The following is a 72,089-nucleotide window of genomic DNA, read 5'->3' on the forward strand; positions in this document are numbered from 1 at the left end:
TGCAGAGGACAAAGAATAATTCTAATTTATATTAAAAAGAGGGTTGATGTAAATCCATCCTGCATATTGTAGGGACTGAAATATTTACTGATTCCAACAAAGTATGGCTGCTCATTTAAAGTTCACATCTACTAGTTATTTCCACCGTACATGTGCTCACGTACACACACACACAACCACGCTCACAAACACACACTCACGGGTTTCAGTTATGAGCACACAATGTCTACGTGTGTTGGTGGTCGGCTCACTGTACAAAGTCATAAGGATATTTCTGGTGCTTCTGCAATTTTACTTTTATAATGGAGCTCTTCCTGTTTCCTCAAGAGTTTTCTGATTTTTTCTAGTTTGAATATGTTCCCTTACATGGCAAAAGGGACTTTATAGTTTTGATTAAGTGCTGGATCTTGAAATCAGGAAATTACCCTGGATTCTCCAGGTGGGCCCGATATAATCAGGAGGGTCTTATTATGAGGAGCAGGCAGCAGGGTTAGAGCGAGAGAAGGTAACACGATGACAGAGGTGGAGGGAGAAGAGGCTGTGTGACAACGGCAGCAGATGTTGGAGTGACACAGGGCTCTGGGCCAAGCCACATGGCAGCAGTGGGAAGCTGGAAAGGCAAAGAGCAGATTCTCCCCAGAGCATTCCCAGGCTGCCCTGTAACAACTTCATTGTAGCTCAACGAAACCTGCTTCAGACTTCCGATCTTTAGAACTATGATCTATTTGCGTTGTTTGCATTAATTTTGTAGTAATTTGTTACGGCGGCAAAGGGAAATGAATACCCCTATCATTAGCACCTGCCGGCTTAACTGTCCAGTTTTAGCAGATGAGGACCCCAGTGACTCAGTGTCTTCCCTAAACATCTCGCGCCATCGGACGCCTCAAACGGGCGATCGGCGCGCCCTTGTGGGGTGCCGTGCTTGTTCCAGGGCACTGCACCTTCATTTGCCTCCAAGAGCACAGGCGTGCACTGGTTTTGTATTGACTTTCAACAGATCAAGATATGACTACGCCTTTTTACCCTCCCACGAGGTGAAACTGGTGACCACAATCCCGAAGAAGGTGGCTTTTGCTGAGATACATGTTCACCACAATGACATTTGGACACTTTAGCAAATAACAAAAGTCTTCGGTCACTTTAGCAAAACACATTTTCAACACATGTGTAAATATGCACATGCACATATGTGTGTGTTTACAAAAGCTTATCTATTTTAATGTATATACTGCCTTTGCCTTTCTGTACTTTAATCTTGATCACAGAAGTCTATACATATAGTGTCCAAATGGCTATAGAAAATATTTTGTTAACTTGATAAATTCACTTGTTAATCCATCTCCTCCTACATAGAGATTACTTTACTCAACACAGCAGGAAGAACGCTAGCATTTCTAGTCCCTGCCTCAAATGAATAAATGAATCTTGGTAAATTGGGAGGGCACAGTTTTGAATACCGTGAGTGAAACTGAGATACAATACTGACAAAATTATTGAAAACTCTACGTTAAATATAATGTTAGATCAGTAACAGCCAATCTTTGGTTTCCAATATGCCAATGAGATGTGTAGATAACTCACAAAAGGATCGAAACCAGAAATACTAGTTTAAAAAAGAAGCCTCAGGCCTGAATCTTCATTGATTGTTCTCAATATGGGCGGATGTACTTAAAGGGAGAGTTCTGGGAGAACCACTGTACAGCCCCCACCTTCTGAAACAGAATAGAAGCGAGATCCTACAAGAAGACGCAGCAAACTCCGACTCGCTCTGTGCACGCTCCTGCCTCTCTGAACCAGGCAGTGCTCCCCAAGACGCAGGCAGCTGCCTTTGATCTGAACAGAACAGCATAAAACTAAGGCCTCATCCTTTGTCAAAGAAAGAAAAACATATACACACTATGTAAATGTCTAAGCCATTTGGAGTTCAGTCTCAGTACCTGGCAAAATGGAAAGAGAAAGGGATGGGTGCAAACAATGGCCCCTTTGGCCATGTAGTCAACTAACGGGAAGTGGGACATAAAGGGCATGTCCTTGCAGTTATTACATTGGATGGAGCCCATGGAATGTCTTCCTGAAGGGAGCCACCCCTCTTAGCTGATGATCTGTCCTCAGTCCAGAAGCCTTTCACAGATGAATGAACACTTGGTACCAAAAAAAAGTTCAGCTATTGTAATATTTTGACCTAAAATTACAAGAATTACAAGAACATACCAGAAAAAAGTTGAGTGTTGACCTTTAAAAAAGTTGCAAGGTTACTCATGTTCTAAATTCCAGAAGCAGAGTACCATCATCAGAGAACAGCCTGGAAGGCAGAGAGAGAGGTAAGGATGATGTCCAAATACAAAAAGCAGCCAAGAAAGAAGAAAGCACAAAACAATCAAAATCCATGTTAGGGTGCATTAAAGACTAAAATTGCCACCAGAGTAAGTTAAGAGAAACAGACTGTGGCAGGGTAAACCACAGAAAAATCATCCAGCATAAAAAATAAAAGGCCAGCCCAGCCAGTGTGGCTCAATGGGTAAGTGTTGACTTATGAACCAGGAGGTCAGGGTTCCATTCTCAGTCAGAGCACATGCCTGGGTTGCAGGCTCAAGGGGGCGTGCTGGAGGCAGTTGCTCAATGATTCTCTCTCATCATTGATGTTTCTAACTCTCTCTCCCTCTTCTTTCCTCTCTGAAATCAATAAAAATATATATTTTTTAAAAGGCCAAAAAAATAATAAAATAGTAAGAAAGATGATTAAGTAAAGTAGGGATGCTGGCAAGGATGGAGCCAGAATAGAAGCCGATGGGTTGTAACAATAAGACACAGTTCTAAGGCCTATTGTTAGCATCTTCGCCCACCCCAATTCAGGACCCTGCTCAGGGGCAGCTGTGCCAGGCACGCCTGTGGCTGTAAACGGAGCTTCCTGGGTTGGTCTCCAATTTGGCACCAGCACAGACGTTTCCTTAACCAAGAGAAAATGAAAGAAACGCCATCCTTTCACTCTGAGTTACCAGGTTTTCTTTCCTCTTATTCTGGCCGTTGGTCAGATCCTTATGCTTCCACCCACCACACGCTGGACGGCCTTCTAAAATAAATGGCACTTCTGTTCGTGGTGCCACTGTGTGTGAATTTACTCGTCATGCCATGCCAGTCTCCTCTCAAGCACATTGCTACAGCCACCAGCCTGTCTCATGGCTCCTCAAACATGTTACACGTAAAACTGAAATCTTCTAGCAGCTGCTTTCTACCCAGTATATGGCGGGGGTAACATTATTGTTGGTAATCCTACTTGTAAATTATTATTGTTAAAAAAAATCTAAAAAGAGGAGGCCAATTATGTGATTAAGGAACTTTTTGTGTTTCTTACATTTCGTCATCGTCATTTGAATACCAGAAGATAATGACATTCTACTTTTATAGTTTCCAGCATTTATATTATAGACAGAGAGAGGGAGAGGGAGAGGGAGAGGGAGAGGGAGAGAGAGAGAGAGAGAGAGAGAGAGAGAGAGAGAGAGAGAAACAAACTGACATAGAAAAAAATAAGAGAGAGAGAAAAGGAAACAAATGCTCTGTTTAAGGTCAATAGTTACCACTCCTGTGGTTTAGGCAATAATATGGTGACACTGCTAATGGCAGCCAACATTGTCACACACGTTAGTTTGAAGTATGTTTCTCCAGTTTCCTGATTAAGCTTTTAAATTTCTAAAACTAACAGGGTTCACATTTCACTGTCCTACATACAAGGCTACCCTGACCTGTCTTATGCTATTTCTTTGTACTTAAATCCTATGAATATAAATGAAACTAATGAAAACTAAATTATGTATATATCTTGTAAAATAATGGGATTTTTTTAATTATCCTTCAAATAAGATGGCTTGAATTTGATATCTGAACATAAGTCTCCATAGCTTCTTCATGAGATTCAGAAGTAGATTTGGATTGGTTTCTCCAACACTCAGAGTCAAAGAGTCAATGTGTAATGCTTGCTTTTCTAACAGAGGAATAATTGGTTTATTCACTTGTCTTTTTAGATTAAAAATTAACTGCAGCAATGAATAACTAATTTAGTTATTGTGTAATCAGTTACTGTGTAATCAGAGTCAGAATATCTAGGCAAAATCTAGGACCCCTTCAATGTCCTTTTTTTATTTTTTATTTTCAATGATTTTTTTAAAATTTAAATTCTTTATTGTTTAAAGTATTATATAAGTCGCCTTTTTCCTCCGCTGTCGATGTTTTGTTTAACCATATGAGTTCCAAATATATTCCCAAAATCATCTGAGTAAAGCAATAATGTCCTATTAGCAATATTCAATCAACATTTCTCCAAATCAGTTTCCTAATGACTCCCTGTCTTCTGGTGATCTCTAGTCAGCATACAGTAATGTCAGCATACTTAGGGTAAAATCACACGAAATTAGACTTAAGATGATTATATAAAGTCCAAGATGGAGTGAGTGTGGGAAGAAGAGTTGGAATTAGGTGGGAAATGACATTACAGCTTCTTTTCTAGGTTCTGACAAATGTGAAATTATCTCTTGCTGTTAAAGTCTTTCTTATCCCTGGGGATTAAGGCTTCCCATGGCGGGCTGTCCTCTGGAGAGCGTTACACACACTTCTGAAAGCAACAGCCCAAACGCCTGTTTACCCCACCGATGGCACCAAAGCCCCGCCATGACCAGATGTAGCTTGACAGCTTGACTACCCAGGAAAATAAACAGTCCCAGTGTTTCATGAGGCTTTTAGAGGTTTTCAACATGCTTTCCTGTTCTTTGTAGACATGTCTGAAATATATTCACAAACTTGAAGCTATCCTGAGAAAATAAAACATGTAGGATCTTTCCTGGAAGCTTTTCGCATCAAGTCGGCTTTCTGTATGAGAAGCTACCAGCAATGCTTTCATGTGGAAATGAGGGGACTGACCACCAGTGCTCAGCACGACTTCCCCTAGATTCACTGCACAGGGACTTAGAGCAAGTCTCCGAGCCACGTGAGGTTTCAGAAAGAGAGGGGCTTAGGATTTTGCTTTCAGGAAGCTCAACTTCATTCAAAGAGCAGCTCAATTGTTTCTCGGCTGACTGTCCCTTGTGTGGGGACATTGTCTTCAACATTTAACTGCTGTAGACATCGGCTCTAAGTCAGTGAACAAAGTCAAAGACAGCTTCCTGCTCACAGCCACAAACAAAACAACTGGAGAGAAAGGTGTCTGGGTACAGGTTACAGGGACCCAAAACACTGTTTCCCATTTCTTTTCTTATGTAAATAAAAGAGGGAGCCATCCAGACAATGAATCTCAGTTACATTTGCTGGATAAGGTCTTTAGACTTCTGATTGCCTTTCTTAGACATTCCCATCTCATCCTGCTTTCTCAAATCATCATTAATCCAGGATCCTTGGGGTTCTTCTTCTGTGAATTGTCATTTAGATAAGCTGTCCTGCTGCTCAGTATTGTTGGCAATTTTTATGGAGTATAGAAATTTGTGATTTCATCTCTAATATCACCTGGGCTTTAAAAAATTACTGGCTTTTAAATTTCTTAATGAATCCACGCATCAACTATAGAGTCAAGTAGATACAGTTTTGTTAGGAGATATGATTACTGCCCAGCCCTTCATCAGTGAGAGGAGGCAAGCTTATCACGGAGAATGAAGACTTTGAACAGTTTCTTTTTTTGGTTATGGCTTTTTTTGCAGCAATATATTTTTTCCTGGAATGTTTTAAAATTAGAAACACAACCAATTGTTATTTTTAAAAAGCCATATGTAGATTATTTTGTAAACTTTTTTTTTAATTTGTTCCCTCCATCCGCGTGGTCAGCTCCCTCTCCGTCTGTCCGCTGCCTGCCATTCTCCACCTGGTGCAATGGTGCAGAAAACACAGTGCTTTCTGCGGACACACAGGGAACTGGTCTCAAAGTCCAAAAGTGGGGGGGGGGGGGAGTGCTGTCTCATAATAGCATTCATGTGCAGGAGTGTGCTTGACAACGTATTAGAAAAATGTCCAATGCATAACAACAAAATCGGGTTTGGTTTTGCTATCATTGGCTAGACCAGTGATGGCGAACCTATGACACGCGTGTCAGAGGTGACACGCGAACTCATTTTTTTGGTTGATTTTTATTTGTTAAATACCATTTAAATATATAAAGTCAATATCAAAAATATAAGTCTTTGTTTTACTATGGTTGCAAATATCAAAATTTTTTTATATGTGACACGGCACCAGAGTTAAGTTAGGGTTTTTCATAATGCTGACACGCCGAGCTCAAAAGGTTCGCCATCACTGGGCTAGACTTACATCATTCTGTCTACATCTACAAAGAAAATTTTAGATTTTTCTAACTGCTAGGAAAAAGTGAAACAACTTAAAACACCTGGAAAATGTCAGCAAAAAAACCCTGGGATTTACCGACATTGGCTTTTACTTGGAAAGGCGAGTGGTTTTGGCCTGGAGGGGAGATGACCTGGTACAGCTGGGCCAGGGTAAATCAGAGGAAAGTCCCCCGGGGCCCATGGACAGGTGCCCCTGCTCAGCCCGGTAGTGACTCCCACGCTGGCCCAGGGAGTAAAATCGGTGCAGGGTGGGAGCTCTATCCTGGAAAGCAATTCAGAAAACCGGTGGAGACTAGTCTACATGGGGTGGCCACTTTCCTCATCTCCCTCCCAGCTCATCACCAAGAGAATGGCTTGTGGCCTATAAGCAGCTCCTTTGAATGCTGCTTCTCCGTGAAAGCAGATCAGAGCCCAGGGAGTGGTTTTGTGGAGTCCGGTTCATGCCCACGGTATCTGGTGCCTGTGGCTCCCCACTCCACATTCCCTGAGCTCATGAATAAGGAGTGGGCCAGTGCCTCATCTTCACACTCATTGCCTCGGAGAGCAGCCAATGCCTCCCATGAGCTCGCGCCCCAAAACAGCAAAGCATTTGCGGAGCACGGTTCTTTCAAAGGGAGGCATCCAGTGTGTTGTGGATCCCATCTGAGCCAGAAAGATGACAAGAGAAGGACCACGGAAGCAAAATCAGTGTGGTGAACATACTGAGAGAGACAGAGAGGTATGAATGTAACACAGAAGGAAAACAGAAGATAGGTATGAAGCAAATAAATAATAGCTTCAGTAAAGAGCTAGAAATAAATAGTACACTATTTAAATAGAGTAGAAGAATTAATTAAGGGATAGGAAAACTCCCAGGGGAAAGGAAAAAAAATAGAACATATGATAGAAAAGATGGTATGTAGAATTATGGTAATTCTAGATAGGAGTCCATATATCTAGATAGGAGTCCACGAGGAGAGAAAAATGAAATTTTAGAAGCAATATGCATAAGAAATAGTGGAGCTAAATTTTCCAAAATTAAAGTGAAAAAAATTAAATGATTCAGATTGAAAAGCCCCATAGAGCGTCAAAGGGGAGGAATATGGAAAAATAAAGCAAAAACCAAACACCTAGTAAAATTTATGAATATCAGATTAGATTAGAAATTAAAAGTATACAGAGAGACTATTATTTACACAGACCAACTTTTAGCTTAATAAAAAGTTTTTAACAGCTCTGGATGCAAGTTGACTATGGATTTGTACTTTCAAGTATTAAAGGAAATTAACTTAGAGCCTAGAATTTCACATTCAGCCAAGCTGCCCATCATTTCCCATTATTATTACATAATTTAATGAAAATTACTACTAGACATTCAAGGCCTGAGGAGATTTGCCACACAAAGACCAACACTGAGTATAGGTATGGATCAAGTGACCTAAATGAGAGGAAAGGAAAATCCAGGAGATGCTTACAGGTTTGAAATGGCAGACGCAGGTCCAAATATGCTCACACTTACGATAAAACTATATGGATTAAACTCACTAGTTAACTCAAGGGAAAAGCAATACAGTACCAACCATCAGAGCAACGGCCTTAATTTTGGTTTCTCTGTTGTATGTTTTGCTGCTGTTTTATTTTTCACATTTTTTCCTAAATAATGAGAATTTCTGTCCGCCCTTTCCTCATTTGTGTACTGATTGCTGCTTTGTTCATTGACAACCTATCAACCCTCCCAAAGTCTCCCTCTTGTCTTATATGCTTTGCTTTTGAAATGGTGGCACATTCACTTAGGAGTTTGTTTTATCATGAAACGGGTCCGGGCTAGGTTTTGTGTGGCAAATCTCTGGGTTTGGCTTTCCCGTGTTGCTCACAGCAAAAGAAAGCTAAATAAAAGACAAAAAGCTACACAGACAAAACGAAGCCCACACTTGCTGTCCATGCTGTTACCTAAGAGAGTGGAGCACCATATGAGTAAAGCATCAGTGGGTACTTAGAACTGAGACCGACAATGGGGAAATGGGAAAGTTTACAAAAATATAAATTTATAATCAATAAATATAGAATTGTAACCTCAGATTCTGTGGGTGACAAAGCAAAATAAAAAGTGTGCATGGTATATGACTCCTGTGACAAGCGCTAGCACACATTCTATGACTTGGTCAACAGAATAGTTTCCCTTCCTTTTACGAGAGTTTTTAGGTGCAACCAAAGAGGAGCGATTAGCACCGCTGTGCGCACTGAATTACTCAGAATGACCCCTTTCTCCTTCTTCCTAACGGGTTCCCTCCACTTGCTCGCTGCCAGCTGGAAGGGAAGCGGGTCTGCGGAAACTTCTCTTCGAAGTAAATGAGACTCCGTGGAGGGACACGGGGCGGTTTTGGCTGGTCATTTGCCTGCTTAGCTGCATAGAGCACATGTGTTCGCGTTACTCTTACGGCTCTCCTGTGCATACTCTCAGATCGTGTGTCCTTCTTCCCACATGTTTCCTATCCTGATCCTTTCTTCCCCTTGGAAGGCGGAGGTTGCCTATAACAACTGAGGTTATATTTTTAGTTCACTTGTATCATTTGCTCAAACACTCTTTTATTCTTCCAGAATGAGGTGGAACGTACCCAAATATATTTCTGCATCAGCCAAATGTCATCCTCACTTCTCTCCAAGACCAGTTGTGGTTCACTGTTTCAGAATCTGTGCCAGAGGCCAGAGAAAATTTAACTTAGAGTCTCAGTTATGGTAATCTACTTTTTCTCAGTCCAAAATCTCAATCAAAATGATGTAACTTTTCTAGCTATATATTAAAATCACTTCACACACACACACACACACACACACACACACTGCACAAGCCCTAAACTGTCAACACAAATATATTTACAAAAAAAAAAAAATTCTAACTAAAGCTTCACTTTTTTGAAACCAAGACTGTCTAATAAAATATAGGCGATGCGTGCACACAAACAACATTTACTATAGTCTAAACCCACTTGGCTTTTTCTCTTTTTCCTTTTCCTCAGTCTTTGCTAATGAGATTAGTTATCCACTTGAATTTGGGGGACATGATTTCCCTTTTTTTCCCTTTTAGGGGACATGATTTCAAATTCATTTTATTTTGTCCATAGTTAAGAATATTAATAGTATCTTCCTTTAAACCCTGCCGAGTGAATAGGAAACATATTACCCGGAGTCCCATTGGATGACACATGTAAGATCTCTGTGCTCGGTGCTAAGCTATTTCCTCAGTTCAGCTCTTGCCTCTGTCTCTGCTTTGTGATGCCAGGGTTGGCACTCCTGAGCCACACTGCCCCTTTGCCCGATGCTCCCGGCTGTGCCAGTAGGGGGTGGTAGCGACTAGAGCGGTAGGCTGGAGAACGAGGGACTGACTCAGCAATGTCCTGTCCCCTGGCGTTGGCAGGGGGGACAGATTTCCAGCACTTTGAGATAAAAAAATAACTGTCTGTAATTAGGATGACTCTACTGTCACACTTAATTTTTTAGTATCATTTTTTAAGAGTAGTCTGCACAACAAGAAAAAGATTGAAAGTTATGTCAGATCATTTTGAGGGACACATGAACCATTGGAACTGTCAGCCAACACAGTATTCATAAAATTGAAAAAATACATTGATGTAATCAACTACATTTCTATCTGTCAGGCATATGCCTTCCTCTCACTAGCACATGCTGTTCTTTGTTTCCGGGCCACCCCAACTGCCACCGGTGCTGAGAATTCCCCAACTGTCCAGTCTCGGACCATGACTCTAACTTCAGGCCCGACCTGTGACTAGTGACTCAGCATCTCTTGCATCACCGGTTCTGCCGGAGCTCAATGTACAAGAGCTCGCAAAGGGCCGGAGGAACGGGCAACATGGGTCCCGGGCAGGAGTGCGAACACATGGAAGAGACGGCAGTTCCCTGCCTTCAGAGCCATCTCCCCGCTCTCCTCACCCACAGGCAGAAGTGGGGCCGTTCTCGGGAAGACACCCTGGAAGCTAGCTGCACCACGTAACTAAGGCCTGTTAGTGGCATGTGATCAGAAGTGGCATGGGCTACTTCCGGGCTATTCCATGGGAAGGCAGAGGGTGGAATCCACTCCTGGCTGGAGAGATTAGATAGCAGTACAACAGCACTTCTGCCCAAAGTAACGGCACAACCCAGAGAACGTGCGGAAGTGAAAGGCTTAGTGGAGTCGAGAGATAGAGAGCCAGGGGAGAGCTGAAGGCCGCTGTCAGGAGCTCGCCGAGGGGCAGGGGTTGTAGAGCTGGTTTCCGCGGCAGCCAGAAACGAGAGGGAAGCTTTCATCGCTTCCTGAGAGGGTAGAAGAGAGGCTAAGACCAGAGAAAAGCCCCGTTCGTTTACCCGTCGGAAGGAGCGCCAGTTGAGGGTCAGTGCATAAGCTCGGATGTGGGGGTCATCCCACAGTCGAAGGAGCCCTGAATGATGGGTTGGGGTGGGGGGAATGAGGGGGGGAGGTTGGGAGGGGATAGTACTGGGTGCTGAGTTAGTGGACAATCTTGGTTCCCCGCCCCATAAGGAGGCCATGGCAGAGACACCTAGAGGACCTTGGCCCAACGGCTAGATGAGATCTGGCATGAGACCCTGGGGCTGGAATTTAAACGTGAGAAGAGTATGGCAGCCAGTGGCCTGTGTCCTTGACCACAACTCCCTGAGAGACTTCAAGGCACTGCTGTGCACCAAGGTTGGGTCACCTTCCCCTTGGGGTCTGTCCAGGAGCTTTGGTAATGGCCTGTAGCTGGGCCTGGAACTGCACAGAGGTTTCATCAGGAGCAGGCTCTGCAGAGGTGAAATAATTTCTGCACCAGCTTTGAGTCTGGGGTCAGCAGATGACTCTAGGCAGGGACAGGGGGCTCAGAATCTAAGCCTTGAGCCCATGGAGGGCGCTGCGGAAGGTCAGAGGGCTCCGCAGCGGTGTGGGAGGAATTGAGCCTCTCCAAGCAGGTGAGTCATTCTCCCCTGAAAATATGGGGAGGGCTCCAGGGGGCAGGAGGTCGAAAAGCCAGTGGGAAGCTCTGAAGAGCATACCAGGGCCACCAAGAGCCTCGAAAGCCAACAGGACACTTTAAGGCCGGAAGCTGGAGGGTCATGGACCACACCCACAGCACTGGGCTGAGTCCGGGTAAACTGGAAGTGGAATATGTGTCACTGGGGCTGTGATGTGGCCATGACCCAGGAGACTTACAGCTACGCCCGCACTGCCTTAGCCTCGCAGGGGAAGATAACACCGACTGCAGAAACGCATCATCGCCTGAAGACTCTGTAGCTGTTTTACTGCAGAACAACTAGCCTTTTATAAAAATTGCTAGCTCACAAAATGAATATCAGGACCAAAAGTGGAGTTAATAAAATAGCTCCCAGATGACTGAGACACTGGTGCTACCTGAGAAGAAGGACTTCAAAATACTTACGATTAATATATTACAGTCCAGGAAAACGGATGAGAAGATGGGGGTTTAGGCAGAGAACTGTCACCTATAAGAGGAAAGAAGACGCCTAGAACTAACTGGTCATCACAGCAGAGCCCTATCAGCAGAGAAGGTGACCGAGATTGGCATGTTCATGCCACATTTAAAGGTGAAGCACAGAGAGAGAGAAAAAAGGCATTAAAAATAAGACAGGTGTAGGAAGTGTTGAGGCCAATGAACAGTCTAATAGGCATGTAATGGGGGGTTCTAAAAGGAAAGAAGGGACAAATAAGGCAGAGGCAATATTTTCAGATATAGAGGGCGGGATTCTGAAAAACTGATGCAAAACATCAAACAGCGGATTAGAAATTCTGCCACACACACAGGCGAGATGAACGCAGAGAAACTCCGTGTGCTGGTAAAACCACAGAAAAGCAAAGACCGTGAACACTGCTAAGTAACCCACGGAAAAGAAAATCACCTTCGCAGGAGTAACATTGAGATGCACAGCTGGCTTCTCAGGGGAACTCTGGGAACCAGAGATAACACAATGGATAGCTAGAGTGTTGGAAGATAACAATGCCAATACAGAACCCACTAACCAGCACAGCGTCCTCTACAACTGAAGAGAAATGCAAATGTTTTTAGAGAAAAATGCTGAGATCATTCAAAGAAACACTACATGGCATTCGTTGGGTAGAATAAAATACATCCTAGAGGGAAACTAGAAATGTAATCAAAACAAAGTATAATTTTAAATATACAGGTAAACAAATGAATACTGACTGCAGCAATATAATGTTAGTCTTGATTTAAATAACAAGTGAGCATTAAAATGCATGACAATAATTTTACCCAAAGTTGGGAGGGAATAAATAGAGTTAAAGTGTCCTGAGGGTCTACCATAAGGGGAAGGAGTAAAGGCAATGATGTTTGTTAACTTGTAATAAGGCAAAAATACATGTAATTATTATGATGATTGCTAAAAAGAGTAGTAAAAGTAAGTCTAACAACTGAATAGAGCAAAATGGGATAGTAATACAATATTTTATTATTAAAAGGCAAGAAAGAAAAGGAACCATTAAGCAGATGGGTTAAATTAAAAACAAATAGTGGTAGAGTCGATAGGAACCTATAACAATAATTTAATTAATTAAATTCTCCAATTAAAAGACAAAGGTGCCGCCAAAGCCGGTTTGGCTCAGCGGATAGAGCGTCGGCCTGCGGACTGAAGGGTCCCAGGTTCGATTCCGGTCAAGGGCATGTGCCTGGGTTGCAGGCACTTCCCCGGTGGGGGATGTGCAGGAGGCAGCTGATCGATGTTTCTCTCATCAATGTTTCTAACTCTCTATCTCTCTCCCTTCCTCTCTGTGGAAGATCAATAAAATATATTTAAAAAAATAATAATAATAAAAGACAAAGGTGCCAAGATGTGCACAGTCAAGTGTGTGCTGGGGAACTGTGAGGAAGGCAACATGTTTATGGTTCTGTTGGACAAAGTGAGCCAAGTCACACTCCCACCCCTCCCCTTGGGGAAGGTTACACCCAAATTCAACTGATGAGGTAGGGCAGGGGTGATGGTGGGGAAAGGAAGCCAACGTGACTGGGGAGGGGGTGCTGGGCACTTCCGTGCACTGTTGTTGCTTGTACACCTGCAGCTGATGTTCTACGGCTGTGCCTGTCTGTTCCAGGCTCTCTGTTCCACGTGTGGGAGAGGGAGTCTCCTGAGGGGGAGGCGCTGTGAGTACAGGCACACCGCCTGCCATTTACGCTGAGCGGGCATGTCAGAGGAGATGCGCACCGCAGTTCTCCGGAAGCGGCCAATATATTGAGGAGGCTCTGTTAGGCGGCGAGTCAGATGCCTCCGCCCCCAGACCCCTGCCTTTGGAGGCAGCACACACACCTTTGCTTGCATGGGTGGCTGATAAACTCCAAAGAAGTCCAGGACTTCCCCTGTGAATAAGGCCTCTTGGGAATATGAGGCTGGATTTGCAACACCCCATCCCTCGGGATTCAGGGGAAGGGATGCTTTTGCTGCCTCCATCACCAAAAGGAAAGCCTCAAAACCTCTGATTCTTTGCGTCCCGGTGCAGTTCATGCCTTCCTGGGGCCTTCTCTTTGGTCACTTATGGAGACAACATGAAAAGCTTCGCCCTACGAACAGGCTCCAACAGGCCGGACGCTTCCAGCCACGGGAGCTCTCCACCTGTGGGCCCCAGATTTTCATGGTCCCACTGGGCTGCAACTTGGTGATTTCTGCTGCTGCTGCTGGTGGAGCTGCTGGTGGAGCTGCTGGTGGAGCTGCTGCTGGAGATGCTGCTGGAGCTGCTGCTGGAGATGCTGGCTGACGGAGGAGGCTCCAGCCAGAGGCGCTCCTTTGATTCCAGAGCTCACAACCTCCCTGACACAGGCCCCACTCTGACACGGGCCCCACACTGACACAGGTCCCACACTGACATGGGCCCCACACTGACACGGGTCCCACTCTGACACAGGCCCCACTCTGACACGGGCCCCACACTGACACAGGTCCCACACTGACACGGGTTCCACACTGACATGGGCCCCACACTGACACGAGTCCCACTCTGACACGGGCCCCACACTGACACAGGTCCCACACTGACACGGGTTCCACACTGACATGGTTCCCACACTGACACGGTCCCACACTGACACAGGTCCCACACTGACACGGTTCCCACACTGACACGGTCCCACACTGACACAGGTACCAGACTGACATGGGTCCCACACTGACACAGGCACCAGACTGACACGGTCCCACACTGACACAGGCACCAGACTGACACGGTCCCACACTGACACAAGTACCAGAATGACATGGTCCCACACTGACACAGGTACCAGAATGACACAGTCCCACACTGACACAGGCCCCACACTGACACAAGTACCAGAATGACATGGTCCCACACTGACACAGGTACCAGAATGACACGGTCCCACACTGACACAAGTACCAGAATGACATGGTCCCACACTGACACAGGTACCAGACTGACACGGTCCCACACTGACACAGGTACCAGACTGACACGGTCCCACACTGACATGGGTACCAGACTGACATGGGTCCCACACTGACACAGGTTCCACACTGACACAGTCCCACACTGACACGGTCCCACACTGACACGGTCCCACACTGACACGGGTACCAGACTGACACGGGTCCCACACTGACACAGGTACCAGACTGACACGGTCCCACACTGACACGGGTACCAGACTGACATGGGTCCCACACTGACACAGGTACCAGACTGACACGGGTCCCACACTGACACAGGTACCAGACTGACACGGGTCCCAGATAGACACAGGTACCAGACTGACACGGTCCCACACTGACACAAGTACCAGACTGACACGGGTCCCACACTGACACAGGTACCAGACTGACACGGTCCCACACTGACATGGGTACCAGACTGACATGGGTCCCACACTGACACAGGTTCCACACTGACAAGGTCCCACACTGACACGGTCCCACACTGACACGGTCCCACACTGACACGGTCCCACACTGACACGGGTACCAGACTGACATGGGTCCCACACTGACACACGTACCAGACTGACACGGGTCCCACACTGACACGGTCCCACACTGACACAGGCCCCACACTGACACAGGCACCAGACTGACACGGGTCCCACACTGACACAGGCCCCACACTGACACAGGCACCAGACTGACACAGGCCCCACACTGACACAGGTACCAGACTGACACGGTCCCACACTGACACAGGTTCCACACTGACACGGTCCCACAATGACACAGGTTCCACACTGACACGGGTCCCACACTGACACGGGCCCCACATTGATACAGGCCCCACACTGACACGGGTCCCACACTGACACGGGTCCCACACTGATACAGGCCCCACACTGATACGGGCCCCACACTGACACGGGTCCCACACTGACACGGGCCCCACACTGACACGGATCCCACACTGACACGGGTCCCACACTGACACGGGTCCCACACTGACACGGGCCCCACACTGACACGGGTCCCACACTGACACAGGCCCCACATTGACACGGGTCCCACACTGACACGGGCCCCACAATGACACGGGTCCCACACTGACACGAGTTCCACACTGACACGGGTCCCACACTGACATGGGTCCCACACTGACACGGGTCCCACACTGACACGGGTTCCACACTGACACGGGTCCCACACTGACACGGGTCCCACACTGACACGGTCCCACACTGACACAGGTCCCACACTGGCATGGGTCCCAGACTGACACGGGGCCAGATGGACTCCTTTTGAAAGGTTTGCTACTGGGCTCTTGTCAAAACTGCACATGGGACTGTGCAGGCTGTGGACTTTCCAGACTGAGTGTTTGGGTGGGACATTTGGGTTTAAATCAACCAACCATCTGCTACTTATTGTCCACTTGTCCCATCTGTTCTTTATTCCTTTTCCCTCTTTTTTTTATATAAAAATAATTACATTATTTTTCCTTTGTTAGCTCACTTCCTATAACAAACACTATATAATGTCCTCATGGTTGCTTTTGGGTTTACAGTGCACATCTTTAATTTATTACAGTCTACTTCAAGCAATATTATATGGTGTTAGTTTACTGTAAGAATCTGAAAATAACATACTTCTGTTTCTTCTCTCCTAGCTTTAGACATTTTACTACTTGATATGCTATGCATCTCATTGCACTGTTATGTGCCTGGCTTTTAAAGAGATTTACAGAATAAAGACAGGAGTCCTTGTACTGGCCCACACAGTCACCATTTCCGGTGCTCTTTATCCCTTTGTATAAATCATGTTCCTTTTGTGTACCATTTCCTTCCACTTGAAGGAAACTTCCTCTCACTTCCTTCTAGTGGAGAACTGGAGGTGATGAGTTTTCTAAGCTTTGGGGTGTATGAGCATTCAAAGTGTTGGTGAGAATGTAGAGCAACTGAAGTTCCTGGGTAAACTCTGGAGGGAATGTAAAATGGTGCAATCACATCAGAAAACTGAGTTTCTTAAAGAGAAACTCCAACAAGATCCATCTATTCTGCTCTTATATTTACCCAAGAGAAACAAAACGTTATCTTTATTTGGAGTGTCTCACACTAAAGATCACCCAAATGCTAATCAACAGGGAAATTGATCAACAAATGGTGGCAAACTGTATTACAAAGCCACTGTACTTAAAACAGCTTGGTACTGGCACAAGAACAGACATATAGATCAATGGAATAGAATAGAGAACCCAGAAATCGACCCAAACCACTATGCCCAATTAATATTCGACAAAGGGGGCAAGAGCATACAATGGAGTCAAGACAGTCTCTTCAATAAATGGTGTTGGGAAAATTGGCAAAAGGATGAAACTAGACCACCAACTCACACCATACACATAAATAAACTCAAAATGGATAAAAGACTTAAATGTAAGACGGGAAACCATAAAAATACTAGAGGAATCCACAGGCAGCAAAATCGCAAACATATGCCGAAGGAATTTCTTCTCTGATAATGATCCTAGGGCAATGGAAACTAAAGAGAAAATAAACAAATGGGACTACATCAAAATAAAAAGCTTTTGCACAGCAAAGGAAACCATCAACAAAACAACAAGAAGACCCACTGCATGTGAGAACATATTTGCCAATGATATCACTGATAAGGGTTTAATCTCCAACATTTACAGGGAACTCATGAAACTTAACAATAGAAAGATAAACAATCCAATCAAAAAATGGGCAACGGACCTAGATAGACACTTTTCAAAAGAGGACATTCAGAAGGCCGAAAGACTATTTGTTTCTTATGGGGAAGGAAACACATAGTAATGAACTAATATAGGGAAAAAATATATGTTCAATGTAAAATAATCCAAGTAAGTGATAAGCTAATTTTGTTTCTTAGTAATAAAAGAAAGTGAAAGTTTATCATTTAAACCATTTTAGAAAGTTCACACATTTAGGGTAATGTAAATATTATGTCACCTTTTTTAAATAAAAAAGGCTTTTATTCCAAATAACAGAGTAACTCCTAAAGAGACTTTGAGAAACTCTCCAAAATATTTCCAATCAGCAGTTACATTTTTATAACTGGGATTCGATCACATTTTGTAGTAATTTAAACACTGATAATGTCCTAAAATACCCAAAACAATGGAAATCTTAATGTGAATTGCTCTCTCTCACTCCCCCAGGCCTTCTCCGAACACCAATCTCTCTAACCCTATAGTTTCCACTGTCAGTTTCTCAGCAAATCCTTTCATGGAAACAACCAAGCAAGTCTACGGAAAATGACAGCATCATCAATAGAAGAACTTACAATATATTATGTAATACTAGAGGCATGGTGCACAAAATCTGTGCACAAGGAGGGGGGGTCCCCTCAGCCTGGCCTGTGCCCTCTCCAATCTGGGACCCCTTGGGGGATGTCTGACTCCCGGGCCTAAACCAGCAGTCTGATATCCCTCTCGCAATCTGGGACTGCTGGCTCCTAACCGCTGGGCTGCCTGCCTGCCTGATTGCCCCTAACTGCTCACCTGCCTGCCTGATCACCCCAACCACTAAACTGCCTTCCTGATCAATCCTCACCACTTCTGCCTGCCTGCCTGATTGCCCCTCATCACTCACCTGCTGCCTGATTGCCCCTAACCACTCATCCTGCCTGATCACCCCAACCACTCACCTACCTTCCTGATTGCCCCTAACCCCTCTGCCTGCCTGCCTGACTGCCCCTAACCACATCTGCCTTGGCCCCCCCAAACCCCTGCGGCTTCGTCCGGAAGGTCGTTCGGCTGTCCAGTCTAATTAGAATATTATGCTTTTATTATTATAGATTGTGGAATCATCCTATTATTTTAAAAACTGTTGGTTAGCATTAAAAGACAGCATTTCAAAGGATCGACTTAGTACATATTTTTATGTAAATAATGAATTCAGTTATACTGGTTAAGTTCAGACCATAAATTCAGTAAATTTTAAAACTTTTTATTCTTAAGACAATGAGTACTCTTAGAAATGTGCTGTATTTAGATCGACTCCTTTCACTGTATACGTTTCATTACTTGTTATCATGTTATAGTTCTAACTGTGTTGGTATCTCCTAACTACACTCTGCAGTTTAGACATAAACATAGTGGTAGCACAGACTAGCTTCAGATTAGATATGGGGTGTCTTTCCCAATGCTTTAGTTTGCCCAGTGCGAAGAAAGAAACTCTGAAGCTTAATCCTGTTAATTAGCTCTTGGCAGACACAGCCCCGGTTTGGGAACCCTATCTCCCTCTGCGTGGCGGGGTAGTAAACGCTGATGGCCGGAGCTTGCCCTCGCGGCTCTAATTGAACCACCTTCCTGCTCCTTGTGGCCAGGGCACTCACTCTGCGGAGGGCTGGAGGGGAGGTGGGGCTGGAGGCTATTTTTCAAAACGTAACCTCCAGTGTCTGGGAAAGGGCTGACCGGGTCATGTCAGCTCCACAGCACCCTCCGTCAACGTGCGGCTTCCATCCAGTGCGGACTCTGAAGCCACCTGACGAACATGATTTCCGATGCTGACTCCCACTCAGGGCACCACGAAGGGTCGAGTAACCTTGAGAAGTGTACCCGGGAAAGATGGAGTTACCACACAACCAGGCAAGCATTGCCCGGATTCAACCTCGGTCTTGCCATCAACCGCGAAGAGCAGCAGCGGGTGCAGACACAAGGAGAGAAACATCACAGCGAGAGCCCAGCACAGGAATGTGCCGTCGCTGTGCCGACAACTCAGGGAAGGCCATTCCCACCAGCTTTGTCTGGCTCCAGAATTATTTGGGGGCAGCAAGAGATTTTACTTTAGGAATTTGGATGCACATCTGCATTGGAAGAGGGCACATACATGTTGTAAATAAGATCAGTTGGCCTCTGATAATAGTAAGGTTGATTTCCCTAAAATAATAGGACAGTCACTAATATGTTATGGGCAGGACGTTTCCCATTACAATTTTTCTTGTATATCAAAAGCAACTTGGAGGGGAGCTATGGGGGGAGGGGAGGGAAAGAGGAACAACTGTAATAATCTGAACAATAAAGATTTAATTTTTAAAAAAAGCAACTTGAAAAAGGAAATAGCTCATTTAATGTTATGTATAGACATAGATAGCCAACCTTGATCAAATATTGCCACTATTTTCATTGTAAACATGATTTCATTGTAAACATGATTTCAGTTGCTTTTGCACAGCTTAATTCCCTCAACTTTTTAAAAAAAATACATTTTATTCATTTTTTTACAGAGAGGAAGGGAGAGGGATAGTTAGAAACATCGATGAGAGAGAAACATCGATCCGCTGCCTCCTGCACACCCCCTACTGGGGATGTACCCCCAACCAAGGTGCATGCCCTTGACCGGAATCGAACCTGGGACCCCTCAGTCCACAGGCCTAGGCTCCATCCACTGAGACAAACTGGTTAGGGCCATTCCCTCAACTTTTAAACGTAAAAATGGTGATGGACTCTGTGACGTCCAGGGAAGCTGAAACGGTTCCAGGGATATTCCAGACCCGCAGCTCCTTCAGAGCGGCCTCCTCAGCCAGGAGAAAGGTCACGCGGGGAACAGTGTGAAACTGGCAGGGAGGGAGGACGGCTCATGTGGGGCTCAGTGTATGGAACATCTGTTACACTCAGGGGTCACACAGTTACTGGGGTCTGCTATTGCCACCAGATTCTTCAGTGGGGCTGCTGAGAACCAATAACGTAGAAACAGATGCGTGGGTGTCTGGGGGAAATATGTTTACGCCAGCAGATACGTCTCTGATTGGCAGACAGGTACGCTGGTTGTTCCTTTTCTAGGAAAATTCACCATCTGCAGTGCTTTATGAACACATCAGCATAGTGTGAGTGGACGAACACTTATTGATCCCAATTGTAGATTTTATAATTCTGCATGTTCATATGCAATTAGCATGCACTGCATTAAGAGAACATACCCAGCTGTCGATGGTCTCCTCCTTTCTCTAACGCAAAGTCACATGGTAACTGCTACGCTGACTCTGTACTAAAATAGACTAAGTTTCTTGTAGAAAAAAAATCCGAACTATGCCAGGCACTAGTAATTTTTCCCCAGAGTTTTATCTCTGAACGTTATTAATGGTTAAAATATCTTATGCTTGCGATAACCCGGAAACCTGTGACGTATCCAGGAAGGGCTGCCTTGGCACACTGTTTGCGAATGGCAACTCTGTGTTCACAAGAATGCTGCACCGGGTAAATAAGTGTTGAAAGATAAATTCTCCTCTTCCCTCTGGACCACAAAGCATGTCAGTACTGTAGAGGGTGCCCGCATGGTCAGTCCTATACAGTGTTAAATACTCTGACAGCCTGCCATCCGGAATGGTTTGGCTGGAAAGGAGGGGCCGTTTGAAGGATAAGATCACTGTCATTGGAGAGAGGGGAGCTCAGGGGACAGAGGAAACCCTCTCACCATCTCCTGTGTTGCTTCATTCTGTCCTGCAGCAGAGCGGCTTCCAGCAAATGACAGGAACCACGGGGACCCCACTTATTAACCTCAGAGCCACGGGGCCCTACCACAGAGGCCCAAGGAAGACTAGACTCTCCAGGTTAGTGCCCACTCCTAGACGAAGCAACTGTGGCCATGGGGACAGGAGCCTGCGCTCTTAGCCGGTGTAGTGCAGAGCCTCCGGTGAGTGGGATAATGATGTCTGTCTATCACTCACTTACGCATGACATTCCAGGTACAATATTTAGTAGTGTGCATATATGGCAATGGACTTTATCTCACAACCCTATAGGATGGGCACTATTAATATTATTTTTTAAAATATATCTTCATTGATTTCAGAGAGAAAGGGAGAGAGAGAGAGAGAGAGAGAGAGAGAGAGAGAGAGAGAGAGAGAGACATCAATGATGAGAGAGAATCACTGATTGGCTGCCTCCTGCATGCCCCCCTTAATGGGGATTGAGCCTGCAACCTGGGCATGTGCCCTGACCAGGAATTGAACCAGTGACCTCCTGGTTCATAGGCTGACACTCAACCACTGAGCCATGCCAGCCAGGCTGATGATGAAGATGATGATGATGATGATGATGATGATTCTTCTCCTTGTACAGATAAGAACACTGAAGCTTAGGGAGTTTGAGTAATGTGCCCCAAATCTGAGTAACTTGCATATTGACATAGTACAGCAGAATCCCCATCCAGGCCTGAATTTGAAAGACGCCAAACCCAGATTCACAAAACACAACACTTTTAAATAAAAATAAATACAACATGAAAACAACTAAAAAACCACAAATAAGTACAAGAATTCTACACTTAAATATTATAGTGAAATTAAAACAATAACAAAGGCAAAGGCCAAATATTTAAAATAGCCAGAGGAATTCTGATTATTGATAAAGGAGCAATAATTAGACTGATAGCAGAATAATGTCTTTAATATCCTAAGTGAAGATAACTGTCAACCTAGAATGCTGTAGCCAATAAAAATAATCTTTTTCAAGAATGAGGGAAAATAAAGACAATTTTAGGTAATAAAAATGGAGGTTTCCACCAATAAATCCACATTAAAGAAACTGTAGACAAGAAAAAAAAATGTTTCCAGATAGCAGGCTGAGAGATGAAGTGTTACAAAGCGAAGGGATTTGTGAAAATGTGGAAGACACAAGGCAACATTCGTAGACAGAAGCTCTAAGGAGTGAGAATGAGCTTGGCCTTGAGAGCCTGTAACATTGGTTGGAAGCCCGACTGTGATGCCATCTTAATAACCTCGGTGTGCCCTTCTCTCCTCCTCTGTAAATTGGTGATAATAACACCATTTCCCTTGTGGGTGACTGTGGGGATGAGATGAAAGAGCATAATAAAGTATTTGGCGAAGTATCTGGAACATAGAGTGTGTGTGTTATGTTTATTACGACTACTGTATAAACCAAGAACGGCAATGCCGTGTGAGGTTAAAAAGACCTGAAGTTACATTAAAATAATTGCCTTAGAGATGGGAGTGGTGAATATACTTCTGTAGTTTGGGAAAGGGTATGGGTTTTAATTTTAGATTTTGAAAAAATAAGTCTGTGAGTTAAAATTTCTAGAGAAAACAACAAAAGAATAGAAAAAAAGTGACCCTCTCCTAAAAGTGTAAATAAAAAAATGTGGAAAAGAATCCAAGAAACGCTGACTGTGCATGGGTTCAGCCAGTGAAGGGCATTGTGGGGCGATGGGAAGGTGAGAGGAAGCGAGACGCTGGGGTATCCCTCCCCTTCCCTGTCTGCCTGGGATGTTATCTCAGGCAAGGTTGCTCTTCCAGGACCCCCCCCCCCCGCCCCCCCCCCCGGCTCCCCCCTGCCCCCGCACCCAATGGACTCACTCGATTCCATTTGGCCAGCTGACCCAGTAGGCTCTACAAACCTGCCTTCTCCTTTTGTGCCCCTCTGGCCTGGAGAAGGTAATGACTTCCCACTGTTGCTAATACTGTTTCCTGGTTCCTCAGTCTTTTCTACTACCTGTGTAAGCATTCATCAGGAAAGGCTGACCTTGAACAACAAAGGGGTTGGGAGCCCTGGCCCCTTCCTCAGGAATAAAAAAAATTACATGTAACTTTTGACTCCCCCCTAACTTAGTTGTCCGTAAGTATCCATGGGGGATTGGTTCCAGGAGCAACATGGGTACCACAATCCAAGGATCCTCAGGTTTTGTATGTAAAATGGCGCAGAGCAATATACCCAGCTGGTCCTCCACATCCATGGACTCCCAATCAAGGATATAAAACAGTACAGGTAGTTATTGGGAAAAAAATATGCGTATACCTGGCCCCTTGCAGCTTAAAGCCGTGTTATTCAAGGGTCAACTGTATGTCTGCCCCACACTCAGAATCATTTCTGCTACCGTTTTGTTCCTTCCCTAAACCAATGACCATAATGCTACCAAGTTATGATAGCAAGTGACAGTAAGTATTTAATAATTCCTAATTCCTCTTGTTCTGATTCTCTGCTCACTGAATAGCTTTGTAATCATAATGAGATTTTTTCTCCCAAATGGCTTCCTCGAGAAGGGTATCAGTTATGCCTGAGCTTTGGGCAATTATATTCTTGAGTTTCTGTCAGCTTTAAAAACACCTCTGCTCTAGGAAGGCGAATCTACCAGGAGTATTGATTTTTAGATGTGCGATCTTAACCACTTGGCTGCTCCCAGTGAGCCAGCCACCAATACCATTTACTGGGATTTATTTATGTGAATCGTGTTTTTATTTATTTATTTACTTTTAAATATATTTCTATTGATTTCAGAGAGGAATGGAGAGGGAGAGAGAGATAGACACATTAATGATGAGGGAGAATCATTGATTGGCTGCCTCCTGCATTGCCTCTACTGGGGATTAAGGTAACAACTGGGATCAATGCCGGGAGAGCAGGCATTGAACCTCGACCTCCTGGTTCATAGGTCGATGCTCAACCACTGAGCCCCACCAGCCAGGCGATAGTGTTTTTATTTTAAATAGTGCTACTTTCTACAGATATTCTGCGAAAGAGGCGTATACTGACTTTCCTGGTAGAAAGTTGAAGGAACACTCATTTACTGATATAAATGGAAGTGTGGCTCTTGGTGATAATGCTCTTTCTATTGCTATACAGCTTTTTACAGAGAAACAAAAGGATTTTAAAAGTCTTAAATGACAGGCCCTTATCTTTTTATTAGGCAATTAAAAATTTTTCAAATCTAGCTGTTTTATTTGTATAAACAGATGGAAAGGCAATTTCACAACTCTAATGAATTTTGTAAAGACCATTTGCAATAATGTTCGGTGTCCTTGAGCTTACAAACCCTTTTTTTCTGGAGGTGATTGGGAATAATCTATAACTATTCATGCATACCATAGTGTTTTAATTTTTAGTTTCTCTTATCTAAAGTGTCTGGTGGAGGAGGAACATGGAGAGGGCGAATGTTTCACAGCCAAAAATGGTTATGAGGATGTTTTCCTCAACAATTTCCAAAGAGAAAATTATCTCCATCAATTTAAGAAACAGAAATCATGATGTATTTCTAAAAATATTCCTAGAATGAGGGCCAAACTTGCTATGATAAATACTAGTCCTGTGTGACATTCAAAAGTATGATAAACAGACCCTAAAACAAGGAAATGAACATATATTTAGCTAAACAAGATGCACGCATGATACATAGTGCCAAGTCTAACCATAGGACAGAAGACATAAGTGAATTGGGTAACAGAGGAGGAAAACGTTAGTGCAGAACGGAGTAGTCAGGGAGGCCAAGAAAGGAGAATTTAAGCTCAGCCTTGCATTTGAATAGGTGAAATGAAGTATAAGAGATTGTACGTGGAGGTGAGCATCATGAAGAAAGGTGATAAATACATTATTACCATGCCTAGTTGTGGGACAACTTGTAGACTTACAATGTGATTATTATAGTTTCAATAAGAAGCACAACACGCATACACTTTATATTCATACACAGGTAGGTCACAGACACGCTTTGATAATTTTAAATAGTTAAAAATCTCTTCTTTTATCTCATTCACTACTTTATAAATTGAACTTAGGATCTCTCAGGTATAAAAATCTGTCCGCCCTCATACATCGTTCCGCCACTGGGAACATTCTGACAAGGTCTCATGCTAATGCCAAATTGTGCACCGTTTTCAGTTTCACATACTGTCTTATACGCTTCATTCCCAAGTATACTTCTGCACATATCCTCTTGATTGATATTAAGGTAACGTTAGAAAAGGAAGAAAGAGAAACAAAGACCAAGAAATGCTTTGCATGAGCTATTAAAATATCACCTGTGTGCCAAGTGTACTGTTACATATGGAAGGCTGGACATTCTACAGAGAGGATGACAGACAACCGGCATTATTTCAACTGACACTAAGTACAGTCTGTTTTTCAATAAATTAGGATCAGAGCTACCTGTACCCTATTTTAGGTATAGAAGATTGAAGATTTTTTTCTCCAAGAAATAATAGTTTATTGTTTTAGAGAAAGAGGAAGGGAGAAGAGAGAAACATCCATGTGACAGCATGATATTGACTGGCTGCCTCTTGCACACCCCGCACTGGGGATCAAGCCCACAACCTGGGCATGTGCCCTGACTGGGAATCCAACTGGTGACCTCTGCCCCAGACAACGTCCAACCAACTGAGCCACACCGGCCAGGGCAGAAGAAGATCGTCCTTAAAAAGAGGTGTGTCTAATCATAGATACTTTGCTTACTTACTATAAGAGAATCAGAAGTGGTACCAGTTTCATATAAAAATCTTAAAACTTTGATGACAAGAGGGACAAAAGAAAAAAGTGAAGACATGTCTCTTAATTGGAAAAAATAAAAAACTATTTTATAAAATTAACTTAGCGTAAGATTCCAAATTTGTGTTAACTTTTAAATTCATTCCTGCTGCAGTGACACACACTTTGAAAGCAAACATTCAGAAACACTTAAAGTCAACACAATCTATGGGGAATTATTTAGAAAATTAAAAAAATATTTTCTAAGATGTGCCTTTAAAGTGTGACTATGAATAATTACTTTTTAAAAACTCTCCAAGGTTTCGGGAGAAAGGAAATGTTTACTACTGGAAAATTATGTTTTTTAGAGTTTGTTTTAATAAAAACAGTAATAATATTATTCAATCCATTTTCTAAGGAATTTTGGCAAAATTCTACAAGGATGCTCATGTGATTTAATAGTCGTTCTCAGCTGAAATGTTTTCTTTTACTTCCATGTTTATTGCTATTACAATTCATTATACATGCAAAGAAATTTATTTTTATGTCAGAAACAAAATAGAGTGTTCAAGCTTTATAGATCCTTGAGTTGTATCTATCAAATGAAAACAATCAAGAAAAAGTAAAAAATAAATCTAAAATGTGTTTCATTTCTTTATCTCTACTAGACAAGTGTGATTTATTTTTAGGCTATTTATTCCTGGAATTTATTTTGAACGTTCAGCAACCAAGTCCCACTGACACGTGGAGACTGCATTCTTCCCAGTTTGAAGGTCCTGCGTGCACAGGGACACGCGTTCTGCTGGGACTCTGTGTGATGAGAACGAGGACGCCGGGACTCGGAGATGAATGGAAACACTTGGAAATGGAGATGCTGACGCCGCAGTGCCATCAGATCAACTTTTCCATCTGGGCCCATTTGGCAACCATGTGAGGATCTCTGTTTTGCCAAAATATGACTAAAAGTTAAACATGAAATTTTCTGCAGCTAAATGTTGGGCAGACCAAAGTTATCTCCAAAGGGGAAGCACATAATATATTTCTAATTAATGTAAACTCGTGATCAATTAAGATTTTGTTTTCAAAGCTTTATTACAATTGACTTATAAGGCTGTTGCAAAGGGATTTGTAAGTTTAACAATATCCACAATCATAAGCAGACATCTTGTTTACAATAAAGTAATGTAAGAATATAGATCCCCCTATGTGGTTGAATTGTTGTCGCATTATCACTGAAGAGATGACTCTGTTAATTATTTAAAACAGAGTAATGCATATACCAAAAGTCTACAAACCTAAAACCATATTTATTTATGATCCACAAGTTGAAGAAAAAACTTTTAGCTCTGCTATTTCTAAACAATATATTAAAATTGATTGGCTCTCAATTCCTAATCAAGTTGCCATTTAATATTCTTCTGAAGTTATTGATTTATATATAATAATAAAAAGTGGTGAGTTTGGGGGCATAGATGATCTTGAAAAATGTGCTATTGCCATAAATTCTGCATAAAACTCAGTATAAATTTTAGGAATTTTATATCTTTAAATGTTAAAACTTATTTGCCTAGACTTTTATATGGTGGCCATACATATTAAATACAGGCTACAAATATAGTGACCTTAAATAACTAATAGAGAATTTCAATCTTGTGTAAATACCCTTTCATTAGTATAAGCTTCCTTTAACATGAGTTGACTGGCATTCAATAAACCAAGTAACAATGGTTTCTAAAAACATATAGTAAGCCCACTTAAAATAGGAAGGAAATGAGAAGGGACTCAAACCATGTGAATACAAAAAAGTCATGCAATGTAAGTGAAATGTAAATGAAAACACAAAATAGCAAAACTTATTAGATTCAGTGAAAGCAGTGCTAAAGGGAACATTTATAGTTGTAATTGCATACATTATAAATGACCTCAAATCAACATCCTAATTTTACATTTCAAAAAATTAGAAGAAAGAGCACATTAAACAAAGTTAGCAAAGTTAGCAGAGGAAGTAATGAAGACTAGATCAGGGAAGAAAAATAAGTAACAGATATCCAAACTGGAAAGGAAGAGGTAAAATAATCTGTTCTCAGGTGACATGATCATAGGAGTAGAAAACTCCAAAGACTCTTCACACACACACACACACACACACACACACACACACACACACACACACTTAGAAATAATGAACAAAGTAAGTTGTAGGACATAAAATCAGTTCTGTTTCTACACACTGACAACAAACTATCTCCCATAGGAAATTAAGAAAACAATTTTCTTTTACTATAACATCAATAAGAACAAAATACTTATCAGTAAAGTTAATCAAGGAAATGAAAGATTTATGCAATGAAAACTACAAACATTGCTAAATTTTAAAAGGCATAATAAATGGAAAGACATCCCATATTCATGGATTAAAAGACTTAATATTGTTAAAGTGTCTATACTACCCAAAGCAATCTACAGATTCAATGCAATCCCTATCTAATTCCAACTGCATTTTTTTAAAGAAATAGAATGATATTCCATAGTCATGGGATATCAAAGGGATCCCCCAAATAGTGCAAAACAAATTTGAGAGAGCGAAACAAAGAGCACTTACACTTCTTCATTTCAATACATATTACAAAGCTACAGTAATTGAAACAGTATTTTATTGACATAAGGACAGGCAAGGAGACCAATGGAATAAATAGCAAACTCAGGAATAATCCTTGTGTATGTAATCAAATCATCTTCAACATGAATGCCAAGACCACTTACTAGGACTGTGGAAAACACAGCCTCCAAAACAAACTGTACTGGGCAAATTAGACATCCATATGCAAAAGAATGAAGCTGGACCCTACGTTATACCAAAAGCAAAATTAACTCAAAGTGGATAGATGTAAAACTCTAAAATTCCTCAAAGAAAACAGGAAAAACTTCATGACACTGGACTTGGCAATGATTTCTTGGATATGACATTAAACCCACAGAACAAAAGCAAAAATAGAGTAATGGGACTACACCAAACTTAAGAACTTTTATGACAAAAGGATTTGAAAAACATGTATCTGATAAGAGATTAATAGCCAGAATATATAAAGAAGTCTGACAACTTCACAACAGAAATAACAATAAGCCAATTAAAACTAGGCAAAGAACTTGAATAGGTTTTTCTCTGAAGATGATATATATATGAATGACCAACAAGCATATGAAAAAATACTCAACATTACCGATCATCAAAAAAAGCCAGTCAGAGAAAGACAAATACCATATGATCTCACTTCTATGGGGAATCTCATGGACAAAATAAACTGATGAGCAAAACAGAAACAGAGGCACGGAAACATGGACAAGACTGACAACTGTCAGAGGGCTGTGGGAGGGGGGACTGGATACAAGAAGGTGAAGGGATTATCCAAAGAACATCTATGCATTACACGTGGACACAGACAGCAATGTGGTGACGGCCAGAGCGAGAGAGGCAAGAGTGGATGGAGGTGGGCAAAGCTGGGTGGGGGGATGGGGACATCTGTAATAGTGTCAAAAATAAAAATAAGTTTTAGAAAGGTGTAAATCAAAACTACATGAGATATTATCTCACAGCCATTAGGATGGCTATTACAAAACAAAACAATGAACAAAAACCAACAAAAACAAAACAGAAAATAGCAAGGATGTGGAGAAATTGGAATCCTTGTATACTGTTGGTGGGATTTTAAAACAGTCGAACTGCAATAGGAAACAGTATAAAGTTTCCTCAAAAAATTGAAAGTAGAACTACCATCTGATCCAGCAATCTCACTTCTGTATATATATATATATATATATATATATATATATATATGTATATATATATATATATATATATATATATATATATATTCACAGAAGTGAAAGCAGGTCTCCAGGAGGTGTGTGCACACCTGTGCTGATAGCAGTACTACTTAACACAGCCAAGAGGTGGAAGCCACCTAAATGTCCACTGATGGATGAGTGGGTAAACAAATAGTGGTATATACATACAATGGAATATTATTCAGCCTTAAGAAGGAAGGAAATCCTGTAACATGCTACCACGTGGCTGAATCTTGAACACATTATGCTAAGTAAATCAGTTACAAAACATAAATACTGAGTGATTCCACTTATATGAGGTATCTGAAGTCATCAAAGTCATAGAAACAGGAAGTAGAATGCCTGTGACCTAGCAGTGTGTGTGTTAGGGGGTTGGGGGGAGGGGTAAGATGATAAATTTTATATTGTGTGTTTTTACTAGAATAAAAAGAAGTATTTTCATTTTATTTTATTTTGGGTGTGGCTGGAGGTGGAAGAAGGCATAGAAGGAATAAAAAAGAAGCATTTTTAAAGACAAAATATGGAAATTGAGTAAGGAAAATGAAAATAAAACACTTATATGTACCCAGAAAACTACTACTTTTATTGTTACATGGTTTCTTTCATGTACTCTAACAATATTTTGACTTGAGTATTTTTATTGGTCTATTATTATATAACTCACTAGAGGCCCGATGCACAAAATTCATGCAAGAGTAGGCCTTCCCCCCTCAGCTGCCAGCACCGGCTTCCCTCTGGCACCCGGGATACAGGCTTCCCCCAGAGCCCCGGCTTCATCCGGAAGGTCGTTCGGAAGGACGTCTGGTCTAATTAGCATATTACGCTTTTATTATTATAGAAGATAGGTGTGGTGACTGGGACTTAGACCAGCGCTACCTGCCTCCAGGGCCACCTGCCTCCAGGTCTGTTCTCTCATCTATGCTGGGCTGCTGGAAAATGACTTCAGGAAGTATTTACCAAAGATCTCAGGTAGCTTTATAATATACTATTTTGCCAGAGGATATAAACTAACTGCATATGTATATGGATATTCATTTTAAATACAAGTGCAGTTCATTTTCATTCCTTAAACACATTCATTGGAATTATAAAGTTTCAAATATCCTGCTTGTGTTATGTTACATTTTTCCAAAGGTAAGATTCAAAATAACCGATATTATAGAAAACAAACACTGGGGGAAAAACTCGGAGTCCAATATTTCAAGCAAAATGGACATGAGAGAGTAATAATTAGAGTTGTGTTAATAAGCTTTAAGTTATAAACACTGGAACAGAAAGACTTCAGTCTATAGGTATTTTCTGTCCTATCGCTCATGTTAAAATGATATAAAATGCAGACCAGACTTGAAAACTCCCCAAGCAGACATAACCTGTTATGCCAAGTAGCAAAACTTAATCTAGTTTTATCTCATAAATGTAAGTGAACCTTAATTTAGGTTATTTCCTATTAATGCCTCTGGTAATCATAAAAGAAGCTTAAGTGTCTTCCTCAAATGGCGAAAGATGATTACTTTGAACCAACCCCTGCCATCCGAAGCTCCCTCTGTAATAGCCAATCCCTGCGAAGGCTGAACACCTCCCTCACTCACTGCATGAGCCGTCCTGTGACGTCAGGCTTCTGAGCTTCGTGCCGCCTCTGGGTTTGTCTCTTTGTTCAAAAGTTTTGTTCCTAATGCAATAAAATATTCATACCAAATAAAGTTCTCTGATTTTCTTTTGACAATTTGATAGTTGTTAAAAACAATACATTCTGCTGGCTCTTTCTTTTTTGCAACTTTTTTTGGGAAGCTTTTAAGAGTAGAATTAAAGTATGCTATGTTAGTATCTTCTAATGCTGTGGACTGAATTTTTGTGACCCTCAACAGTTCATATATTGAAGCCCAAATCCCCAAGGTGGTTGTCTGGAGAACTTCTCTCTCTCTCTCTCTCTCTCTCTCTCTCTCTCTCTCTCTCTCTCTCTCTCTCCCCCCCCCTCCGCCCCCCTGCACACAAAGAAGAGGACATGTGAAGTCACAGCAAGATGGTGGCTGCCTACCCGCTATACCTTGATACCCTTATCTTGGACTTCCCAACCTCCAAAACTGTGAGAAACAAATTTCTGTTGTTTAAAAAAAAGTATGCTATAAGAGATAAATATAAATACTTAATCAGTGCACATAGAAAACCAAAAGTGTAAAATTTTGAAAGAGGAACATAGCACAAGTATCAAAAACATGTAATAATTCGTGAATTTATATGCCTTGGGACACTGAGCAAAAATTAATGTCATTTGTTTTGCTACTCGGAGAAGAGCATGGAAAAACGAATACAGCTCTCTTGGTGCAAATATTTCAAGTCTAAGTTCACCCTGCACTTGCAGAAAAGGCAATAGCTTTTGATCATTGTTCCTGTATACTTTTCATTGTTTGTGTGTGCTAATTCTAACTTGTTGATAATGATTGCTTTAAAGCACACACCATATCATTCTCTTCGGTATAATATCTCAAAAGTGCCCTACCTTCCTTGGACAAAGTCAAATCTACTTTTGTTAAGTTACTGAATTTTTTTTAGGAAAAGCTCATTGCTGCTCTCACACCTTTTCAGACTTTGCTCCTTATCTCTGTGCTTCTCCATCTGCATTAGATACTCCCACCTCATCCATCATCTCATTCAAACGCATCCCACCTGAAAACAACAAAAAGAATCTTCCTTTCCTCTCACATGCCAGCTGTCTCAGCTCTTTCCTTGCTAGGACATTTATTTCCTGAAAGAACTTATCAGAAGCGTTACGTACAAATGACGTTTTCCCTTGCTCCTCTCCCTGTCATTCTTCAGATTGCTTCAGTCTTGTTTGGTCAAAGTACGCAACAGAAATTAATGTTGTCAGAACCAGCAGCAAAATCCAGTGAATACCTAGCCATTCTCATCAGTTTCAAACCATCTGCAAATGTTAACAAATTCTAAGATTTTCCCAGCATGCCTCTTTGAGAGTTCCTCTTTAGGGCTTTCATGGCTCCTTTCTCCCAGGTTCCTCCTTCCTCACTGGCTATTCCTTCTCATTCTCAATTGCTGATGTCACCCAGGGGTCAGACCTCAAAATTCTAATTTGCCCACTTTCTCTGTGATGCAATCACTCCTGAGCCATGGGTGAGGTGACAAATACAAAGGTATATTTACGGTTTGGGCCTCCTCTGAAATCCACAATTATTTATTTAATGACAACATGATATTTCCATTTGGAAATCTCCCAAGCACTTTAAACTGGCATTTTATTGACCTTTCTCTCTCCTGGAAGCCTGTTCCATTTCTAGTTTTCCCTGATAAGTGGTGTTAGCCCTGAAACACTTGTTTGGACTGGAATCATCTAGTTAAATGGAGTCATCCTGGATTTGTCCTTTTTCTTAAATTGCACATCATATCATTCAACAAATCCTTTGTGTCTCCCTTTAAAATGCATCTCAAGTCAATGTAATTCAGTCTTCACAGCCATGTCCTTAAATCAAACCATCCTTATCTTTTGCCTGAAATATTAAAGTAGCCTCTATCAGGGGTGGGCAAACTTTTTGACTCGAGGGCCACAATGGGTTCTTAAACTGGACCGGAGGGCCGGAACAAAAGCATGGATGGAGTGTTTGTGTGAACTAATATAAATTCAAAGTAAACATCATTACATAAAAGGGTACGGTCTTTTTTTTTTTTTTTTAGTTTTATTCATTTCAAACTGGCCGGATCTGGCCAGCGGGCCATAGTTTGCCCACGGCTGCTCTAGATGCAGATTCCTGGGTAGAGACACATGGGACAACAGAGCTTAGTAACTGAAGAAGTTTTGATATAAAGATTATTTAGCCTGCCAGGATGGCTGAGTGGTTGGGTGTCAATCTATGAACTAGGAGGTTACAGTTCAATTCACTGTCAGGGCACATGCCTGGGTTGTGGACTCCATCCCCAGTGTGGGGCATATAGGAGGCAGCTGATCAATGATTTTCTCTCATCATTGATGTTTCTATCTCTCTCTCTCTCCTTCCCTTCCTCTCAGAAATCAATAAAGATATATTTTTTTAAAAAATAAACAAACAGAAATGATTATTTACAAATCTAGTGGAGGGTTTATACAAATACAACAAGGTAAAGTACAATAGGCCAAGATTAGTAACAAGGAGGGAATGCCAAGAAAGGGTTATCAGAATCTGTACAGAGAGTGTGAGGACCAAGAGCAATACCACGCTCATTTGTCTGTGTCCAATAGAGGGACACAGACAAAATTAACAACCTAGCAGAGACTCAGTCACATCAAATGTTTTAATCTTACCTTTCTCTCTGTCTCTGTTTCTCTCTCTTTCTCCCTCTTCCCCTCTCTCTCTCTCATTTCCTGCCCATGTTCCTCGTTGGCCAAATAGAGCTGGAGGCCACAAGGAAGGGAAAGCTGCCAGGTGCTGCAGGCTGTGCAGTCCACCTCAAGGGCCCAGGAAAGTGTGAAGGATAGAGAAGAGTGTGTCTGTGTGAGTCAACAATAATACTTCCACTGCAATCTCCTATGTGACTTCTGATTTCTACTCTTAGTTCTCATCCTTTAGCATCAATTTAAAGGATGCATGGATTTTACCAGACCTCTGCTTGAGAGCCATCACTGTCTTCTTAGTGAACTTAAAGTCCAAATTCTTTTTTTAAAATATTTTATTGATTTTTTTATAGAGAGGAAGGGAGAGGGATAGAGAGTTAGAAACAAAATCGATCAGCTGCCTCCTGCACACTCCCTACTGGGGATGTGCCCACAACCAAGGTGCGTGCCCTTGCCCGGAATCAAACCTGGGACCCTTTAGTCCGCAGGCCGGTGCTCTATCCACTGAGCCAAACAGGTTAGGGCAAGTCCAAATTCTTTCCACAGCCTATTACGCACAAGTAATTTGGCCCATGCTTTCCTCTCCAGCTTCATTTCAATGCACTTCTTCTTATGCTCACCTCATGGAAGTCACCTCGTCCTCCTTTTAGTTTCTCTAACCCAGCAACTTCTTTCCCACCTGTCTGGAACACTATTCTACAACCTTTACCTGCTCTGCCCAAGGCTGAGGCCTTCTCATCCTTGAAGTTTTTTGTTTCTTTTTTAAAAATATATTTTTTATTGATTTCAGAAAGGAAAGGAGAGGGAGAGAGATAGAAACATCAATGATGAGAAAGAATCATTGATTGGCTGCCTCTTGCACGACCCACACTGAAGATCGAGCCTTTATCTGGAGCATGTGTCCTGACCGGGAATCGAACCATGACCTCCTGGTTCATAGGTCCACGCTCAACCACTGAGCCATGTTCACCATGCTCATCCTTGTAGCTTCAGGTATCCCTCTTTATAATTCTCTACCTTATCATTCTGTTTGCCTACTAAATTATGTTTAGCCCAATTGCTTAATATTTTGTATATTCATTCATTTTTATCTCCTTTACTATAAGCTCCTTATAGTTGACAATCTTGGTTACCTTGATCATTATTATACCACTAAGGCCTTGTATAATGCCTAATATATAGTCAGGAACCATGAATATAGTTCAATTAATAAGTGAGTAAATGAATCATTGCACATTTTAATAAAGTTTCGGGCAACAAATAATGAAGTGATCTGCTGCCATATAGTAGGTTCAGATGAAGTCCAGATTTGGAAACTTGACCTCATTAGCACCACTCACCAAAGGACTGATTGAGTGTCAAGGTTTGGGGTTCCTACAAAAGCAATACACTGATATCTTAGCTGCAAAGCCTCCCTTCTCTTCCTGAGCTAAGACTGGGACAGTGGAATAATGCAAGTGATGAAGGGTCAACTCCTCAGAGCTAGAAAAGGCACAACGATAAGTCTTCTGTGTTGATAGTTCATTTAACTCATCGTTTCTTCAAGTTGAAACAAAAAAGACAAATAAGGAATTATAGTGTTTACAGCTGCCAGACCTTCTCCTCCTCCTTCAAACTATCTGCTCATCCCCCGAACCCCCCAAGCACCAATTTCCTTGTAGACTTATAGCTTACAATCTCTGTCCCCTGGGATGTAGCAAAATGGGCTATTCATAACATTCTAGAGAATTTAAAGTTAATTCAATATTTCACTCAATATTTGAACCAGTTCTTCATGACCCCAGGTGTTCTAAGGATTATCAAAGATATAGAAGAAAAGCACAATTTAATTATAAGATTCCTAAGGGCTGGCAGCTTTTTCTACGACTGACAAATGGGATGCTCATGGTGCAAGTAATATATATCTGCTATGAGGAGGTCACAGGGCCCAGAGCTCAAAGGACACGATCAATCTTCTGCAGGAAGTAAAGACAGCGCCTGTGACCGTGGCGCAGTGCCTGTAAGGAAGGAGAGCCTCTTGTCGTCAATGTAGAAGATGACAATGCTTGATTCCCAGGAAGTGTCATTTCCTCTCCTTCTCTCTGTCTGTCTCCCCAACTCCTTTTCTTCCAGAATAGTATCTTCTAAAACAAGTCCCAGGCTGTGGACTAGATCATATAACCTACTCTGAACTATTGGGATGGCTTTCAACTCAGTTGAAAATGTTTTTGTGTTTTCTTGTCCTTGGAAACACCCAAACCACTATAGTGTAGAGATGCCAGAGGACTGAGTAACCAACACTTCCGGAGGCAACACAAAGTGAGACAAAACGACGGGGTCCATCATGGACACTCGGGCAGGACTGCAGAGCAGGCGCTTAGCGCATTTCCCCAGCTTTACCCCAGTGGCAGTGGGTCCAGAGAAAGGCTGGCTGGACAGACATCCACCCAGCTGAGCAGGCCGGTACAGATGCAGTTTAGCAAGAAGGTTTGAAGCCACGGTGCCTACAGAGTCATTAACTCACTATGATCTACCTCAGACGCAGGATCTTAAAAATGTATATACAAAATGAAAATATTGCCCTAACCGGTTTGGCTCAGTGGATAGAGCGTTGGCCTGCAGACTGAGGGGTCCCAGGTTCGGTTCCAGTCAAGGGCATGTACCTTGGTTGCGGGCACATCCCTAGTGACAGGTGTGCAGGAGGCAGCTGATCAATGTTTCTAACTCTCTATCCCTCTCCCTTCCTCTCTATAAAAGATCAATAAAATATATTTTTTTAAAAATGAAGTATTTCCATTAACAAAGGTCAGTTTATGGCTGAACAGATTGAACTGAACCACTGAATAGAACCAAGTGCTTAAAGTCGATGTGTATCATATTTGTTCTCACTTTCATTAATATCCTGAAATAACTTTTCTATAGTAAGTGCTAAAGAAAATGAATAGTGCTCATGCAAGGAATTTGATAGAGCATTGAGAAAGAAAAATTAATGAGAATATTTTGTTTCCATATTTAACCAAAAAAAGGTAAGGTCTGAAAAGGTATTCTTTATCCACCCTAAAATTTTGGCAATTCTAAATCAATGAGCAAAGAACATTCCTTCATTCTTATTCTTTTTGTTGATAAATGTAGGAGACATGGCTGAAGCTGAATTCCCCAAATGACGTTAGGAAGATAATAGTGTATTAAGATCTTGAAGTACTCATTTTAATCTTTTAAAGATAAATCATACATCCAGAGGTTGATATAGGAAAGTAATCTCATTAGATATTTTATACAGATCAACAAGGGAAAAACACATTTTTTACTTTTTACCAAAATCCTGTTTTATAACCGTGGAAACAGCTAGGGTGTATGTGAACCTATTGGGTTTATAAGTTCATTGGTCAGTGTCCAAGGTAGATTTTAAATTAAGTGCAATTAAGTAGTTATTCTTTCATAGTCTCACTGATGTCAGCAGAAGACAAGAGACCCCTGGATTTAAGACAAACTATTATTTGTGTCTCAGAGAAGCATGGACACAGCACATGTGTTACCTCCCTGGATTATGAGGGTGATGCACATGGGTCCATGTGGATGCCACACACACAGTCAAGTGTGCCTCACAGCAGACCACACACACACACACACACACACACCGCCTGGACTAGAGCAAACCTGTCCTCTGTTCTGGCAGAAGACCTTCTCTCCGTTACACTGAGCAGCAAGGGAATCTGCCTTTGGCTCTAAACAGAAACCCACTTTCTCAAGCCTCGTCACTGTACACACATCTTGGTCTGGGATGAAAGAGCGATTAGTGCCTTGCTTATAAAGCATACGGAGACAGGAGGCGAGTGGGCATTTTCTCCCAACAACCAGGAGCAGCCGCATCCTGGAGATAAGTGCAGTAGGTAACTCGAAATTGTGTGAAATGTAACTTACTCCACTTTATGGAGACATTCACCCTTTTTTAAATCATATTTTCAGTGAGTGCAGAATAATGAAGCCATTGCATTCTGTAACTCTGCCAGCAGTGACATAGAATTGCACCTGTCATATGAATTCATACTGTATGTTTAATTTTTGTTCGGTCCTGCAGATTAAAGAAACATATGGAGTAAGGGAATCCATAAATAGGTGCTATTGTTAATCTGAGGTTCAATACTGGGACAGTCTCCGGAATCTCAGCGAATCCTCTCATTGAAGCCGACCGGCGTCAGCGTGTTGAGCTGCAGACCCATTTCCAGCCTCCTGGAATAAGTCTTATTATTCCCTTATTATGGCCCTTCTTATCACTGATTTCAAAGTCAGCTGATGTGGACCGTGATGGTCCCATGGAATCCCCTCACAGCCATACCTGGATTGGCATGTAAATAACCAGATGGAGGAGGACTCACGAGGCAGGCAGTTTGGGGCCACCTTAGAATGCTGCTGACCAGCCTGCCTTGCTGGGCTTTCTGGAAGTGTCTGCCTTTCCCTCCCAGCACTTCTCATTTCTGAGCTCCTCCTAACAGATTTGCTTCCTTTCCTACTCCTGCACTGTTTGCTATGGAAGGAAGGGAATTGGCTCTTTCTAACCCCCGCGATAACAGAGCCTGTGACCGTGTGGGACCCACCTCCTGTACCCAGCGGCATCAGCCTCAGGAAGTCAGCTACGTCTCCGTTACCTGACCGCATGTGTGACCCGCTAACCATGTGTATTTACAGACATGCAGTGCTGCCGTCTGGACCTTGAGATGGGCCTTTGAAGCAAGAGCCCCAGGCACCATCCAGTTGAGGAACTACGCCAGCAGACAAGCAAGGAGGGCCCATGTCCTCAGTCTTTCCAATTAAAGGACGGACAGAGGAAAAACCAGGCGGCCCGTTTTTGTTAACTGACCCAGATCGGTTGTTTACATCATGTGGTAGTAGCGGTAACAACCAAAAATTTCATAAAGCACCTCCCCACAGACTTATAAAGGATTATTATAACAAAGCAAGGCTCCAATGATGTCTGTCACGTGTACACACACGTATTTTGTTTCTATCGCGCAGACCAGAAAAAATTCTGCTCTCTTTGATGGAGGAAGTGCCAGCTCTCTATCCTTGTAAGTCATCCCATCTCGCCTTGCACACGACCTCGCTGCGGCAGCCTCCAGTGAGGAGACTCCAATATTCTAGAGGCTCCTGTGGTCCCTACAGCCACAGTTCCCCAAGCCCCACTCGCCACGGGCCTTTCGGCAGCCTGTGCTCCTGCTGTACCCTTCGTGGACTCCTCGGAGAAGAGCCTACCAGTATCTTATAATCAACTGTAGCTCCTCTCTTGTCCTGCTGAATGGTTTTCATTTTTGTATTCATAACATCTAGTTCGATGTCTTGCACATGCTCTGCATGGGAAGGATTTCTTTAAGTAATAATTGCTTGACTAATGGAAAGGGTCCATGACAAGATGGGAGGAGATGAGAGTATAGGGGGATAAACATTCCTTTTGTAGACAGAAGGAGGAACATCTTTGTTTTTAAAATTGGTGATAAAAAAAAATAAGATGGCAAAGCAGATATAAATAAGATTGTATGCCGAAACCGGTTTGGCTCAGTGGATAGAGCGTCGGCCTGCGGACTGAAGGGTCCCAGGTTCGATTCCGGTCAAGGGCATGTACCTGGGTTGCGGGCACATCCCCAGTGGGAGATGTGCAGGAGGCAGCTGGTCGATGTTTCTCTCTCATCGATGTTTCTAACTCTCTATCTCTCTCCCTTCCTCTCTGTAAAAAAAATCAATAAAATATATTAAAAAAAAATAAGATTGTAGATGTGGGCATGGAAAACTAAGTGGACGCACTCCTGTTGGACTCTTTTTTATTGCATAATAGGAGGCACAATGGATGGAGGAGTGTGTTAGCAATGTGTGTAAAGCTTTAGGATGGGAGCATGAGTTTGTGTGGGGGGGGAGGTTGGGGGTTAAAGGTGGGGATGAGGACACATTTGTAATACCTTAACTAATAATAATAATAAAAAAAAAACTTTAGAAAGATACGTTTTAAAACAGTTGTGCAATATGAACAAAAGACGTAGCCAGAAACACAGAAAAGAGTTTCTCAGAGACGCTGAGAACCTAGCTGCAGCTGCAGCACATTTATTTTAGCAATGACAATGAATCGCACTCAGGCCGCTGGGAGCAACAGAAAGGTACTCAGCACTCCAGCAAATGAGCACTGTCCCACGTAGACAAGAGCCCACAGCCTACATGCTCCCACATATGCTCACCAAACGCTAGTTTCCGACACTGTCTACTCACAGTTCACAGAGAGCTTACAAGAATGAATGTAGCCATTAATCCTTCAGAGTCCTCCACTAACAGGCGTCTGCCATGATTTTGGAAAAAATATACAAGGATAGGAAATTAGTGTGAGGCAGTTCCAACAGTGAAACAGGAAACAGTCCGCAGTGGTGATGAGGGGCAAGCTTCTAGAGCAGCGGTTCTCAACCTGTGGGTTGCGACCCCTTTGGGGGTCAAACGACACTTTCACAGGGGTCGCCTAAGACCATTGGAAAACACATATATAATTACATATTGTTTTTGTGATTAATCACTATGCTGTAATTATGTTCAATTTGTAACAATGAAATTGGGGGTCACCACAACATGCGGAACTGTATTAAAGGGTTGCGGCATTAGTAAGGTTGAGAACCACTGATCTAGAGAAAGGAACTTCTGAAGGAGGGTATATGAAATTGGTTTTGGTCTAAAAGCATGCCATGAGTTACAATTTTATACTAAATCAGGTCATGATTTCTTCCACTGGCAACATAATGTGTGTAGTAGAAGAGTCCTGACTAGTTATCATATTGAATCCTCATAAAATTGGATCGATATTACTTTGCGTAACTTTGGCATCATAGTTTACTTTATAAATGTGAAATTTTATCCGGGAAAAAAAGTCTCCCACATCTCTTCATGCTTGAAAAATGTGGTTGATAAGAGTTACTAAATATGGTAATTCTTTTTACCTTCTCGCTGATGGGCGGTAACTAAGGAGGTTGCTTTTTGGAAGTGCAAGCAGCTGGATGATCAACACGAACTTCCTGTCTCCTGAGTAGATTACAAATTGAAAAATGAAACCTTGTTGTCTTATTTGCACATCCCTGAAAGATGACCTGAAAGTGATTTATAGTTTCATCACTAGACATTTACGAAAACTGATGAAGTTCTACTGGGGACTTACAAAGATCCCAGCAACTTCCAAAGTAAAACAAGATCTTCCTTCCATTACTATGTTCCAAGACATTTTAAAATATGCTACAATCTACATATTTTTGGGAATTCTAATTGATGAGGAAAACATTCAATGAATAAAAATTATTTTCCATAACCTGTGATCTATTTTCTTTACTTTTAGCTTCATATTATCTACTACTGAGCCACATTTATGGTATATGCATTACAGACTCTTCCAATTTGATAAATGGATAATTCTTTTAGTTTAATCAGAAAGATGTTATAGGGAAAAAACATTAAGTCTCCTTTGTTATTCATTACAAATGTGTTTCTCTATTCAAAATGCTTTATTATGGCCAAGGCTTAGAAGGTGAAGTCCAATTCATGTTTCTGTTTATTATAGAAAGGGATTTCCTGGACTCTTAGCTTAACTGGAACAAGATAAAAGGTCTCCATCATATACTTCTACTAAATGGTATGACTTTGGGGTTATGGGCAGGATACATGTTTATCCACATGGAAAATTTTAATCCATCCATACAGTATGGAATCACTATATGACGGAAACATGAGAAATTACTTCAATCAAGCAGCCCAGTGTAAACATCCTTCCAAATTGGACAGCATTGCAAGGTAGAATGAACAGAAACAGTAGAGCTCCTCAACTCTCCACGCTCAAGCCCTCATGCGTGCACGTGGGAAGCAGCACTTTCCTGCCAAATGTCACCTACAGAGAGATTCCTTTCCCATTTCCCTGCTCCACCCTTCCTCAGCCGGTGCCAAAATCATGCCATTTCTCACAGAGTAAAGTGCTCAGGGCCTCAAAATGATAAACAGATGGTAAGACCAGAGAGTTCTTCTCACACCCATAGCTAGCCGTCTGCTTCCAAGAGTGTGTCTCCTGTCAGCCAAAGAGGAGGACTGTGTGAGGGTGCCACCTGCCAACTTGCAGGATTCTGAGCCAGTACAGACCAGCAGGAATAAATATACTCCTAAGCAGTCCCATAGGACTTCCAACATGCTGTAGCATACTCGCCCCCCTCACGCCCCACAATGGCAGTCCATCCAGTTCACCAGTGTAGACAATGAGTTGTTTATATCAAAGGGAGTGACACTGCTGATGGGAAATTATAGTTTATTCCCAAGTAAGTTTATACAGTTGAACTGAGAGAGAACAACTGTAGGGAGATAATCTGGACAGGGCTATGGTGACAAATATAATGATTGCCAACAGTTTTCAATGGTTTCCAGGTACCAAGTAATATGCCCGACCATTATGTCCATGATTCCCAATCAGTAACGGGACCAAGGTTACGAGTCTAGTAAGTGATCAAGGTTACACGTCTGGGAAGAGGCCTGAACCAAGGTATCAAACTATGTTTCCATGATAAAACCTTTGTGCTCATTCTACTCCTCTCAGGTCCCCACTACACTCTTAAAGATTATTAAGAATTCTAAGAAGCTATCATTTATGTGGGATACATCTATCAATATTTATTATATTGTGAATCAAAAATTAAAAAATATTTTGTTTGTTAAATCATTTTAAGTTAAGAATATTAAGCTCACTGCATGTTAACATAAATAATATATTTTATGAAAAAACTATCTTTAAAAAAATAGTGAGAATGGTGTCAGTGCTTGACACTTTTGCAAATGTTTGGCTTAATAGAAGGCAGATACACAGATAGGCTTCCATGTTCATCAGCTATAATATGTTTTGGTTGAGGTACATAAAGAAAATATGGGCCCTACCCGGTTTGGCTCAGTGGATAGAGCGTCAGCCTGCAGACTGAAGGGTCCCGGGTTCCTTTCAGTCAAGGGCACATACCTTGGTTGTAGGCTCCCGGCCCTGGTTACATGAGTGTTTCTCTCTGTCTCTCCCTCTTCCTTCCACTCTTTCTAAAAATCAATGGGAAAAATATCTTCAGGTGAGGATTAAAAAATAAAAAAAGGAAGAAAATAAAATATGGGTTCACGTGGATATGCAATAGGGAAATGAAAGAGTATTTTAACAGCATTTTCAGATAATTGTAAATATTCTTCTTGGATACTAGGTGGAAATCTACAAATGGCACTTTCTTAAAGTTGCACTGTGCTGTCTCAAATGACACCAATACACTTTATGTGCCCTATTACATCAAAAGCCATTGGTTTCTCTTTCACTTTGATGAATCTTTTACCCATAAGTGCTTTTAAAAACCTCATTCAATGGTCATTAGAAAAATATTAGTTCAATGACTTATCCAGATAGATTTTCCAAATGTTGGCACAGTTCTTTATATAACATTGAAAAAGTCACATTTCAAGATATTATTACCGATAACATCAGAAAAGTCTGACTGTGAGGAAGGTGAGCTCATGACGATGGCTATGCTTTCTATAATTCTAATTTTCATTTGAAAGGTGAATTTTTCCTAATGATATATGCTATCCATTCTTTTCCATCACATACTTTTCAAGGAAATATATGTCTAATACCCAATTCTGTAAATCATGTCTCTCAGGCATTTTTTTCCAGGTAAAAATGGTATTTCATGAAAATAGAGACTAGTTCAGCTCATAACTTAATCATACAAGGGCTTTTCTATAGAAAAATAGCATACTTCAACATGCAGCAAAAGTGCTTTATATGTAATTCCATTTTGTCACATAGAACATGAAAAAGACGTGTATCTTGAGTTAAGATCAATAAAAATAACCTTTTTCACTGTTTTAGAAAAATGGTCATCCTTAAGTGAAACTGGCTTTTTTCTTTCCTTTGATGTGTCTAGTAGGGAAGAGCATGGTGATCACTAACACAGGTTGGTGCCATGGCCTTTATCTTGTACCAAGGCACCAGCAGCTTCCCCACCATTTCTTTTGCATCGTTCAGCATAAGTGACAACAAAGCAAAGAAGCTTTTTCCTTCTCCTCTTCCTGCTCCTCCTCCTTCCCCCTCCTTTTTCTTTTTCTTCCTCTTTTTCTTCTTCTTCCTCTTTTTCTTCTTCTCCTCCTCCTCCTCCTCCTCCTCCTCCTCCTCCTCCTCCTCTCTTTCTTCCTTCTTCTTTTAAAACCTTTGACTACATACTCCTCAAGAGGATCTTGGGGACTCTTAGGGGGTCTATGGACCACATTTTGAGAATTATTACAAAATACCATAATGATATGCTTTAAGATTTCTATTTTTCTCCTTTCTCCCTCCCTTCTTTCCTCTTTCCATCTGTATGTCTTCTCCAAATTCTTTTCATGTGAGTTAGGCATGGCAAAATATTTGAAGTCCTTGTGGTGTTAGATGACAGGTCTAAGCTAGTTGTTAGCTGTGTGGTTCCAGGTGACATAATAAAAGTTCTAAGAACTGGTAAAGAGCCGAGCTATATTTTCTGATGCCTCAGAACGCACTGGTCTTCCTATTCCCAGGTGTGCACGAAGAGTCCTCTTTTAGATCCACAGGGTCCAACACTGTAGTCCCAGTCATACCTGAGCACTGGTGGGGAGCTGGAATTGAGATGTGCTGTGAGTATAAATACACAGCAAATTTTGAAGATACATGAAAGCCTATGTAAAACACCTTATTAACATTATTACATTGATTATATGTTGAAAGGATCAGAGTTGGGCTATATTGAGCAAAATAAGATATAATATTAAATTAATTTTATCTAGTTTAAAATTTTCTTTAATGTGGCTACTAGAATCTAACTTTCATATGTGGCTTATTTCTGTTGGATAGTGCTGGGATAGCCATGGGTGAGAATGAGACTAAATGAACCTTTATATAAACTAGGGATCATAATTAATCCAATCATTTGATTAACTCAGACTAAAGTTGATTTTCTATGGGAAACTATTTCCATTTTATCTCAGTTTTTTAATTTATTGATTTTTTAGAGAGAGAGAGAGAGAGAAACATCAATTTGTTGTTCCACCTATGTGAGCATTCATTGGTTGATTCTTGCATGTGCTCTGACCAGATACTGGGAAATATATGTGGACATTGTGTTCTTTGTGCTAAGAGGTCCCTTTTCATTTCCCCAGCTCAGAGGTTACCATTCTCTTATTTTGATGTGAATTGTCCCTGAAGAGTGTGCTCTAGGAACTAGTGATCATTACAAAATTAGCTTTTCAGACGGAGCATGAAAATCAAAGACAATCTAGAAAATTTGTTTTATTACTGTTTGTAATCACTAGAACATGTTTGGATGACTACAAAAGGCATGATAAACTGTGTCATTTTTTATTGTTTTAAATAAACATGCATCAAATCTTAGAATTTTGTCATTTTTGAACAAGATATAAATGACATCAGTCATATTAGCAAATGACGTCACACGTTTGGGGCTTGAGAGAAGTCAGACACCAGCTGAAGACCCCCAGGCAGAGCAAAGATAAAGGAGAAAGTGAAAGTCTCCGAGAAATTTGCAAGCGTCTGCCTTTTATTCACATCGCGAACTTGGCAGGTTTGATGAGACACACTGACTTCCCTCCACAGATGAAAACTGGGTCCAGGCAGCTCGATGAATGTGCTCCGAGGGATACCAGAGGTTGGGATCATCTCGAGCAGCTGATGGCGTGTGGATAACGCCATCACGAAGGTAGAGTCGGTGAACGTGGTTATGGGAGTCCAAGGCACTTTTGTTCATTGTTTGGGCTGCATTAATGTGGCACCTTAATTTTTCCTTTATTTGGCAAGTGTTTTAATTTTCTCAGAACATATTGTATATCTCCCATGTTCAGATTAGAAATGTAGTGTGTGTGTGTGTGTGTGTGTGTGTGTGTGTGTGTGTTCCACATTACACGTATTCCCAGCCTTCTATACTAATTCTAGCTGGTGCTGGAAATAGTACCACTCTGACATGGCTAGACATGTTACTCTCTCCCCAACCCTCCACCATAAACATTCACATTCTTATCTGCTCCACGCTATGGGAATTGCCTAGGAGGACTGTGAAGTTTCTCAGGGCATTCCACGGATGAGGACGTGCCAGCATTAGAAACATATATTGCAGCCTGACTAGTACTCACCAAATGCTCACAGGAGGCCGGCCTTTGCGTGAGAGCATCGCAGACACCCCTGCTCACTGTGCACCTGCACCTTCACAAGCTTTAGGCTCCGTGTTCCCGATTGGCTGGTCCTGGACCAATCATCAAAGGACGCAGTGAAGGCACTTTGGAGCCCTTTGGTTCCTTATGATTTGAGTCTTATCGTGGCGTGCCTTAGATTGAGTTATTTTTTCATAGACATAAACTCTTCAATTTGCTCCAGACTATCTTCTGATATCCCTTCATGTGCTCGGAATTATATCAGTTTATTTGTCTATTGAGTGTTTCCGTTTCTAAGTAATTTTTGTTATAGTTTCAAACATAACAGTAAACAGAACTGTAATGAAGTCAAGCACTGAAAACAAAATGAGTAACTTTTCCAGGACAATTACATTATTCTTTCAAATATATTTTAGCTACATCCTTGGTGTGTCTTCATCTCATCTTTATCCTGGAAATATTTCCTGTTAGCTATGGAGAAAAAAGAAAATGTCCTTTTATCTAACTTCCATAGTCATGCCTGCGACTTTTAAGAGGAGGAATTTCCCTGTAAGTAACCCTTGCAGAGAAGTTTGGGGCACATACAAGAGTCAGCCAATGAATGTTTGGGTGGGTGGAACTAAGAATCATTGTTTCTCTCTGTCTCTCTGTCTCTCTCTCTCTCTCTCTCTCTCTCTCTCTCCCCTTCTCTCTCATAAATAAATAAATAAATAAATTTTTTTCTCCTCTTCCTCCATTCAGCCCTTAAAAATGAGATGTTGCCCTAGCTGGTTTGGCTTAGTGGACAGAGCATCAGCCTGTGGACTGAAGGGTTCTAGGTTCGATTCCAGTTAAGGGCACATGCCTCGGTTAGGGGCTCAGTTGTGGGCTCGATCCCCAGTATGGGGCATGCAAGACGTAGCCAATCAATGATTCTCTCTCATCATTGATGTTTCTAGCTCTCTTTCCCTCTCCCTACCTCTCTGAAAGCAATAAAAAAAAAGTTTTTTAAAAAACGAAGTGTTCTCAAATCTTTTCTCACACTACATGCTTCACTGAATGGTCCATTTATTCTAATGACTTCAACTGTCACCTCTACACAGGTGGCTGAAAAGTTTGTATCTCGGGCTCCATACTCTCATATCTTCCAGGATCACAATTTTCATTTAAATTCCTCTTATATAACATCTGCTAGCATCTCAAATGTGATCCCCTCTCGTGAAAGACCATTTTTGCTGTTGTAATTTTTCTAACAGAATTTTTCGCATACCTATATACACTTGGGGTTCCAGATAAGAGAGGTCATATTCTGTGGTTCCTCCTTCTCTATGCTCCATTGTTATTTAAGTCTAGTAATTTACCTCAGAAATTGGGTCAAGTTCAGAAGTCCTAATTTTCCTGTAAGTTGCACTTAGATCTGGCCATCATCTTTCATGCTTGGCCCAATGTAGCAGTCTTTGCCTGCTTCTTGTCTCTCCTGGCCTTTCTAACCCATCCTCACCACTGCAAGTAACACTAACTACACATCTGATTCCAACCCCCTTTCTTAAAATCCTTTCTTTCTCCATAAGTCTAATTACCTTATTATTACCTCAAGTTTAGCCATGACCTGGCCCTGGGACACCTTTTATTTGTATTTATTTATTTATTTATTTATTTTTAATCTTTATTGTTGAAAGTATTACACTTATGTCCCTTCCCCCCTCCCCCCACACTGATCCCTTCTAGCCTGTCCCTGCCCTCCCACCCCTGCCCTAGGCCTTTACCATGCTATTGTCTGTGTTCCTGAGTTATGCATTTATGCATATATGCATACAAGTTCTTTTGTTGATCTCTTCCCACCCACCCTCCCCTACCTTCCCTCTGAGATTCAACAGTCTGTTCCATGCTTCTATGTCTATGGATCTATTTTGTTCATCAGTTTATTTTGTTCATTAGATTCCACGTATGAGTGAGATCATGTGACACTTTCTCTGACTGACTTATTTCGCTTAGCATAATATTCTCCAGTTCTGGGACACCTTTTAGTTTCATTATCATCTTCTTGCTCTTCCCTCTTCCTGAACTATGGCCAAAACAGACAACTGACAGTTCTCTTCAAGATGCCATAAACTATCACAATCTGGACTTCACACACTTTATCTACTCGTTCACGAAATTCCTTTCCCCATGCCAACTCCGAAAAACCCCTCTCATCCCTAAAGACCAAACTCAAAATATCATAGGCTTTATGAACCACGACCTGTCAGACAGAATTAATCATGCCCTGTTCTCATTCCCATGGTACTAAATAGCTCCACTCGGGCACTAATAGTTTCCATATAAATTTTCCCATCTGCTAGCTTAGACAAAAACAGCGTTTTATTGGTTTTTATGTTCTTATTTCATTGTGTAAGACCTGACCTATAACATGAATTCACTGTTCACTACATGTTAACTGATTTAATTAAAAGGGTCTAGATTAAATGATGGAAAAATAAATTTATTTCATTTGTTTCTGAAAGGATTGTGAATTGGTGGACTCTTTGAAGAAAGCAAGAGCCTTTACCATGTTCACACTTAATTTGTTCACATTTGGAAAGCCATCCTACGGGAATCACTCCAAGTATGAAAAAGGCCTTATGACAAAGAAGTCAAGTCCTTGAAACAAATTTGCTTTTCTTACTGATCATTGTATATACAGTACTTAGCACAATGTTTAACACAAATCAGTTATGAAATTGATCAACCAATGAAATAACATTAACCAAAATCACTTACAAAAACAAGGAAAATGGACACATCCTTAGGGAAATGGTTAGTTTTCATATATATACTTTATGGTGTGTTAAACAGTCATTAAGAACAAGTTGTTCACCCTAGCCTTGGCCTTTAAGAAAGCTGGGTTTCCTGTGAATCGTTGTCCAACGGGAAGCTGCTGAGCCCACATCTGCTGTTTCCCCAGCTGCCATGTGGCTCACCTTCTGGTCATTGCTGTCCTCATTTCCTTCTTGTGCTTTCCCTTGCATCTTTAGGTTGCTCCCAAACCTACTCAAATCATATTTCTCTTGATGTCCACTTGTTTAATTAACTCACAATAAATTATCTGGATTTATAAAGGAATTTTTTACGAATTATATTTAATCAGCATTGAGGTCAACGCCCTACCTAAGGCGTGGGAGACTGGAGTCATGCCTTTCTTGAGAAATATCTTATCTGTCTTCCAGAGTTCTCCAGGATGAGGGTCTCTTACAAATTTCTCTATCTTCTACTTTATACCACTCTATATTTTACAGCCCTTTTAGTTGAAGCTTTGTTTTTTATTATTTGATAGGTAGGGCTTATGTAATTAGGTTTTTCCAGATCTAATGAGTTAGACCAACTACATGCACCAGGGGGTTAAGAGTACCTGCCCTTTAGATTTATAAATTAGTTGGGCTCCCGGAAGATTAGTCTTGTGCCTTCCATTATATCCACAACTCACCAGGAGAAGATAACATCACTGGATAAGAGCAATATGCACACACATTTCCCAATTTAGGCAACCGCTGAATTACGTTGTTTATTTATCTTCCTTTACTTCCTGACACTGTCCTCACAGCTTGTGTTAAAATCTGTTACAGGGTTGGTGTTGGGAGAAGGGCTAACCTGTGGAATATTGTGGAATGTTGCAGTATCATTTATAGTTTTTCAATATTTATATTTACTTTTTCTTATTGTTCTTTACTTTTAATTTAAATTTAATTTGCTGCCCACTCCCCCGCATGCCATCAATCTCTGGACCAGGAGGTGAGCCAAGAAACAGGTATGCTTAGCATTTTCCTGTCTCCCCACTGTAGCTTTTTCACCATTATTGATCCTCTTTTCAGATTAAAAATAAGCATGTCAACAAACCCTCTCACACACCTCCAAATTTGCTCTTTTAAAATCCTCCTGTCTATAATATCCCCCCCGCCCCGCACTCCCCTCCTCCCCCCCGCACTCCCCTCCCCCCCCCCCGCCCCCACCATCTTACTCACTGACTAAGGGGAACCCATATCCTTAGGGTCAGGTTTCACTTAGTGCCCAGAAGTGGGCTGTGTGCTCAGCTATGAGAGTGAGGATGATGGGGAGTTGGTTTCCTGTTGGAGTCCTTGGGGTTCTAGTGGGCAGAGGGGTAAAAGAATGGGGGCCAAGGGAGTGGAAGGGGCTTGTGTCAAGGGAGATGTACTCCTGAGACAACAACAGGGTAATGACACAGGAAGTTACCTCTTAGGTATGAAAAGTACCTTTAATATCTTGATATTGTAAATGTCATGGGGTAATTAGCTATCATGAGGATTTCTTTTACTCAGAATGCATGTTTGAACAGAGTGTTTCCGAGAGTAATCATGGATTAGATATAACAGCAGCCCCTAGTGGATGGGAAAGGAAGGCCAGGAGGTCTTCTAGAGGAAGACAATGCAACCTGAATATGTCATGCTTCTAAGACAGCTGTTCAGTAGCAGAGAAGGGAGTCAAACCCATCTCACCGGAAAGCCGTGCCATTTCCTTCATGGGTCTCTGAATTGTCCCTTTCATATTTTGAAGGTCAGAAATGTACATACCACCTACGCTGTCTTAGGACAGAGAAGAAATAGTAAACTTGGTCAAAAGCAACAGGAAACTGGAGACATCACGATAATAGCCATCATAGAAAGATCTGGCAACAGGGTCAACAACCTGGGAAACTGAGGCACAAAGGCAGGAAAAACCTAACTCACAAGAATGTCTTTTGGAAGATACTGCATTTCCAAGGATCAGAAAGTAAACACCAAGCACTTGACTTAAACTGTGACCTTGATGTTAGAGGGGTGTTGGAGCAGGGAGCCAGATGTGCTTTTAGTTATGGTGGAAAGAATATTTTATGTGGTGGCTAAAATTAGGGGTGCAATTCCAGCTCTTCTTGCCACTAGCTATGGGATTCTGGGTGAGTAATCTTATCTCTCTCCAGTTTCTCTGAGCTGCAGTCTCAACTATTAGTATCTGCTGCATAAAAGTACCAGGAAGAATACCTTTTCTTATTGCAAATATCAAACTTGTAAAACTGACAAACTGGAGACACTTTCATCCTCTCCACAGTTACCAGATGCATCTCTCAGAACATCCTGCTCCCTGATTCATTCCATCCAGGCCGAAGTCTTCTTCAGTCTGATTTTCAAAGAACCTCCAGACTGCTTAGAAACAATCCTGTAGCATAAATTCCTCCTCTTTGTCGACATAAGTCATTTCTTACAGCTAAGTTGGTTTGTTTGTCATAAATTAAATACACCCTACTTTTCACTTCTAATCCTTTTTCACACATGATCACTTTGCAGCAGGTACAAACTCAGCTTTCAGGAATTTTAACTTGATTACACCCAGATTTAATTTTGTTAAGAGAGTTTATTCAGGCAAAGAGTTAGAAACTTAATCTCAAATGGTCTGTTCCTATCCTCCCAAAATATACAAAATTGTTTCACCTTCCTTCCCCTCCCCATAAAAAAAAAAGCTTTCTTCTTTTTCTTCTCTTTTTTTTTCAATCTGCACCAGAGGATATGTTGTTATTGATTATTTGTTTAAGGAAGGAAGGGAGAGAGAAAGAGAAAAACAAAACAAAAACCATCAATGTGAGAGGAAGAATTGATTCCTGTACATGCCCCAACCTGAGATCAAACCCACAACCTCGGTATATGCTCTGACCAGGAATTGAACCTGCAACTTTTTTGGTGTACGGGGCAACGCTAAAGCCATCCAGGGCCTTTTTGTTATTTTATAATCGATAGTTCTATCTACTTTCTAGGGGAATTCTTCCAGTTGGAGCAATCATGTACGCAAGCACAAATTCGACCTCTGGGTTGTCTATCTGGTACAAGGCCTGCATGATTCTCCATTTCCTGCCAGTTGGGGACATTGGAACTCCAGTCCCCCTGGGACACCTACAAGTCTATGCAGGTCTCTCAGAATCACAGCCTAAGCCAGTGATGGCGAACCTTTTGAGCTTGGTGTGTCAGCATTTTGAAAAACCCTAACTTAACTCTGGTGCTGTGTCACATATAGAAATTTTTTGATACTTGCAACCATAGTAAAACAAAGACTTATATTTTTGATATTTATTTTATATATTTAAGTGTCATTTGACAAAGAAAAATCAACCAAAAAAATGAGTTTGCGTGTCATCTCTGACACGCGTGTCATAGGTTCGCCATCACTGGCCTAAGCATTCCCAACCCTTCTACTCTGGGATTTTCTTATTTTCCTGGGGAATTCCTATGAATAGCAGCACAGGACCCTTGTTTTAAGATACTCTACACTTAAAGAGGTTAGTGAAAGAGACACCCCCTGCCAAAATATCCACCCTCTTGTGATTCTCACCTGTGTCCTTCCCTGTCCCCAGTTTAGAATAATGTAATCAGGGCTTAAGAGGGACGTGTTCGGCTACTTGTCTCTACCCTCTCACACATCTTTGTTCTCTGGTACAAGCTCCACGGGTTCCTTTTAGGGGTAGGATCTTGGAAAGCCCTCTCTTTGCTGTGTTATCTCTTTCCTGAAAAACTGTAAAATGGCCAAGTGTGAGGACAGAAACGTGGCATTACTTTGGAGTGGGCTGTTCCATGTGACGTGGGCTTACTTGAAGGACAGAGGGAGCGGGACTCTACCAGGGGTGGGCAAACTTTTTGACTCGAGGGCCACAATGGGTTCTTAAACTGGACCGGAGGGCCGGAATAAAAGCAGGGATGGAGTGTTTGTGTGAACTAATATAAATTCAAAGTAAACATCATTACATAAAAGGGTACGGTCTTTTTTTTCAATAGTTTTATTCATTTCAAACGGATCCGGCCCGCGGGCCGTAGTTTGCCCACGGCTGCTCTAGACCTTCTGGCGTGGATGAGGAAGAGTGACCGTAAACTGCAGTCCACCAACGGATGTGAGGGCTAAGATCAGATGCTTTGCTATAGCATTACGAGAGTTGATGGGGAAAAGTGACAATTTGTGAGTGTTGGCTAATTCATCCGACTCCCAATAGAAAGACTAAAGAGAGAGGAGCGACCTAAAGCAGGCCGATCGGAAAGCGCAGAGGGAGGCAAGGGGAGAGCCCTGCTGCAGCAAGTGTGCTCTGCTTAGAAACAATATCCTGCAGTGCCTCAAATATTTGTCATTTGAAATCTGGCAGAGCTATAAAAGCCAGATCCATTACCCCCAAGCTCGAGGCCATGTGAGCAAGGGCAGAGGGGTGGGATGCTTATAAAATAGAAAATATTGGGGTAAACGAGAAGTCTGATACCCCAGGTGCCTCAGCATTCTTTGACTGATGACAGTGGAACAAAATCTCACTCTGAAGATGCGCCTGAGATAGAACATGGGGACCGGTGGCAAATTTCAGCTCCTACAAGTGGCTGATTTTCCATTTGTTCTGAGGCAAATGTGAGGATGAAGTTAACATCTATGGATCAACAGCCAGGGAAAAGAGGTTGTGCAGATACCTGTTACTACAGAGCATCACTACAGAGGACAGATGCTCAGGGGCTCAGGGATGGGAGCTAAACTCAGTCTTTGCCTGTGTTTACTAGGCCATGGAATTCACCAGACGCAAACAGACCAAAGCTGACTACATTTTTAAGTGAGTTGGATTACCAAAGAAATCTCAAACTTGGCTGAAATCAGTGATTTCTTTGTTTCCCTAACCAGTCTCCCAAACCTGATATCATTCCACTCGACTGCTAAGGCGGTACATTGCCTGGACAGGAATGTCCCCTGATGTGGCCGCGTAGGACAATGCACAAGATTTTCCCAGGAAGCTTCCGGAGCAGCTACTACATGTGATTAAAAAAAACTGACTCTATTTCAAGGAAAAGGGAATCCTGGCTTTTCCTGGACAGGAGTATATGTTTGGGACTGTGAAATCTAAATATATAAAAGCCTAAGCAACCGAACAACCGAACGACTGAATGACCAGTCACTATGACATGCACTGACCACCAAGGGGCAGATGCTCAATGCAGGAGCTGCCCCCTGGTGGTCAGTGCACTCCCACAGCCAAACTCCCACAGTCCCTCCCCTCCAACACCCCACCAGCCAACCAACCTCCTGTGGTCTCAATCACCGGCCAGGACGAGGGACCCCACCTGTGCACGAATTCATGCACCGGGCCTCTAGTATTAATAATAACAATGTATTTCCCATTCCCTCCTTTTTCAAAGGAGAATTTCATTGACATTACCATAAGATTTCCTCACGATTATAGATTTGGAAAACAAAGGATGGATAAAATAACATTTAGCCATAAGTCACTGGACCAGATAGAGTTTTAGACAACCTAACGAAGAGGATGGTGTGTCACCAAGAGACCTTGCATGAGGACCCGAATGCAGCCAATAGATCCTTCTGATGTTATCCTTTGGGCAAGGGTTGAGTGTTTTCCTACAGTTGTAGGGGTTTTTGAAAAGTGCGTATAAGAGAGAGAGAGAGAGAGAGAGAGAGAGAGAGAGAGAGAGAGAGAGAGAGCTGGAGAAATCAAAGGAGCAGACATGTGGTCACTGCACACATAGCCCTTCAACTGCATATCCTCACGTGGCTTAGGGAGCAAGTGGGACCCAGCCTGATCCTAGCTCTAGGCTTTCAATCCCCTGCCACTGAGATAAACTTGGGAAATCTGGGTGAAGTGATGGGTTCAGACATAAGCTAAACTTATTTCAGGCCAAAGGTATCTGGGGACTTCTGCACTAGAATGTTCCTTGTTCTTCTGGGAGACCCAGTAGAAGCCATTGTTCTTTCTCCTTTTGGGTGATGAGCCATGAAAACAAGACATCTGGCACCACTGCTGCCCACCTGCCACCATGAGGGAAGACCAGCTTGGATGAACCTGACACCATGGAAGGTGAAACACAGAGAAGGAGAGAGATAGTGTCTTTGATTCTCTTGATAAGCCACTGCAGACTGAAGCTTTCCAACCATCCAGGTATCTATACTAATAAAAGGGTAATATGCAAATTGGTCGGGACACCCTCACGCAACGACTAAACAGCAGGCTGCATAGGGCGACCAGGCCTGCCGGGGGGGCCATGAGGGGTTAACCAGGCCGGCAGAGGGGGGCAGTTGGGGGCAACCAGGCTGGCAGGAGGGCAGTTGGGGGTGACCAGCCTGGCGGGGCGGGGGGGCAGTTATGGGTGATAAGGCAGGCAGGCAGAGACCTTTAGGGGCAATCAGGCAGGCAGGCAGGTGAGCAGTCAGGAGCCAGTGGTCCTGGATTGTGAGAGGGATGTCCGACATCCTCCATGGGGTCTCAGATTGGAGAGGGTGCAGGCTGGGCTGAGGGGACCCCTCCCACCCCCTGCACGGATTTTGTGCACCGGGCCTCTAGTGTGATATAATCAGTTAGTTTTATTGTTTAAACTAAGTTGAGTTAGTTGTGTTATTTATAATAGGCCAATTTGTAATTGTTACAATTGCCTCTATTATTATTAAATACACATTCTTATTTCGTATTTCATGTGGTTCTTCTTTTTCACCCAACTGATGTGTTGAGAGCAGAAGCTACATCATTTTTTTACATTTAAAATTGCAGTTTATATTCAACATTATTTTGCATTTTTTTCACATGTACAGCATAGTGGTTAGACAATCATATATTTCTAGTATAGCACCTAACACATAATAATAACTTATTTGTTAACTGGATTGTCAAGGGGTCTGCCATGACTAGAAAACCTTGGCCAATGATACAGCCCACTATATAAACGTTTTAGATGTTTTTGAACTCTCCTAAAAACAATATATTTAAAAACAACTTTTTATTTCAGTCTACAAGTGGTTTGTAATGACTCTAAGCTGGTGGTTTTTGAAAGGCACGGTCTGCTGGCCAGTCTTGTAAGGAGGCCCATTTCTCTCTAGATGCCGTCTTTAGAGTTTCCTTAAAGGCTTAACTCATGACCTTGCTGAGTCTCTATATGACTAGAACTCAATGTATTTGCTTATTAACAGTGAACACACTATGAATTCTGTGCAATAAAAGTGATTCACTGACGATAAAGATTGTTGTTAATTTGATATGTTTCTTTAAAGGTATCTGAGTATTCATCCCTTTTCCTCTAGGAATTGCAGAACATAAAAAAAAAATGCATTGTGTGGTCAAATCAACCATTGCAAAAAAACCCAAATATTTAGGAAATCTTCTCTATGTGTAAATATTGATCTCAGACTTGTTTTGCTTTCCCCAGTGAAGCAAGAGCATATAGGGTTATGACCCAGTTACAGATCATTTTGTCTCCACAGCTCAACCTCAGAGCTGCTCCCCAGAAATCCCTGAAGGAAAATTTATCGCTATGTTCTCAAAGTTGTTGGAAAAATAAATGTTAAATGACATCGTTTCACCATATCTTGCAGCTTTTACATTTTTCTTTCCCTAAGAAATACAAATACTGCAGCACAGATTCAGCCAAATAGCTCATATAAAGATAAAGTTTTAGAATAATGCATTCAATAAGGTAACCAAATTTCTTGTAAATAAACTCACATTGGATTGAGGTCCAAGTGATTTTTTTAAAAAAATTATGGAGTCTAAAGATTGCCAATTTTCCTTAAACTCTTCCAAGGTTATTTTGTCTTTCCTATTTTTAGTCTACGATTTCATGGGGAGTCAGCATCTGTTGTAACTCAATGCTGGTTCACTACAGAGGTTTTTTGGATCACCTGTGTTCCACTGTGTTTCATGAATCCCTCCCTAATTTGCAGACAGCTGACTCCTCAATCTAGAAGCTCTTGTCTTGTCCCCCAGGTGCCTAAGGGTGCAGAAAGGATGAGCTCCTGGAGTTAGTTTTCCTCTTTCTTTCGTGTTTGTTTATTTTTAGATCTGAAATTTACTTGAGTTTTCTACAAAAGTTCATAAATGGCCACAATTTACTGACATCCTAACAAAAATGGTTTTAAAACAAAATATTTTTGTAAATTCCTCTATGGAAGTTCTGACCCAGGGAGTCCAAACCATTTAAGGGTGTTTGTTCATTATAGTTTCTTTTTAAATTAAGGGACTTTTCCCCCCCATAATCTTCTCCTTCCATAGAGGCATGATCAATTATTTATTTTTAAAAAATATATTTTCTATTTTTTGTTTTTATTTTTTATAAGTAGACCATATCTTGATTTCAGAGAGGAAGGGAGAGATAGAAACATCAATGTTGAAAGAGAATCATCGATTGGTTGCCTCCTGCACGCCCCCTACTGGGGTTTGCAACCCAGACATGTGCCCCGAGAGCCACATGTGGCTCTTTGGCCCCTTGAGTGTGGCTCTTCCACAAAATACCGGCTCTTCCACAAAATACTGACTTCTGTGCATGGGCCACAAAGTTTCAATCACACTGCGTGCACACCCGCACATGGTATTTTGTGGAAGAGCCACCCTCAAGGGGCCAAAGAGCCACATGTGGCTCGCGAGCCGTGGTTTGCCAACCACAGGCCTAAAGGTCCTTCTATGTTCCTTTTAGTATCGCCACCTGTGATCCAAACAGGAAAACATGCCACCAGCCCACAGCAGAGTCGTCTAGACAGGCTGTCTTTGTCAGAAACCTTGTCCTATCTAGTTACATGTCTGAAGATGAGAGAGCAAATTTCAAAACATGAAGACTATTAATGAAGAATCTTTGGGGATTGATTGGGAGCAGGAGATGAGAAAAAGGCAGGCCCAAGGAAAAGCCCCCCAATTTCCTTCTTAGATGACCAAGTGAGTGGCGATTCAGTCTCTGGAACAGGAAATAGAGATGAAGGACTAAGTTTGAGGCAGAAAGGTGTTTAACGTCACTTCAGACTGGGTGTTGGTGTGGTCTACTGGACAGATTCGCTTGGAGGAAGATAGGAGCTGAGTTCCAACACCACTCTGTCATGCAGACTTGTGGCCTTGCTTCTCCTCTACCTCCTTAGCCATGAGACGGGCTGTAAAATGAGGACATGATTCCTTCCTTGCAGGATTAGTTTGTCCAACAGTGTATGTTAGGAGGGCTGGCTGCATCTCACTAGGTTGTGACTGCTATCATTACTACAGGGAAGGGCAGGGAAGTCCCCGTGAGGGCCTCCACTGGTTGTGGGGGAGCTGAGATGTCAGTACTTAATGTTTGTGAATAGTTTTACCAAATACATGCTTTGTTGAGTTGACGTTGACCTGACAATAGCGGGATGTGGTGAAGAGCAGGGAAGGGTGGGTATCTAGCCATGGAGGAAACATCTATTCACATGCTTCATTGCATTCATGTGCTTTTGACTTGGATTTAACTAATGAGGGAACTGGAATTCAGGAATATTAGGTAGCATTCCCAAGGTCATGCAGGCAGTTAGTCCTTATGAGGAATTGAGCACCTACTGACAGCGAAGCCCAGTCAATGCCACTCTACAATGTGTATCTCCCCCCCCCCCCCTCCTACTCTCTCCTTTCCTGTCTGCTTCCAAAACCTTCCTGGGAAAGGTGCCCCATCAAACAATGATTGGGTGAGCGCGGTGGCATTGGGTCACAGGGACATAGTAAGACGAACCTGCACAGAGCGCGGAGAAGGACTGGCATTCTGGGCACAGGCCAACTCCTGCTGATGCCAACACAAGTCTCAGACAGCCGAGGGATTTAGGAGATTGTCACTGGGGGTGGGGGTGGGGGGAGAAATCAAGATTTTTGAAGACATGATGTTTCCTTCACACAATAATAAATGCCCCATGGGCAATGCCCATGAACATCTCTCCCACCCCAGGATATAATCTCAGATACTCCTATTCCTGAGCTGTAGCCATTCTCTCAGGGCCACAGTGTGAGGATTTATTCAGTGACCTCTTTCTTTTCTTACACTGTGGGTAATTACTTATTTCCACATTTACCTGTAAGACAGCACAGATTGATAAATGGCAGCAATTTTAACCTTCCTTTAAAGCTCCGCAAACTAGGATGGTCCATGTCCAAGGACCTGCAAATATTCCATGATCAGAGCCAGATGTCTGACTTCACTTTAACAGTCTCTATAAAAGAATGATTTTCAAAGACTCATGTGCAGGATTCACTTGGGAGCTTGCATAAAACGAGCCCATTCCCAATGACTCTGATCCAGTTAGTCTTGAGCAAAGCCCAAGAATTTGCATTTTTAACAAATATGCACACATTTTGGGCAGGGCTTCTACAGACCATGTTTTGAAAAACACTAATCTACCATCCTCTCATATCTACCTACAAGAGAGTCTTCTAGAAAATTTTCTAGAAAGCTGATTTTCTGGGAACTTGAATTTTTGATTTTTCTTTCTGTCTCTGACCCTAAATGATGTTGCTGACCTCCTTAGATTGTCTGTTCATCTACCAGCACTAGATGTTCCCACACAAAAGCTGACCCTGGGTTACTTCGCAAAGTTTATGAACAAAAACGTAGCACCTATATTTTGGTATTTAGTTGATAATGTATTTCTCAAATGCATTATAATTTTTAATCAAATCAGCAAACTGGCAGACAGGTCCTTTTATCCACAGGGCATAAGGAGGAAGTAAATCTTGGTACCAACTGGTAAGAAGAAGACTTCACTTAATCCTGGACCTTCTGACCTCAAATTCAATTCCCACTTTGCTACATGCTCTGTCACTGGACACTTTTCTCAAAATTCTGACCCCATATGTGTTTTTTTGTTTGTTTGTTTAATATGTTTTGATTGATTTCAGAGAGAGGAAGGGAGAGGGAAATAGAGACAGAAACATCAATGATGAGAGAGAATCATCGATCAGCTGCCTCCTGCATGCCTCCTACTGGGGATCTAGCCCATAACCGGGCATGTGACCAGGAATCAAACTGTGACCTCATGTTCATAGGTTGATGCTCAACCACTGTGCCACACTGGTTGGGCCTGACCCTATATGCATTTAACTAAGAAGTAAAGGCATGGTGAGTTGTTCCAGTAACCATGGAAGCTTTGGTCACACTCAAGGGAAAAGTCTGGAATGCTCTCTGCATTCTGCATAGTAAACGTCCTGACTTCTACAGAATGCTCTGCAGACATTGTCGGGCTTACTGTTTGGACCTCTGGGACCCACACTTAGACCAAAGGATAACTGTTGCTCTAATTCCAATCCATCTCCTCCCAGGAAACAAATTGAATGCGGACCCCCATGACAGGATGAATTGAAGGGCTGTCCTGGCTAGAAACACAATTATTTTTAGTTTGATATAGAATCCCAGAGATTACATTTGACCACAACATCAGCATGATCCTCTTTCCCCTGCCTTGTAAGTCATAAAAATGTAAAGATTATCTCTATGATTTATACTAAAATAAATTAAGTTTTGAGGCACAGATATAGAAGTATTTGTTAACTCGGTTCTTACACTTCATATGTTGAGAAAGTATCCTGTCCAGTTCCTTCAATGTCACCATCTCTGAGCAGAAAGTGTGTTAGGGGATGTGGACACAGAGAAGAGCTGTGGCTTTATTTTACAGACTTTATTTTCCCAAGCTTGTTCTTGCACAATGAAATAGAAAATAAAGGAAGGCTTTGAAAGAAAAGGGCTATAAGGTGATAATAATTTTTAAAAATACACAAAATGCAAACTAAATAAGCTAGAGATAACTCTTCTGTTTGAAAGAAAAGCAATTATCTTTCCTTGGGGCATTACTTTTTCTGTTTTTGTAAGTGCGTAGACCAAGAAATGTTTAATTTAAAGGTTACTAGCTAAGTCCCGTCATGGAGAGAAAGAAACTATACTCAAGCAAGAACTTATATCACTAGATTTTTCAAATGAAAATCTGACCAAAATGGAATTATAGGCAGGCTTCTATGATACGAATTGTCTAAAATTAATAAAAAATGCCCTAGAAACTCTACAATGCAACTCATCAGGAAAAATAAGAGATGGGAGGGGGAATTTTCTAATAATTTAGTCCCCAAATTATAGTCTAAAATTCAGAAGAAAACAGTTGCCTCACTTAGTAGTGCTTAAATAAAACACATTTTCTCTCATTCTTTGCCTCCTTCTCTGCCGGGGCTAATCCCCGTGGACTGCACGAGGCTCCCTTCCTGGCTAGTTCTGATCAGCACACACATGGCTGCAGGAGGCCTCAGTGCCGGACGGCTGCTCCCGCTGCTCTGTTCCTTCCCTGAATCTGGCCCCCCTGCCCGGTTCCCGTCTTTCCTGGACTCTCTTCTCCCATTAGCACTGGGGAGATACAGCTTCTGTTGTTTCTTGCCTCACAGACAGCCGTTTCTCCACATGACAAAGAATTCCGTCAGGTACTCACTACATCTCTTTTCACGGCATTCTGAAACTGGACAAGAAGGAAAGGATGTCTCCATGGGCTCACAGAACCCCCCCAGGAGCTGGCTTGGCCTCACACTGCACTTGTCATTTGACTTCCAAAGCCTCCTGTCTCTTCCCCATTCCTTACAACCTACAGACCTTGGTGATACACTGGGTCATCAGGATTAATGCAAATTCAAAGCCAACGTCAAGACTTTGGCAGGTCTGGGTACCTCCCATTTTCTAGTTCATTGTCCCTCTAGTGAAGGCATTGGAAAGCACTTAGAGGATGTATTTGAGGTGTGTAGTGTAATCCCTCCTCAAAGGGAGACAGTCTCTCCCTTAATTAATTGACTCTGGGTCCATGAACTGGCTCGATTCAAGGAATTGAGTTACCATTATGGCAATCCTGGTAGCGTTCTAGCTTCTTTGCCAGTGATTTAAGTCAATGCCTACTAGGCTGCCTAGTGGCTCAGCAAGTCCTGAACCTGAGCACAGACAGTCAGCATTCCATTTCTAAACGGGAATGCTCTCTAGGAGACAGTCCCAAGCAGATCTAGAAAACATAGAAAAATGAGGTGTCCCCGACTTACACTCTTGCTGTTTTGGGGCTTTACCTCAATTCACAACTGTGATTTAATGACCAGTACAACTAATCATCTGAAAAGTAAAGAATTCAGGCATATTTTTTATGGATCTGCGCAATAAGTTGTTATTGGGTAGAAGTAGATATAACGTACTATTATTATAGACCCCTCATTCAAAAGTGTCCTTGATAGATGGCTGTGAAGTAAAATTTTCCCAATAGGAATTATTTGGGGGCATATGTCTGGTTTCTACATTATTTTGTAGAAAAAGAAGAATTTGACGTATGAATTTATACAAAATAATAAATATTGGATAATGATTTGGCCAGTTAAAAAGAATAGGATTGGTGACAAGGTGATATTTCAAAGGGTTGTCTCTTGGAATTATACAGAGTGTACAGATATCTCTGTGTTATGTGAATTTACAATAAAAAGCATCCACTGTGGAGGATGCTCTGAATAGTCAGAAGACCAAGAGAAACTCATTTTTGCCCTAGCCAGTTTGGCTCAGTGGACAGAGCATCAGCCTGCAGACCAAAGGGTCCTCAGTTCCATTCTAGCCAAGGGCACGTACCTTGGTTACAGGCTCCTATCCGGCCCTGGCCTTGGTAGGGGCTTGTATAGGAGGCAACCAATTGATGTGTTTCTCTCACATCAATGTTTCTCTCTGCTTTTCTCTCTCTCTTCCACTCTCCCTAAAAATCAATGGAAAAATATCCTAGGGTGAAGATTAACAACAACAAAAAAAGAAGAAGAGGAAGAAGAAGAAGAAGAAGAAGAAGAAGAAGAAGAAGAAGAAGAAGAAGAAGAAGAAGAAGAAGAAGGAGGAGGAGGAGGAGGAGGAGGAGGAGGAGGAGGAGGAGGAGGGAGAAGGGAGAAGAAGAAAAAGGGAGAAGAAGAAAAAGGGAGAAGAAGAAAAAGGGAGAAGGGAGAAGAAGAAAAAGGGAGAAGGGAGAAGAAGGGAGAAGAAGAAGAAGAAGGAGAAATGCCAAAAGAGAAATTTTTTTTTGTATATTGGGTAAACTTTCTCTCTAGCCAGACAGTGATGCTCAATAAAGGATGTAAAATAGGGTTAACATTATAAGACTCCCTTCTTCGTGGCTGATACAGATACAGCTATTGCCAATGCCCAGTGTCCCACCTGCCAACATCAGATATGAACAGAGAGCCTCCAGCAGCATGGCGCCATTCCTTGGAGTCTTCAGAAGAAGTCCAGTTACTATCCAGCCATGTATCTGGTGGCAAGTTGATTATTTTGACTCCCTTCCACCACGGAGGGGCATAGATGCATATATCACAGACAGAGATTTATACTCCCTTATCTGCACAGCTTCATGAACCCTTTACAGAATTCTCCATTATGGTATTCCATGCAACGTTGTTCTAAAGGAATTGACAAATTATTTGCTTCTTGTCCCTTTAATCGTGGGCACACAATCCTTCCACAAGGGAAAAAGCCATAGTTCCACTCACAAAGAAGCTGAGACTGCTTTCAGGTCATTTGAAACCCCTCTTCCTACTGAACAAATGGGCAAGGATTGGTCCCTTTTAGTGACGGGAGGTTGGCTGCTGCTATACAATGTGGGTAGGGAGTTCTACAGTCGGAATCCAGGGTATTCTTTGGAATAACTCTTAATATTCCCATGAACATTACTAAAAAAAATCAATGGAAAGCTCTGACAAAACAAAATAGCCAGAGTCTACAAAATTCAAAGACTTGTGGTGGAGTTGGGAAAAGAAAAAAAAAACACCCTTTGAGTAACAAAGGCTGATTAAAACTTAGCCTTGAGGCAAGGATCAAATCAAGGCTAAAGCTGTTTATTCCCATTATTAAAACCCTTTGAATGGATTAAGGTAGCTCACAGCAAATCCTTTCAATGGGATAAAATAGCTCAGGGAAAAGAGATTAAAGGTGTGATCTCCCAACTCAGCCTGATTGGCCTAAAGCCTGTAATTAAGTTGAGAAAGAGAAAGCTCAGAGCAGGAAGCAAAGAAATAGTGTAAATCTAAGAATTATGCCTAGAAAGAATTCTGGATGTGGCTTTTGGTATATGTAACTGACTAAGTCAAACATTTTAAAACTGCTAAGGTTTTAGGAGAGTTTACTGTTGAAGAAATCATGAGTTGGGAGTAATAATATTCTTGTATTATTATTTATGAATTATTATATTATTTTAAATACAAACAACTGTAAGCCTACTTTTGCCCCACCATGTGTTTATATACGCCTGTCCAAGAATTAAAAAGACCCTTGGCCCCTTGCCTTTTGGGAAGCTGAGGGGGGAGGAGGACCACTGAGAAAGCGGAGGGCATAGCGTCACAGCCTCATGTCCAATGCAGATGTCACAAAAGAGGATAATAATAAAGGAATAAATAATCAGGAGTAGCTAAGAACCCTGGAGAAAAGTTAGAAGGGAGAACCCTTCTGGGAACCAGAATTACAGTCAGGACCAGCGGTTCTCAACCTGCAGGTCACCAACCTGTGGGTCACGATCCCTTTGGGGGTCAAACAACCCTTTCACAGGGGTCACCTAAGAACATCAGAAAACACATATATAATTACATATTGTTTTTGTGATTAATCACTATGCTTTAATTATGTTCAATTTGTAACAATGAAAATACATCCTGCATATCAGATATTTACATTACGATGCATAACAGTAGCAAAATTATAGTTATGAAGTAGCAACGAAAATAATTTTATGGTTGGGGGTCACCACAACATGAGGAACTATTTTAAAGGGTGGCAGCATTAGGAAGGTTTAGAACCACTGGTCTAGACAAAGAACATTTTCCACTCTTCCAACACAAGAGCCCCTCATGACATTTGTCTAGCATTATTTCAAAATGTCTACAAACCAGCGACTTCGCTGCATTTCTCATTCATCACCTTTTCTGATGGTAGTGTAACAGTGGGGAATTGTAACTCCCCACCGTTCTTTTGACAGTGTTTCTGCAAACACTCACTCTGACTAATATGTAGCTTGTAGATAAACAGCAAGTTTATCTACTAGGAACTAACTTAACAGAAGATACAGACTCTGACCTTCAGTCATCGAAGCTCTGGGAGAATTGCTAACCTTCAACCATAACACCAGGATGACAAAGATCAAGATGATGCACACCAGATCATCACTTGACTATTTTCAAGATCCTTATCAAAATGGACTGTGCTCGCCTGCATATAGAGAACTTTTCAACTTCCTCCCCTTGATTTCTTTGTTCTGCTTTCCCTGCTTCCTCCTTATGAAACCTCTGCCTGCACTGAGGTGGAGAGATGAGCTTTGGATATGAGTCCCCCATCTCCTCAGGTGACCAGCACTTGAATAAACCTCTTTCTTTTTTCAAGTCTTTGTCTCGCAATTGGCTTTTGTGGCAGCAGGCAGCTGAACCTTGGTTTCAGTTACAATAGTGACCTTTCCCTGACTCCCGCTGAACATTGGGTTGGCAGTTAAGAAGTTGGTGGAGGATGATACCTTATCTGTTTGGTACATACATCTCCAGACAAGGAGACATATCTACATGAACAAATACTTGGTATTACTTGCAGATCATAAACATTCAAGTAGAGCCATGACTTGATGGGACTTTGAATGGGAAGTGTGTTAATATATGTTTTTTTGTTAGGAGGAGAGGAATTCAAATATTTAGTGACCAGGAGGGCAGATATATCGTAGTCATAAGTGCTGTTAATCAAATACTCAGTTTTGGGGGGGCACATGGAACAGATAACACTCCCTGGCCAACTTGAAGTTTCTCTAACAAATAGCCAGCTGAATTTTGTCATTGCGGATGGAAGCTTTTACCAATCAGGGCACAATTTGTCATGGCCTTCTGTAACAGATAGGTTACTGTTCTCAAGTGGGTGAGATTCATTCCATAGCCTTTACTGGGATAGGATTCTTGTCAAATTTAGGTTGGCTAATATACAAAGTCCTCTATGTGTTAATGTCAACAGTCACGACATTTGTAAAACTAGTCATCATTTTTTATAATGTCACAATGTGGACAATATTTTCATTCAATTGAAGTTCCTTGGGAGAGGAAAGGCCATACGATAATCATCTATGATCAGAATTATGTCTTTTTCTGCTATCTCACAGGGATAGAATTGGAATGAGTTTGAACTGAAACAAACTGGAGAAGGTAAGCAGGGAAATGTTTGTCTAACTCTCACTTTCTTCAAAAATGCCCCACAGGACGTATTTCTGATCAGCCTAGGCTCAAATGCCAACTCCATGTGTGATCTGATAATGGATTAAGGTCTTAGACCTCCCAGAGTTTTTTTTCTATTTTAATAAAAAACCCAAAGGATCACATAACTTTAAGGAGTAAAAGCCTAAAACCAACTCATTGGAATGTAGTTCTCTGCTCCTCTTCAGCTTCCCCTGCTGAGCTGCCTCCTGCCTCTCCTTAGAGAGCTCTGCTAGAGGCCATGCCCTTCGGCCTCCAGATACCCAATACCCTAAAATTCCCTAAGGTGCACTTTCTCCCCAGGGAAGCTAACCCTTCAAGGGGGATCTGAAACTGAAAGAATTAGGTTTATTGTTCATAAACCGCCACATGCAATCACATGATGGTGCCTATCAGAATAAGACAGTCAGGAGACATGTATGCCCCCCTGAGTACATTGTTAAAGCATATAAAAATAAGAATTGAACTAATATCACTTTCAGTGTCAGGATCCAGATATTAGAGAGAAACAATGCATAATTTTACACTTAATTGATGTGCAATGGTAGGCTGCTTTCTCCATGACTGTGTAACAGCCTGTGCTAGGAACTCAGTCTGCCTGCAGACTTTGGGTCATAAGCTTGAATGGTCTTGCTCTGGTTCATTTCAAACATACTTGCTAATGCTTTTTAAAGAAGTTTTTGTACAGATACGGGTGGTTTAGCAGAGCATATAAATGTTAGGGAAGTCCCCTGGTCAGGAACAATGAGTCACAAATGGTCATGGACATCATGGGTTATTTACTGTGGTTCTAGGGCATTTTGAAACTGTGGTCATTAACATAATATGGCTGTGAATCTCTTCGGTTTTCTACATCTGAGGAATTAAACGGGAAGAGGCCATCAAAGCACTTTTCACTTTCATGCTTGACTGCGTAAAGGAATCCTACATAAAATAAATCCCCACTTTTATGGCCTAAGTTTTGGGTGCAGTTATGTTTTATGAAGATGCTTAGCCTTCAAGATTACAAAGACAGGCAGAGACGTACAGCCGAAAATCAAGCTGCTGCCTTATCTGGAACGGTCCCGATGAGAGAGGCAGTGAGGCTCACGACTGGTTACCACACTGTACACCATGAGCTCATGTAATCCGTGTGTGACAGCCGGAACAAGGTGTTCCCACTCCCACGGGACAGTTGAAAACACTGAGGCTGCTAAGGCTAATCTGCCTACTTTACCCTCAGGATTTATGGAATCTGAAGCCCACACATTTCTCTCAGTGCCACGTGGCTGCTCTTATCATGGAAGCAGCATGGAAGGGATGTGAATAATTTAATTTGACCCTTTTACTGGCTGTTTCCCAACCAATCACCAGCACTTTACTGCGCACATGACGGAGCAGGCCAACATTGGCTTAAACAGTTTCCCCCAGAATTGGCTTCTGTTATCCTGGTTTGCAAGGGCTATTGCCCTCCACCAATCTTTTCTGCTTATAACAATAAAACAAGTACATGAGATATGAGATCAAACCTGAGGAATGTTATTACAATACTAGAGGCCCAGTTCACGAAATTTGTGCACTCCAGGGGGTCCCTCAGCCCAGCCTGTGCCCTCTCACAGTCCGGGACCCCTTGCTCTTAACCGCCTGCCTGCAGCCAAGGTAGGAGAGGCTCCTGCCACCACCGCTGCACTCGCCAGCCATGAGCCCGGCTTCTGGCTGAGTGGTGCTCCCCCTGTGGGAGCAAACTGACCACCAGGGGGCAGCTCCTGCATTGAGCATCTGCCCCCTGGTGGTCAGCGCGCATCATAGTGACCAGTCATTCTGCTGGTCATTCCGTCATTTGATCTATTTGCATATTAGGGATTTATTATATAGGATAATATAATATCTATCTATCTATCTATCATCTATCTATCTATCTATCTATATAAAAGCCTAATATGCAAATTGTCCCCTTGGGAATTTGACCTGGAGACCAGGAGCTTGATTGCTCGCTATGACATGCGCTGACCACCAGGGGGCAGTGCAGAACAAAGGAAGGCCCTGGCTGGCAGCCGGAAGGCCTTGATCTCTGGCCAGGCCTAGGGACACTACCCATGCATGAATTTCATGCACCAGGCCTATAGTTATTATATTATATAATATGTTATTTCTTATGATAATGTATAAGAAATATATTATTATAATCCTTAAAAAGACTGGATGAGTGACTCATTCATGCCCTGCAAGCTGACTTTTTATCATAGATAAAATACACTCAAAACTCCTCTGACCTCCTGATATGCCCCTGAGATGATCACACATTTATAACAAATGGTTTGGTGACTGAGGGAGGTAGTCTCTAAAACATTAGTGCAGATGCTGATACATTTGACAAATGAATTTTATAATTTCCTGAGCTTTTGTGTAGGTTAAAACAATAGTCTACTCCCTCCTAGAGATACTGGAAAAATACTTCTCTGGGTGATTTGTTATTTTTTTGCTTCCAGCTTCTTGGAAGTAGAAAACTTAATAGGTGAAGTATACTTGAAAGGTTTTAAATATCAAATATCTTATCAGCCTACATATTTTTTTAAATGAGCTTTATCTGAAAACCTCAGATATGTGTGTGTGTGTGTGTGTGTGTGTGTGTATTCTCAGAAACCAAAGTTTAGTCGTGTAAAAACAAATACAAGAAAGATGATAATGTTTTGTTTACTACCTTCTAAAGCAATAAGCCAGTTTCAGGTATACTGAACATCGATATAATGCTTTTTCATAGTTTATTTTTTAACACATTCATAACTTTGTGTTTTCAGAAGAAATTTAGAATAGGAGTATACCTTGCATCCTTCAATTCCATAATTAGGGTAAACTAAATGAAGTAAAATTTAACAGAAAATTTTATTGTCTGGAAGAAATATTGGCATTGCCTCATAAAAGCCCCTTGATTTAACTTTTATAGTCTGGGGGAGAGTATTTTGTGTTGGTTTATCTATTAGTGGTTTAGACGGCTTCCAATTATACATCGCAAATAAACAACGCTACCTTTCACCTTGATCTTACTTCTCCTCTTCACATTGTCAACCTCCAACCCTTGTCACCTGTGCATTGTGCCATATCCCTTAGATACACTGAAATCTTAAAAAGCTGAACTTGTAGAAAAGGAGAGTAGACTGATGGTTATAGGGGGCTTAGAGTGGAGGAATTGGGAAGATATGAAAGCTTTCCCACTTGCACCCGGAAGATAAGTGCTGAGATCTACTGCACAGCATGAAGATTATAGTCAATAACACTGTCTTACACATTTCAAAGTAGCTGGTAGAGTAGATCTAAGATGTTCTCACCACAAAAAAAGAAATGATAATTAGGTGACATGACAGAGATCTTAGCTAAAGGTAAGGCGGTAATCCTATTGCAATATGTAAATGTATCATGTTAATGTATCATATGTCTTAAACTCACACAATGCCATGTGTCAAATATACCCCAATAATAGTTCATCAATTTTTAAACATTAACCATTTTTATCCTTAGTAGAGATGAATTATTTCTAAGTATAATAGCATTTTCAACATTTACTGACGGAGGGGTTTTTCAACCCTAATGCTGGTTCAATAGCATTTTCAGACACATGCCCTGTGACACTGTGCTCACCCTTCCCCAGGGGCCAGAACATCAGCTGTCACAAGTATGTTCACTTCATCAATATTCATTTAAACAATGAGTGCAATTCGTTAAGTATTTTCTACTCATTTCTTTGATTAACAACAACAAAAACACAATCACACTTCTACATAAATTTCTGTGGCACCAGGGACTAAATACCTGCTTCCTGGAGAAGGTAGCGAGGTGACATATTTGTTCCATATTTACATTCTCTGTCTCCCAGATACTCCCCTCTCTGGATTTTGCCATCCTGGTTGTGGGCTGGAAAGAAAAAGAAGACACACAGCTGGATAAAAAGAAAGAAGAAGAAGAGCAATATGTGTAAGGTCACCCTATAGTCATCTTCTTCTGGCCTCTTATCTCTTCAACCTGAGCATGTTTGGTCTGCGATTTCAGTCACAGCCCCCCAGTGACAGGGATTTATACAGACCTCCACTTGGGTGGCACAAGTTTCTGAACAGACATTATTGTTCTTCCACATCCTGCAGAGAAATTTACTTGTTTAGAGCAATATTCCTTCTGAGCCCTATTCTGTGCTGAGGGTCAAATGGAAAGCAGCTAATTTGAAGAGGAGAAAACATGAATTGTAAGATAATGTACCATAGTTCCACTCGGCATTAGCAAAAAGTAATCAACTCAAAGAGAATGCTCACAAAAGGGCAAGAAGGTGAAAAACTCAAATTTTTGGAATATGAACAGGGATCAGTGACAGGGTGAAGAGGCTGGCTTAACAAAGGAGGACATAATTGGAGAAATACACTGCACAGATCTCAGACTTGAGAGGAAACTAAAAAAGACAGAGGTCCTGGCCAGTGTTACTCAGTTGGGCTCCCTCTCATGCACTGAAAAGTTTCCTGTTCAATTCCCGGTCAGAGCACATGCCCAGGTTGTGGGCTCAATCGCTGGTTGGGGGTGTGCTGGTTGGGAGGTAGTCAATAGATGTTTTGCTTTCACATCTATGTTTCTTTCTCTCCCTCTCTCCCCCTCTTCCTTTCTTTCTAAAAATCAATACAAATATATATTTTTAAAAGACTGTGGACCTACAAAGAATGGTTGAATCCAGTATAAGTATGAGAATAAGTAAACTAGAATCATCCTATATAATAAAGAGGTAATATGCAAATTAACCCTCACACCCTCACAAGATGGCTGCGTGGGGTGACCAGCCCATGAGGGGGGTTAGTGAGGGACAACCAAACGACTGAACAGCAGGCTGCATGGGGCAACCAGGCCGGTGGGGGGTCCATGAGGGGAGACCAGGCTGACAGGGGGGGCAGTTGGGGGTGACCAGGCCAGCGGGGAGGGGAGGGCAGTAAGGTGTGACCACCCCCACAGGGGAAGGGGCATTTAGGAGTGTCCAGGCTGGCAGGGAAGGGGAAGTTAGGGGCAATCAGGCCAGCATGGAGAGGCAGTGAGGGGAGATCAGGTTGGTGGTGGGGGCGGGCACTTAGGGGAGACCAGGCAGGCAGGCAGGTGAGCGATTAGGAGCCAGTGGTCCAGGATTGTGAGAGGGATCCTGGATTGGAGAGGGTGCAGGCTGGGCTGAAGGGACCCCCCGATCCCGTGCACGAATTTCATGCACCGGGCCTCTAGTAATGTTATAAAAAACAGTAAAACAGTATAAAAAAAAAACAGGGCTGAAAAGGAAGAAAGAAATAAAGGAACAAGGAAACAAATAATAAAACAAATTAAAATCACAAAAATTATTTTCATATTCCGATACTGTTGTTTACTTAACTTTCTTTGTGCAAAAGCGTAACTTGTAAGGAAACTATTATTCATTATGAAAACCAAGCAAGCATCAACACGCAGTGATCCATGTGTGATACGTGTGTGATATATTGATCACAGCATGCTATAATGACCCTCTCACATTTGGAGGGAATAGAATAAATGGAAAAATTCAAGCCAATCACAGACTTAATATACTCTGGCCTTTAATGTACATCTTCCATTATTTTTTATTTTTTTAGTGAGCTAGTAAAAGAGGGATTTAAATCTGGTGCAACCGACTGCAGCGTACCCGTGGTAGGGCAACATCTGACATCCAGGGGGCAGTGCTGTTGCAGGAGAGGAACCGGAACCTGCTGGCACTAGAGTTCTTAAAGTCTGACCAATGAGTGGCCAGGCACTCAGCCATCCCAACAGATGGGCATCGGTCCG

Source organism: Myotis nattereri (assembly GCF_964212035.1).
Source record: "Myotis nattereri genome assembly, chromosome: 2".
NCBI lineage: Eukaryota > Metazoa > Chordata > Mammalia > Chiroptera > Vespertilionidae > Myotis > Myotis nattereri.